This window comes from Chenopodium album, chromosome 16 (genome assembly GCF_948465745.1).
Source record: "Chenopodium album chromosome 16, dcCheAlbu1.1, whole genome shotgun sequence".
In the NCBI taxonomy this organism is placed as follows: Eukaryota; Viridiplantae; Streptophyta; class Magnoliopsida; order Caryophyllales; family Amaranthaceae; genus Chenopodium; species Chenopodium album.
In genome coordinates this window covers 44929936-44990883 of record NC_137849.1, presented here as the reverse complement: position 1 = coordinate 44990883, position 60948 = coordinate 44929936, and the positions used below count along the sequence as shown (strand labels likewise).

At 34.3% G+C, this 60948-nt stretch overlaps 9 protein-coding genes and 1 pseudogene across 12 annotated transcripts in view; 4 read left to right on the top strand and 6 right to left on the bottom strand.

The window, feature by feature from the left end:
* The first annotated feature begins 6610 nt into the window (after positions 1-6610).
* Positions 6611-7854, top strand: LOC145585543 (E3 ubiquitin-protein ligase ATL4-like). Its single transcript, XM_081642244.1, has one exon. It carries the CDS (start codon positions 6762-6764, stop codon positions 7710-7712), a length of 951 nt encoding a protein of 316 aa, XP_081498370.1. The 5' UTR covers positions 6611-6761; the 3' UTR covers positions 7713-7854.
* A 3291-nt stretch (positions 7855-11145) lies between these two features.
* LOC145585541 (uncharacterized) lies at positions 11146-13547 on the bottom strand. Of its 2 annotated transcripts, XM_081642243.1 has the most exons (3): positions 13289-13547; positions 13071-13197; positions 11146-11832 (listed from the first exon to the last, which is right to left on the bottom strand). In XM_081642243.1, exons 2-3 carry the CDS (start codon positions 13153-13155, stop codon positions 11219-11221), a joined length of 699 nt encoding a protein of 232 aa, XP_081498369.1. In that variant the 5' UTR covers positions 13156-13197; positions 13289-13547; the 3' UTR covers positions 11146-11218. The 2 variants fall into 2 exon arrangements, with proteins under 2 accessions (XP_081498369.1, XP_081498368.1); XM_081642242.1 differs by having other exon boundaries at positions 13071-13547.
* A 1504-nt stretch (positions 13548-15051) lies between these two features.
* On the top strand, positions 15052-17644 carry LOC145585540 (10 kDa chaperonin 1, chloroplastic-like). The gene is made up of 6 exons (XM_081642241.1): positions 15052-15210; positions 15331-15389; positions 15494-15544; positions 16920-16985; positions 17081-17128; positions 17394-17644. Exons 1-6 carry the CDS (start codon positions 15120-15122, stop codon positions 17490-17492), a joined length of 414 nt encoding a protein of 137 aa, XP_081498367.1. The 5' UTR covers positions 15052-15119; the 3' UTR covers positions 17493-17644.
* Positions 17645-17952: 308 nt separating this feature from the next.
* On the bottom strand, positions 17953-23841 carry LOC145586663 (protein TRIGALACTOSYLDIACYLGLYCEROL 4, chloroplastic-like). The gene is made up of 5 exons (XM_081643552.1): positions 23447-23841; positions 21708-21966; positions 19784-20168; positions 19240-19556; positions 17953-18733 (listed from the first exon to the last, which is right to left on the bottom strand). The coding sequence occupies exons 1-5, from the start codon at positions 23719-23721 to the stop codon at positions 18539-18541; spliced, it is 1431 nt and encodes a 476-aa protein (XP_081499678.1). The 5' UTR covers positions 23722-23841; the 3' UTR covers positions 17953-18538.
* A 5435-nt stretch (positions 23842-29276) lies between these two features.
* Positions 29277-36270, top strand: LOC145586662 (DIS3-like exonuclease 2; annotated as a pseudogene). Its single transcript, XR_014100997.1, has 8 exons — positions 29277-29763; positions 30766-31106; positions 31232-31285; positions 31372-31440; positions 32553-34733; positions 34947-35018; positions 35104-35498; positions 35573-36270. The product of XR_014100997.1 is annotated as a DIS3-like exonuclease 2 (transcript).
* Positions 36271-37230: 960 nt separating this feature from the next.
* Positions 37231-41468, bottom strand: LOC145586661 (acyl carrier protein 1, mitochondrial-like). The gene is made up of 2 exons (XM_081643550.1): positions 41168-41468; positions 37231-37708 (listed from the first exon to the last, which is right to left on the bottom strand). Exons 1-2 carry the CDS (start codon positions 41384-41386, stop codon positions 37532-37534), a joined length of 396 nt encoding a protein of 131 aa, XP_081499676.1. The 5' UTR covers positions 41387-41468; the 3' UTR covers positions 37231-37531.
* Positions 41469-42593: 1125 nt separating this feature from the next.
* Positions 42594-48055, bottom strand: LOC145585539 (aspartic proteinase 36-like). The gene is made up of 12 exons (XM_081642240.1): positions 47669-48055; positions 47448-47568; positions 46123-46550; positions 45876-46032; positions 45362-45444; positions 45177-45273; positions 44939-45011; positions 44644-44853; positions 44186-44310; positions 43774-43875; positions 43592-43689; positions 42594-43028 (listed from the first exon to the last, which is right to left on the bottom strand). Exons 1-12 carry the CDS (start codon positions 47902-47904, stop codon positions 42845-42847), a joined length of 1914 nt encoding a protein of 637 aa, XP_081498366.1. The 5' UTR covers positions 47905-48055; the 3' UTR covers positions 42594-42844.
* A 5940-nt stretch (positions 48056-53995) lies between these two features.
* LOC145585538 (uncharacterized) lies at positions 53996-56568 on the top strand. 2 transcript variants are annotated; one of them, XM_081642239.1, is made up of 3 exons: positions 53996-54126; positions 54612-54801; positions 56084-56568. In XM_081642239.1, exons 2-3 carry the CDS (start codon positions 54643-54645, stop codon positions 56477-56479), a joined length of 555 nt encoding a protein of 184 aa, XP_081498365.1. In that variant the 5' UTR covers positions 53996-54126; positions 54612-54642; the 3' UTR covers positions 56480-56568. The 2 variants fall into 2 exon arrangements, with proteins under 2 accessions (XP_081498365.1, XP_081498364.1); XM_081642238.1 differs by having other exon boundaries at positions 54034-54126; positions 54621-54801.
* A 643-nt stretch (positions 56569-57211) lies between these two features.
* LOC145585537 (signal recognition particle 9 kDa protein) lies at positions 57212-59778 on the bottom strand. Its single transcript, XM_081642237.1, has 4 exons — positions 59588-59778; positions 59400-59468; positions 57898-57991; positions 57212-57509 (listed from the first exon to the last, which is right to left on the bottom strand). Exons 1-4 carry the CDS (start codon positions 59657-59659, stop codon positions 57433-57435), a joined length of 312 nt encoding a protein of 103 aa, XP_081498363.1. The 5' UTR covers positions 59660-59778; the 3' UTR covers positions 57212-57432.
* A 526-nt stretch (positions 59779-60304) lies between these two features.
* Positions 60305-60948, bottom strand: part of LOC145586660 (uncharacterized) — an 8165-nt gene continuing 7521 nt past the window's right edge. Inside the window, exon 14 of the mRNA XM_081643549.1 lies at positions 60305-60771. Coding sequence (XP_081499675.1) covers positions 60679-60771 — 93 coding nt within the window. The 3' untranslated portion in view covers positions 60305-60678. The remainder of the gene's footprint in view (positions 60772-60948) is intronic.

The window sequence follows — 60948 nt, the reverse complement described above, 5'->3', positions numbered from 1 at the left end:
AGGTGTATGTTTAGAATATGTAGTGTACAAATTCATAAATGTATCGATAGTACATAATGGCCTGGTTTATATATGATTATCATTGCTTTAAAATAACTAGAGATTATAAGAATGACTCGACTATTATGAAGGTTTAGACTGGAGAGTCGTATGTAATTTTAAAGGCATATGTTTCATCTTACCCGTTATGATGAAGATAGATCATGAAAAGAAAAAATAGCTAATACGATTGTAATTAATTTTAGTCAATCTAAAAATTGTGATACTGCAGAAGCTAGCTAGTTGAAAGGGACTCGAGAGAGATAATGATGCAGTTAAACTAACCAAGTAACCATTAGTATAATCTATAGTATAGTACCATCTCCATTACTATTTAGTGTTGTTTAATTAGTTCAATATAATAACCAATTTAATAGTAAGAAAATACGCATAACTTTGACACAAATTCAAAAATTAATAACAGAAGTGGTATTATTATTTATTAGTACAATTAATTACAGTATTTGTATGGTTAATGCATGGTAGCAACTTTGTTGGATGGACAATATATTCCTTTTCAGTTTTCATTCCGCATGCCAAGATAATTGTCAAGAAAGCGAAATATATGGTGTATACTCGTATTAAATAGTCTTATATACTTGGTATAATATTCTATATGATTATATAAACATTATAATATAAAGGGTAATGCTATACATAGCCCTTAGGGCTATATATAAGCATTGAATTTACTCTTGGAAAATGTATAAAGTTAGGAATTCATGACAAAAACACGCGCAAATCGGTGTAATTAGTGTGTTTTTGTCATGATTTTCTAAATTTAAACAATTTTCAAGAGTAAATTAAATGCTTATATGTAGCCCTTAGGGCTATGTATAGCATTTTCCTAATATAAATAATAATAAAAATTATAGTCAACATGGTAATGCAAAATGAAAGTGGATAATGATACAGTTAAGCTAACCCTATCTATATTATATCTAATTAATTAAAATGAAATTGGTTTAATTTGGGGGCGTTTGAGTGCGCTGTAAAATACAAGAGGAATGAAATCGTGAATAAAATAGAGATATTATGCATGGCATAAGACTCATACGTCGCCGCATCATATGGAAAAGCTGCGTGAACATTCAATGACTACAGCTCTAGTCTTTACATTGTTGTCATGTCGTCTGATCTGCCTTTCTTATTTCATACATTGCTGTAAATTTTTTTTTTATAACAAAAATATCTTCTCTGGATTAGCTAGACAGCATGCATATTCTTAAGCGACAATGAGATAGTTTATTATAATTAGCAACGGTTCGTTGCATTTTATTTACTTAATTTTTACTTATTTGAACTTGGTTAAGTTTATTACGGTAGATTTTATCATAATATAGTCCTAATTAAAACTTTTTTTTTTAGGAGTTTTTTTTTTTTTTTTTTTTTTTGAACGGGAAACTTGGGAAGTTATTAATTAATAATACAGCCTTAGCTTTATTAAAACTTGTTTTGAATGATTTTTAATATATAAACTTATCTTAACTGAATTTATTTAGTGTTAATTAAAATTGTTTTTAATGAATTAAGTAAGAATTAATAAGGCGAACATCTTAGGGCCCAATGACCCATATAGATAGAAAACAAAAAACAAATGGTTATCATTAATTTTGCTCAATAAGCAATTAGGTTTAATGAACATTTGTTACATACAATTATTGGGAAAATTAAAGATGATTTTTTTTTTTTAATTTTACAACATACGAGTATACAATTTACTTATTAATTAACCATTGATAATATTGGATACATAATACATTACGTCAAAATAAGCTAAACACTTATACCATGTTGTCCACCTAGTAATACCTACATTAAGAATTGAAAGAAATCCCCTAAAAACTGAAAAAATTGTATAAATAAAAGTCAAAGTTAATGTAACTAATCTATACTATTATTTTAAAACAAGAAGTTTAAAAGACACTTGTCCTTTTTATTTTTTTTTAATTTTTTTTTTTAGGGGTTTGGTTTGAACTAAAATGTTAAAAAAAAATTAATTAAAAAAAAACTCTCATCTTTATCCTAAATTATTACAATCCTTTTAAAATATCAATTTTCATATGTGTCTTTTGGGTTTCACTACATTCATTATATAAATTTTCAATTACAAAAAAAAAATTAATAATAGTTTACCTTCTCTCTATCACTGATTTTATCATTACTCTCTTTCACTCAATGTCTATAATTTATATCAACTAATTAAAAAAATAATTATTTTCAAGTTGTATACAAATATCAAAAACTAATGGTGGTATTGAATTTAGAGGAGCATTCAAAGGTATTTTTTCGATCTACACTTTATTTACACTTCGGTTTTTTTTTTTTTAAAAAAAAAAAAAAAATCTTTTGAATTTTTCGTTGTTTTTGAATTCTATTTTTTAAACAAATTTTACTTTACAATTTGTGTAGGTTTTCATAAAAATCTGTATAATTTTTTTTTTCTATTTCAATGTTAAATGGTCAACTTTTTTTTTCTATTATTTTCAATATTTTTAAATATTTTCAATTATCACTTTTTTCAGATCTGATTTTTATTAAGTTTATATAGGATTTTAATTTTATTTTCAAATGCTTTGTATCTTTGGATTATTGATGTTTAATTGTTTATTTAAAACAATTGTGTTTACTTGCCTAAAAAAGCAAAAAAAAATTGTGTTTACCGTTCAAAAAAAATGTGTTTCAAAATTTCATCTGGATTTTAAAAAAGTTTTCGTAATTAATTTACTTTTATTGTGTCAAAAAAAAAAAATTCTTTTACAATGTTTAAAGTTTGAGTTTGTTTTTTAACGATCTCAATTATGAATTTAATTTTTGTTTGTTTTTTTTAAGCACTATTTTTGTAAATTTGAATTAGATTTGCGCAACAATTTTTTTATTTGATCTATTTTTTTAATACAACATTTATAAATTGTAACTATTATAGATGACAAATTGTTTAAATTTTGACAGACTTTTATGTATATTGTACATTAAAAATGCTAACCTAACACTATTGTTATAATATTGCCAATTACTATAAGATTCGATAGTAATGTTTATATATTAAAAAAATATATATATTAACCCATTATGTATGATGTTGAGATCCCATATTATTTTAATTGATGTTTATTTTTTTAAAATAAAAAAACACAATACAATAAACAGTCGTGCATCGCGCGAATTTAAGACTAGTTGACTATATACGGAGTAAGTACTACATTATAAAATAATAAATCCTAGAAATATGAACGTTCTAAATCCTAAGACCAAGATTTAATATATTTCTCTATAACTTAAAATGTGGTCCAAAATAAATCCTTCTATTTTGGTACGTTATGTAATGTGAGGAAAACAAAAACCAGAAAAAATTGACTACAAAATTCCTTGAGTTCCACACAATTTTTATCCTCATTCATTTTTACAAATTTTATGAGAAGTAACAACAAAAATTCGGCTAACAACTTGAATGATTTTGACCTTTAGCTATTGGCTTTTTGTTATCCAACAACTTTAAGCCCTCTTAATATAATCTTCCCTAGATTTTAATCAACCATATAATTAATTAGCAGAATTTCTGTAATAAGATGATTTTATTGTTGATGAAATTCGGATCAATTTTTGTTGATATTAACTTTTTGACTTTATTGGCGCGGCTGATTAAATAATTTTTAAAATTTCTTAAGGTGGTAATTAATTTGATTGATAATGATAGCTGATTTATGTATATACACTTATGTAATGGATTAGCTTATTATATGGTTAAATTATGATGAGTATGAGACATGATGATATGGATGTTTTGACTAACGGGTATGTTGTACTTACTAAATCAAAGAATTAAGAAAGACCAAGAAATTAATTGCTTTTACATGGAACACAACAAGCCCTCTATAATTTTCCAATCAAAAGCTTTATTACTTGACTTTTATGCTTTTTCCTCGAAAAGATAATAAGAACAAACTTAAGATCTATACAATTATTGTTTCAAAAAAAAAAAATCTATACAATTAAACATAAATCAAGACGACGTACTCAGCTCAAACAAATAACACATCAAGCATTATCTAACAGTCATACAAGCTAAGTGTGCATACTCTAGCAAAGGCTCAGAGCGCTTAAAAAGTTAAATTAATTTCAAATAACTTTCACCTATATAAATTAACCTCGGTAATGTATATATATAAGAAATTAAAAATGTTTAATAATTAATTATATGACATGTATTATTAATATAACCAATGGAACAAAATTTGCTAATGTGTTCAGTAGTTGTTGCATAGCCTTATCTTGATGATATAATAATGATAAGCATATTATTGCTGTGTATAATTGAAATAATACTCCTACTAGCATATATACATATATATTGTTCTCAGAATAATTATCCACCAACTCTATAATGATAATTAGGGCATGCCATGTATATTTGCATGCAACATTACAACTAATAAGATATACTTAAAATTAGAGTAAAATCATATACTATATACTTTTCATACGACTATAATAGCTAGTAGCAAAGTTGTGGAGCTGGTTATAGGTGCACGTTATTAGGGATTAATTAAGATTATACTTGTTTATAGTTTGAATAATTATGATATGAATTCATCTGGAATGTATGTAATGGTAGCTTTAATTATGTATAATTATGAACTTCAGGTAACTATGTTAGTTACTCATTTATTGCCAAATTAAATGGACTTAAAGTCTGTCTTCCAGCTACATTATGTACATTAGTACATGTAGTATATCTATGAAGCTCAGGGGTAAGTGAATTGTCATTAAATTGATGGTGGGACTCTATTTTTATGCAGTCATACAAATTATAAACTAGGCACAAACAGCAATTTTTCTACATTATTAATAATCACACCCCACTCTACATACCCCACCTCGTTACATTTATCCAGTGGGTAAATTATTCAAACATATTTCATTCATTTTAGAATGATTCACGCAATGAAACTTGACATACATGTCAATGCAGAAATTTGACCTTCTCCATACCATTACATAAGAAAAAAAAATAAAAATAAAAAGAATAATAATTTTGAGATACAATACAAATACTCTTACCACTTATAAATATTGCCACATCATTTGAGAATCAAACAAATAAGTAAAGAATAAGATTGTTACTCTCCAAACCCTATTTTCTTAACAAAAAGTTATGTTCATAAAGTAATTAAGCTTGGGCTCTGTTTAGTTCGCCTTATATTTGCTTATTTGAACTTACCTGATCTGGTCTGGTCTGGTCTGATCTGATCTGAATGTCAGATTTGACCAAACTTTGACCTTAAATATACGATAATTTATACAGAAAAAATATATCAAATGGGGTCTTGTTAGATTCGTAATAATGTGTATTTTATTAATATGTAATTTTCAGAATTTTTTAATTACGAAATTAAAGATATTTAGCGATAAAAAATTGCACATAAAACGATGATCTAATCTGAACTTATTTTTTCTGATCTGATCTGAACTTATTTTTTCTGATCTGATCTGATTTAAACTTATTTTTTCTGAAATAAGTAAAAATAAAGTGAACTAAACAAGGCCTTAGTCCAATATCCTTGGTTCCTTACCCTTAGACTGAGGAGCATTGATAGGCTTATATAACTCACATTGACTTATTTTCTATAAATTTTGATGCGTGAACACAATTTTGCCACACATGCCCTACTTAATTTTTTTTTATAAAAAAATAAAAATAGAAATAAATTATACTTAGTGTAAGGCTTTTCCTTCCTACAACAACGAAAAAAAGTAGGAAAAAAAAAATAATACGAAGTAATAAATAAAAAATATTATAGGCATCAAGTACATCAATTATTCCTAATACAGTCTAGATTTTTAATTTATTATTATATTTCAAAATATATTGTAGTCACTGTACAAAATTGTCTTTATATTAACACATTGAAATATTAATATCAACTGGGCACAAAAGCTAGAATGAATTGTGTGTTTCTTTGTTTTGCTAATGCAAATATGCTATTGATTCAACAAAACTAATATTCCATACATTATGTTAATATGTGTATTTTTTTTTTCCTTTTTTTTTGACGATTAAAATATCTTTTTATATCATGACAAATTATTATTCGCTACATACTTTAATTCACATGAATAGAATACTCAACTCCAAATATTGCCATGTAATCACTTTAATAAGTATATTTGATTCTTAAAAATGGCTATTGCTGTTGAACAAAACTTGCTTTTCTGAATTTAAAAAAAAAAATGTCCAAATCTAATTATAGAAGCTAATCATACTTTCTGAAATTAATAATGATTAAAAAAAACATCCCAATTCCCATAAATCAATATCATACGGAGTACATCATATACTTGTACATAATATTCCTCCTTTTATAGATTTACAAGAATCATAGAATACTCTTTTAGCCTTATATTAACATAGAAAACAAAATTACCCTTATAATAACTAAAAATAACATAAAATTACTTGATAGTACTCGTTCATACACTCACCCCATTACATACCTCCTCTTTCTTCCTCACTCACTCCACCCTTTCTTACCCAGAATAAAATATTCATTATTAATTAAATCAAAAACAAAAACAAAAACAAAAACAAAAATTCCAAATTAAGTACTCGTATTAAACTCCCTCATTTAAATCCCTCACCTTCCCCCAACCCCTCTCTCAAAACCCCTCCTACGCTCTCTCTTTCGCTCTCTACTTTCTCTCTCCTCTCTACTACAACAAAAATGATACGCCGGAAATTATTAGACTACAACACCGGCGACGACGGAGGTGGACATTCCGGCGGAAGTGACGTCAGCCCTAGCATCCTCATCACAGTACTAATTCTCGCAATCGCCGTCATTTTATCAGCTTCTCTTTACCTCCTCCTCCGCTTCCTCCGCCGTCACCGTAACTCCACCACCACAACATCATCATCAACAACCGTTAATCTCCCTCATTCTGTCTCCACTCGCCGCGTATCTCCGACAAACCCACTTCTCGACGCTCTCCCATTATTCACTTTCGACGCATTAAAATCCACCGGAGACTGCGCCGTATGTTTGTCCAAATTCGAGGAGAAAGACCTCCTCCGTCTCCTCCCAATCTGCTGCCACGTGTTCCACGCTGATTGCATCGACACGTGGCTAAATTCCAACCAATCATGCCCACTTTGCCGGTCACCAGTCTTCCTACCAGAATCCAACGATGATCCACTCTCTCTCTCCTCCTCCTCACAAAACTCTCGAAGCTTCCGTGTCGAAATCGGAAACGTCAGTCAACGAAACTCCGCCGAACTCCCCGTCCGAAGAACCTACTCCCTCGGCGGTAACTTCGACTACATCGTCAACGACGACGACGTCGTTTCGGAGATTCACTCCGGCTCATTCCGACGGAATTCATCAACCACGGAGTTCAAGGTTGATGACCACTACCCGTCCGCGGCGTTAGCGGCCGAGGTAGGGACACGTGGCGGGAGTATTATTGGTGGTGGATGGTTGAAGGATTACCTGTCACATTCTCTCTCCTCGTCGTTTCGTGGGTCTGGGAGATGGTTTTTTACGGGGAGTAGTAGGAGAGAGACGACGACAGAGATTGGTGGGGTGGACAACCGAGTTAGTGATGACTTGGACTTGGAAGCGAGTCGACTCGGTGATGAAATCGGTGAGTTGTTTAGATGGTTGTCAGGGGTATAATGGTCATTTCAGCTCTGTAGATCCGGTAGTTTTGTTACTGTAATTTTACAAATTTTTTGGTGTATAGATATATGGAAACAAAAAAAATCAAAAAAATTACTTCCGGAATTCAAGTTTATAAGAGGTAGAAATATTTTCTTCCTATTATTGCAGATTTTTTTCCCTTTTTATTTTTTGATTTTTTTGTGGGAGTTTAATTTGGGTTTGTCTGTTTATTTTGGAGAAGATTCTACTTGCTCAAATAATACTTAACCTTCCATGAATAATCGTTTAATGATTTTACCACATTATTTGATATATTTATGTTAATTTAATGGTTTTATTTTAGGATAGAAATTATGAAATGGTTGTTCTGTCAGTGTATTAAATGTGGCATTTTAGAATGGTTTTATTTCTTCAATATTTCATTTTAGTGGATTTGAAGAACATGATCATATAACCAATTATAGAATGCTATGTTTGGAAAAAGGCGCTAACATTTTCCAAGCATGAACACATTGTAAAGTCCATAATATACTTAATACTTTGTATATAGTCACATATTGTAGTACTTCGTTAGCACCAAAAAAAACATACTGTTTATTTTTGATGGAATTATTTCATACCCGAAAAAACATTATAATGAGATAATAAATTGAAGGGAAAGTACTTTAAATATTGTTAGCACTACTTTGATATACAAAGTGTTATGTTAATGTAAATATTGAGCTAATGTGTTGAATGAGTACTATAAAATACAGGTCCATGCTTTCTCACAAAATAAAGGATAATCAGATCATATGATGAATTGCACCACGTCATTTACAAATTACAATAAAGCACATTAATCTCCTGAAAAAATACCCCTTTTTTTTCACTTTATTCCACTTTTCCCTATTTCAACCCCCAAAAATACCCAGATAAAAAGTAGGAAAATAAACTCCACAATAATGAAATATCAATAAATAAATAAATAAATAAATAAATAAAAAAGACATGGTACGGAGTAAAAAAAAAAAGAGGAGACTTGAGTAGCACTCAAACAAAAAAGAAACTAACATTCTATTCTTTAGAAGTTGAGTTTCTTTCTGAGATTTTATCTTTTGGAAAGAGATAGTATAGGGATTAGTGATTTTTTGTACAATTAGATTAATTTTATAATTATACTTCTATTAATTAATTTTAAAAAATTAGGGGAAAAAAAGTTGGTTGAAAAAACAAGTGTAATGTGAGATACAGAAGCTGGGTGTAGTTGTGCTAACTTTGTAAGTGGATTAATGTTTATGCTAGTGTTGGGTACTTACAAGTTTGTTTGTTTGTTAGTTAGTTAATTAAGTATTTTTGTTTGGGAAGCGTTACAATGTAGGTGGTGGATGTTTTTTTGTTTTTGTATCACTAAGATACGGATTTTCATCTATCCTCTTTGTCTGCTTTGTGTTTTGTTTCTTTGTTTTTCCCTCTCTGCCATTCGCCAATTTGTACCCTTTCTTTCTGTTTTATTTTTATTTTTTAACACGAGATGGGAATAATGTTGCTCCGGAGTATGATATGAGTAAATGGTACGGAGTACATTATCGGATTAAGTTATATAAGTTATATGTAGATGATAAGATGAAGAGCCCTTTAATTCGGATTGAATTAAATTATGACTCGATTTACATTCTACTCCATATTTATCAGTGATTCCGCATTAAATTTTTACGGAGTAGATCATCAAGTTCATTTGGATAGAATCAACCTTCAAATTAGGGTTTTTTTTTTTTTTTTTTTTTTTTGATAAAAGAGCTTCAAATAAGTTAAACCAGGGCATACTAAATTACTAATTCATTGTCTGTCAATACATTTTTATAAAAGGCAAAAACTGATTATTACTAAAATTGAACTTAATGTTTATCAATTAAAACTGAGATTTTCCAATTTACCATTTTTTTTTTGTCAAATTTGGCTACTGTTTTTTATTTACTGGTGATTACCTATTTACCTATTACAGAGTGATTTTCACCAATTTACCACATTTTTGTCTTATTCCCCTCCTACGTTATTGGAACAAGATCATTTTGCTGTGTATAGAGTCATGTCGTATATGCTGAAGCTGAGGTTGAAAAGAGTGTTATGGTCCATAATTGAGTGAGGCCCATTATGGTGGGCCGAGTCTCTACTCTATATCAATCCACTCAAATTTTGCACCCTACAAATTCTCTCTCCTAATTAATTCACCATCATTACAAAAATTTTACAAGATTTTTTTTATAGAACATATTACAAGCATTATGCAAAATACGAATATCTATTATTTTTGGTGCACTTGAAATAATCAAATAAATGATGATAAAAATTTAAATTTGTATATGTAAATGTACTCATTGCAAGATTTGCAACGCAAGGCTAAGGCAAGGTAACAAGGCTCAAGCAAAACGGTAGGCGACATGATGACGAAGTATTCAATTAGAACACCTCTCTTATTGCCTAACCCAACTCTTAACACCCAAAGCAAGTGATGGTTTATATCAAAAGAGATTTTGAGGTGATCCGTGATCATTATAGTGGGCTAAAGACTTACCTCAATTTATTTACGAAGTATTTATTTTTAGAAAATTATTAGTTTGACTTGGTATAAAATTATTAAGTAATGAACTGTGGTCTGTGGAGGAGCTACAATTATGGATCAATTATCTTGAATGTGAATGGATGTGCGTTTTAAATGGATAATCTAACTAATCAATCAATCCTATAAATCTAGCTCGAACTTGACATACAATGAGTCAATGAGTGTGTTTCCATAATCCGGTTTACGGAGGCCAAAGACCACAAATGCAACCATATGCACTCTTGGTGCCATTCCTTTTGAGATCTTGTACCACAAGGAATCACTAAAGGAATGTCGCCAATAGCACAGATGATTGCATATTATTGGCGGAAGAACACAAATGGAACCATACATGATTTATGGAGGCCATATTAAAGAACACAAAAGCAACCATGTGTGCCCTTGGAGACATTATTCCTTACACGATCCTGTACCACAATAGGGATGTCACCAATATCACATATGATTGCATATTGTTGGCAAAAGGGCCATACACAGGGTGACCTGCCTTCTACATATGAAAGGTAGATCAAAGTATATTACGTACGAATGATTTGATTCCATGTTATTGCTTATGTTAATCTAGATAAAGGACCTAGTGATCTTCAAGGTCTTGTTTAGTAAACAACCATTACCATCCTCTTCATCAATCAAAGGGTAACAACTCACAAAGCATATGCATTTTGCTCTAGATCCACTTTGGATCTTTCTTAACATTTTCCTAATGTTTGCTATTGCTATATCTACTATGTCACTCTATACATATTTAGACTACATGATCAAATATCAAAGACAAGGAGCTCCATCAATGGTGCTCTGGCCATTCAGTTAACCGAAAAAAAACTGAGAAAACAAAACCAGATTCAGTTATACTTCTAATAACTGGAAAGTTGCTTCTAACTTCCAGAAGCTCTTCATTTAATAGAAAGGTCAAAATTCCTCATAAACAAAACAAAATATCCACTTTTTTACATATCAACAGCAAGAAAATTGAGATGAAAATACCAGACAAACTGCGGAAAAATATGCCACCTTGTATACTAGATCCTTCATTGCAAGTTGTATTGGTTCCGCTAAAGCACCCTTGCTTCTGTTCGATACCCTGTCCACAGTCTTCAAGAATGAAACTTGAATTAGTCTGATCACTACTAAAAAGCACACACCAGAAGAAATGTCCCTTATGGGTTGAAGCCACACCAACTCCCACCTCAGTGCGTGTTTTGTTTGTAAGGAGAGACAAAGACTTTTTGTCATGAACAAGAACCTGTGAGAAAGCGTCTGATGGCACAAGGTGCTGAGACCAGCACCCCACAAGTTTACCAGATATAGTGCCAAAAGTAGGTAGTTCCACTCCACAATCAGGAGCATAGACTTCTGTGAAATCATCTTCCAAGGGTCGACAGCTCACAGTATTGCTGCTCGTACAGTTTCCCTTGCACTCCTCAGCGTATTGCAAGGCAATGCACCCCAGCCCAGCACTGTCATACAACAGAGGCAGTTTTATGGCAGTACGGTTCTTGTTGATGATGTCAACAATTTCTTTGGCTGAATTGCCTGAGGATAACATTTCAGATATAAAGAATTACACAACTCTTTTCCTCAAGTCTAATCAGTTATTCTATGAAGCTCTCATATTATTATTGACAATAAATGCAACATTTAGTTCCTGCGCTGAGATAAATGCATCTTATAATTGGATAGTGAGTATAAGTGACGGTACCTTGTAGTTGTTATAAATTTACATTAGTCTAGAACAAAAGGCACATTGCAAAAGGCAGCCAGAAGATTTATTTTTATCGCATTTCTTATCCTAGTTGACTATTATTTTCCATAACATTTCTTAACCAAGGTGACTTTTAAATCTCTCTGCTCTGTTACTAGTTTCTATGCAGAACGTACATCAATTCCCACTTGACTGTTGGTGCTTAAGTGAAGCCTCAACTCCCAAGTTGACATTTAAGTTACTGTGATAAAGCTGATGCATCAAATACGGAATCAAATTGGAATTTCAAAATGGATTCACAACAATGCTCTTAACAGGCTACTTGGTTTACACATTCTATTGGAGGGATCAGCTCCACAAGGGCTCACATCAGAAGTTAGAAAATTTGGGGATTAGAGAATCCGCAACAAACTAAAGTTGCAGGGTGTGAGGGTGAAGGAATATTATCCGGCTCTAGCGCCATGAGCTACCTTAACAACTAACAAGATCTATCTCAGAACATACTTAAGCTTATTTTCCCACTGTAGACAACCAACAACTTGGTCTACTTCTACAGTTGTACTAGCAAGACCGGATTTCGGATTAGAATAACCTCACTTGCTCGTAGCCCAATCATAGTAGAGCGTAGATAGTCAGATACTGACCTTAGCAGGATATCCTCAAAGTTAAGCCAGCAAAAATGCAATGTACTAGATTCTTCTCCATTTGTATTAGAATATAGTAAGTAGTAACCCAAAGTTTCTCACAATATGTAAAACATGTCAAATCACCATCATTAGTCAAAATTTAGGCAATAAAACATTCTATATTACTAGAAGCTTGGAAATATGAATATATGATTATGTTTATGCATATACTATGCTAGCTATAATATAAAGCACAGAACCTCCAACATAGCTTAACACTATATCTAAACAATGAATTCATCGAACAATATAGCTCAAGATCATATTTTGATCTAATTGCACTAAATATAAACAGCAATATAGAATAAAAATACCAATAAAATGTAATTATCCAAAAATGACTAAATTTGAGAGATTTCAGAACTAAAAATGAGAATTTTTACCATGAGCTTTCTTGGAGCTAACTTCAGCAACAAGCAGTAATCCAAAGACCAAAATTAGATGGAAGGGAAAAAACCCTTTTGCCATTACTTATTAGTGCTAATTTGCTGAACTGGGTTTTCAAATTTTCTGCAAAAAAAGGAAGTTAATTCAAATGATAACCCTAATTAGTTCTTTCCCCCCATTTCACAAGAACCCTAAAATTGAAAAGGGTACAAACATTGGCAGCTGAAATTGGAAGAATTAGCGGAAATTTTTGTTTGAACTCTGAAATGTACAAGTGGAGGACATCATATTGGGTGATTGAGGAGAGAAGAAGAGGGACTGATGTGGACCCCATGTAGCCTATTGTCATGTTTCTTCATTGCTTTTTTAGATTTTGGTGTTTTTTTTTTGCCATTGCCAATTGCAAGAGAAGAGGCATAGACAAATAATGGAGCGAAATTCAAGACAATTTGCCTGGCTGTACTCTAATCAAAGTTCTTCCCCTAAAGTAGGAATATTATGAGTGTTAATCAATTTTTGGTGGGTTTATTTAAAGATTGACTTGGGCTATGATTTTCGAACGAGCAGCGGAGAAAAGTCCCGAGCTCACGTGCATATCGTATTGTGTTTAATTGTGTCGTGTGAGGTGTCAATTCAAATATTCAGATCAAATTTGATAAAGTTAGGTTATTGTGTATTTGTGTTCAAACAAGTTAATATTTAAATTAGAGAAAAATATAGACCACTAGAGCATTAAAAAATTGAGTTTATGATTGCAATGTCAAAGTCAAGTTTTAGAGAGGAAAATCAATTGCATTTTTCTATATTGAATCTCGCCGGATTAGTGGTGTATATCATAAAGTAGCAATTGTATTGCAATGAATCCATATGCATTCATGTAACATGTTTCACCTTCTTAAATGAGCAATAATACAATGTCTACCTAAGTACCTAGTTTTATATAGAAGAAACATCATGTGCCTAATCTTAATCTAGTGTTGAAACCGAGAGTTTGTAACTTGATGGTCATGGCCTCAATCTACATTAGATTTTTTATGAAGGATGCGATACCAAGATGCCTACATGTTAATCTTTGTCTTCATGTCGAGTGCAAGGAGATCAATACATTTATAATTTTATATGTACATAACATGAAATAAAGACCATAACATCCTCCAATCTTTTGTTAATGCAAGCATGCTTGGGTAATTCAATATCTATTAGACTTTAACTAATCTGAATTTGAATTAGGTCAGGGTTCAATTAGAGGGAGAGGGAATTAGGGAAAGGGGGAGGGTGGGGGAGGAGAGAACTCTACTAACAAGTGTTGTTGTGTTCCCAAGTTTCAAAACCAAGACATTGGTGAAACTAAAACAACTCCCTTACTAATTGATAAACACTTGTTGGTTTAGAAACTCCCTTATCATGATGGGGCATTTACTTGTTCATTATTAGAACTGTGAGATGGGCTTATTGTGCAAATATATATTTCCTTTTTATTTTTTATTTTTTTTTAATCTGCAACACTTTTCTTTTCATTTTTGCCGATGTATGAGTTATAGCGTTAATATATTTAGTTATTAGTATGTAAAAATTATAAATATTTGATATTAAAATAGGATCAATCAAGACGAATCTAAGAAGATCTAACATGACTATAATTTTACTTAGATATAAATCATCGTAGTCAAAGTAAAATACATAAAAGGTATAAAAGTCAAACTGTTACAACTATAAAAAGAATGGATGAAGTATGAGCTTGTTACCAAACCAAAAACCATCAAACACTCTCTACAAACCCAAATTATGGAAGTCTAATCACAACATTCACAAACACACAATCCTTGAACTTTCCAGAAACAATACTCTTGCTCTTCCCCAAAATCAACGGCCAATTATTGATCATCAAATCAATCAAACATTACTTCCATCAACAATCAACGGCTCAAAATCAAACTTCCCATCAAATACGCCGTTAACTCTCTTTAACTCACTTCAGTTTGTTTAAACTCACACACACTTTGTTTCTTTGTTTCTCTATCTTTCTCTCTCTTCTCAGCTTATCCATGGCTTCCACCGCTGCATTCGTCACATTGGCAAAGCCCTTATCTTTACCCACCAACAATTTTCCTCGCAACTCTAACCAAACAATACTGGGTACCCTTTTTTTAAATTTCGTTTTGCAGATTAAATCTCTAATTTATTCATATTTTCAGGCAATTTTTACCTGTATTTCTGATTTTTTTTTAATTTTTTTTTTATTTTTTTTTATTTCAGGGTTAAGAAGAAATTCCCTTAAAATTAATGCAGTTGCTACGAAATGGGAACCCACTAAGGTATTTTTACATTATTTTTTTTCTGGGTATTGATTGAATATGGAATTTTATGGCATTAATTTTTAATTTTAGTGTAATTTATTCAATTTTGATTTTTTTGGTAGGTTGTTCCTCAGGCTGATAGAGTTTTGATTCGACTTGAGGAGCTTCCTGAGGTATAGTGTATATCTTAGCTATTTTATAGTGTTTGTTCTGTTTTATCTTAAACTTGGAAATTTTGATGTTTGGTTCTGTTTATAATTTTCAGATTGGATAAGATAATTGATTAAAAAGGAATATGATGATATAATCCTCAATCTAAATGAATACATGGGTTATATACTTATATCATTTCAAAGAATTGAAATTTTATGATATAATGTTTCCTTGTATCAAAATATGACCAATATCAAAATTTCAACTTTTAGGTTAAATTAGAATACTGTTTTAATTTCACTTAACAAGTGTTTGTATTAGGGCCTATAGGCTGTAAGGGAGCTGTTTGGAATGTACCTGTGTTTGTTAGGAGAGTTTTATGACTTTTATCCCAATTGGGATGACTCGAGTCCGGATTAGTTGGAGTCTTTGGAATTTGGATTGCCGGGATTAGCTGAGCCCTTTTGCTAGCTATTTCATTTACCGCAAAGTATACTTGAGCAATGTAGATGATTAATTAGCTTATCATCTGTGCACCAAGACTGTTTTCCAGTATAGAAACCGTAATGAGTGATATGTCCTTTGGAGGGGAAAAAATGTTTAATCATGGTCTAGTTATGCTGATATTAGGTTGAAGGTTGAACAGTTGCAATAAGCCTGTATCGATTAATTAGCTCGAGTTCCTCAAAAGATGGCTCTGTGATAATTTATTTTGAATAATGAAAATCAAAAAAAGATGATTGTTGTTGAAAAGCTGTGTATGTCCTCATTATGTGACTATCCATTATGTTTCTCGATTTAGTTATTGGTGATTCGCGAGGCAGGGTGAGTTTATATCTCCGCAAGCCTATCCTCGAAAAAATAGGACCTTATCTGTTGTGCCTTCTGTAAATCTCCTAGCTAAAGCATTCTTATTATTGCCATCATTGCTGTGCTTTTATTGCTCAGGAGATCACCCTATGTAGCAAAGTAGCCTAGTCATATGTATTACTTCTAGAACTGTTTTAGTGATGAATTTGAATCTGTAGGCCTTTTGACTTGGTTGATATTGCAACGCATTTTGAGAGCTTTTTCAGTCTATAGCTTGGTATTTTCTGCAATTTGTGAAAGATCAGAAGCTAGACCAAAAACTCTCTTTAGATATGGAAATACTTAGTGAGCGAGTCTTTAAAGTTGGATCAGCTGTTATTCTTTATATAATACTAAAGTTGGATCAATTGTTATTCTTTGGAATTTGCATACTGGTGCCTTCTTGTCCCTGTGGTTCCGTGGTCTATGATAGTTGGCATCCTTCACGTGGACTTTTAAGAGATCTGGTTTCACCCATAGTATATCTGATTTCTGATGTTTTTGAGCTATCTTGTCTTACCTATTTGTTTGGAATGTTCGCATTAGAAATCAGCCGGTGGAGTTCTTTTGCCCAAGTCAGCAGTGAAGTTTGAGAGGTACCTTATGGGAGAGGTATGGAAGTTCTAACTTTTTCGATTTCATTTCTTAACTTATATGCAGAGTACAAATTATAATATTCTGATCAAAATTCTGTTTCCTGTTTACAGATTCTCTCTGTTGGCTCTGATGTTGGGGAAGTAGAGGCTGGAAAGAAGGTATGATTAAGAAATAGTCTATTTGCCTATCTAATTAGGCAACTAACGAAATGTCTTAAAATATCCTTGATGAGTAAACTACATTTAGTCTCAAGTAAGGTTACTATCCCACATTTCACCCCGTGTTAGTTGCCTAATAGTTTGGCTAATTACTTAGATGATGCACAATGTCACTGAGATTTCTTGAATTCTTTTCTGGCAAAGAATACTTTATTTCATGGTTGTTTTCTCAATTGTTTACTTTCTAATTTGTTGTCTCGTGCAGGTTCTTTTCTCCGATATAAGTGCCTATGAGGTGGATCTAGGAACAGATACCAGGCATTGTTTTTGCAAAGAAGCAGACCTCTTGGCTGTAGTTGAGTAGATGGTTCAGACGGCAGTTTATGTATGACTGGCTTCTGTTGATTTTGGCCTTAGGTTTTAGATCCTTTCGTTCATCAATGGTGAAATTTCAGATGTATTCATTTTCAATGTAAGAGAATTATGATGCTCTTTTAATCAAGGTCTCCCTTTTTATATTGTGCTTTGACATGTACACAAGTTTTAAATTCAATTATTTGGCTGATTGGTTGCGATTTGCAATGCAAAATCAAATATAAAGGGATCAAGAGATGGACAAATATAAAAACATTTGAACTTACCAATTACTTGCCATGGTCTCGACTCCGTGTAATTTTAAGATGTATCTAGATTCTAGAGATACTAGTATACTACATACATATTTATCCTTAATGTTAGGGATTTCACGCTTGTTAATGCATATCTTTTTTTAAGTAATGCCTTTAATATTAATAATTTGAATGTACATATCAAAAAAATTTAACAAAGCCTCACTTGACTATGTTTATTCTCCAATATTGCAATTTTAAAAGAACGGAGAAAGTAATTCATAAATAAATACAATGTAAAATATATCTTTTTATATAAGATCTATGACTTCCATGGAAGGATGAAGTTTCGATGCCCTTGAAGCTTTCTTTATGATCTATATTTGCCTTTCCTTTTCTTCTTCATGCCCCTGTTAATCATCGACTTATTCTGTTTCTATAAACCTCCAATACATTTGACGCTAGCCGATCATCAATAATAAGTAGCCACTTTGTTTCTATAACCTCCTGTAATTTGAACGCATAAGCCATAGATTTGTGTCTGGTTCAAAATTTACTTTTTTCTTTTTTCTTTTTTCCTTTCATGAGCAATACGAAACACACCATTAGCTCCAATGTATAAAACTAGTTTAGAGTAACAACGCTCTGGCATCAATGCCATAAACTAACAAAATACATGATCAACCAAGATTTTGTACATGGCTAACCTAACAGCATCTAAAATGCTTTTTGACAAATTCCCGAAATTTCTATCCTCTCAGATAATTGAAGGTAAGGTAATACAAGATCCTTGGAAATGGAATTAAAATTCGTACACTCTCAGCTCAATCATTCCCTCTTTCCTCTTCGGTGAGTACCATGCCACGACTTTACCTGAACGTAAGAGCCGCAGTGAATAGCTCAAGCTGTAAATGAAATCCTCAATTTGCAAGCCATTTTTCCATGGTGAGTCGACTACACACTTTGTATCAGCGCGGAACACAATTGGTCCTGCAACCTGCACCAAGATGAGGGACGTAAAAAAGTTGTCCATGAGAGAGTTCACAATGATTTAGTGCTAAACGGGTCAGTATTTCTTCAATTGGCTAACTTCCCACTTCCTAGTACATTAAAACAAAACCACATGGCTGGGCATGTCTCAAGATCCATCCCAGTACATCTAAATGTAGCCACATACCTGCACAACTCTTAAAATTAAGAACGTTCTACATTAAAATATAAATAACCAGACATTTAATTGATCATCTCTTATCATCCTAATGATGTCCTAAGTTCATTTCCTTTAACAGATCTACTTAGAAGAGTGGGTTCGTCAAGAATATAGTAAGGACCCTGATACTTATATCTTCAATTTAACCAGTTCCTTGTTTCACACTATCTTTAGTTCAAAACTCAGAAGTAAGATAATCAAGGCTTATCACCAGAGATAGCAGGAAACAGAGCATATCCTACAGGTTTCAACTTTAAATTCCAATTGAAGAAACTGTGTTCACTGAAATTTACCTGCTGCTGGAAGATCAGACTAAGTCTAGGAAGGGATGCCGAGTTATCCTGGTGAGCAATTGAGCTATGGCTAAATACGCGTGAGATGTTTTTAGCAAAAGCAGAAGCTGAACTGATATCCAAACGAGCATCTACCCTAGTCATATCCCCATATGGCTTTCTGAACTTTCCGTGCTGGAAAGTGTAGCACAATGAGCCAAACAAATCAGCGAAGACAGGACTCCTTTTCTTGGAACTTGAAGGGATGCTATCACCATCTCCCGAGGCAGGATTTGATATCTTGTCTTCGCCATGAAGCCAAGCGCCAAAGGTGCCACCTGATAGGTAACAAGTGAATGATACATATTCACACATCATCTAAGGGATAAATGAAACAGAAGTTTGGCTTGATTTTTGTGATCTGAATCAGAGCAGTGCAAGTTATCATGTCCAACAAATCCAGTAATTGCATTATAGGACATACCCACATAAAATTTGCTTCCAGTTAAGTTGCCAAATCCAAGACAATGAAAACCATTATTACAAAAGATGAAAGGTCTTTTACCTATAATAGTTGAAATTGATGCATGAGGTTCTTTGAGGCGCACATCATATGCAGGCCTCCAGAATTTCCCCCTCTCAGTTTTTATGATAAGATCATTATCTGTCTCCTCTTGCCTCCATAGATCCTTGCTCTTTTGAACTGAAAAGGCAGCTTTTGCACATACCCCAGGCAGCAAAGCAGCAGGTGCATCACTATCTATTGAGTTAACAACAGCTCGAGGTTTGCCACCATTCTTGTGTACCCCAAAACGATACCGTAATCCTGAGTCAGATATGATAGACGAACAATCCAGAGAGATTGACTCAGGAACATTCCAATATCTTCCTTTACTGTCAATAAATAGCTCCGGCCATGCTGCGTTCAACGTAATGTCGTGATAGGGAAGCTGTACACAGTCAATAAATTTAAAGTCAGCTACAAGGCCTACAGCTCCAGGTGTCATCTGGACACAATTACAGGAGCAGATTGCTAAATTATAAGCAAACAGAGAGTCAAAAGTACAAATGTTGGTTTTATATCAAATAAGTCTAGCTAAAGAATCACTTTGACCGGGAAAAAAGGGTAAACTGAAAACAAATTAACATAGGGCGCTGTGGTTCTCTGACTCGAGAAATACAAATCTGATTCGCAATGTAATGTGGTTTATGCATTTAAATCATGGTCCTCTAAATCATCTTTGTCAGGAGTAAAAAGTAGCCAGAAGAAAGCACACCCGTGAGTGTACCATAATCACTGTTGAAGAACCCGTGCACGTAGGCACGCCTTGGTGGGTCTCATTGAATTGAGGCACATTTAATAAATAAAAGAAAATTTTGGTAAAAGAAATTTGTGCGTCTCTTTGAAAACGTGTCACCTAGCACCTAGAACCTCTCACCAAGAGCCTTGTGATGCCCTCTCATACACTGCCTACTCTTGCTACAAAGCTAGTCTATTATCCATAGTCAACCACATCTTGGGATAGCCCATACATTGGCTATGGGATACAAAATCTACAAGAAGGCTCACGACCTTAGACGGTGCTTCACAGTTCACATTGGGTAGCAAGAGTGAAGTTACACCAAAACAGAGGTCATCAGACCTCATCAGAGAGAAGAGCTCCAACCATCAATTGAAGCTGCAAGCAAGCATTGCTCCTTATTGTCACAATTGAGGGAGGCAGCTCAAAGGTAATGGAGATGTATCGCATGATGAAAGAAGAAAAAAGGAAGAGTTCTAACAAAGTGTGGGGCACGAATATAAGGAATCTTAATTAGTGAAAAATTAACAAGTAAAAAAGCAAATGCAGAATTTACTGGAGATGACCTGGAGAGATTAAATTCAACATAAAAGCTATTTATTATACCGAGTAAGCCAGTACAGATGATCAAAATCTTTCAACCAGTGTGATTGCCAAAGAAAGAGTAGATTAAGGATCACTCACAGCACTGTTATGAGAATCTTGAACGCTAAGGTTCCCTTGTGATCTGAAGAGTTTTCCCAAAAGATAAAGGGACTAATGATGGAAAGTTGCAGAAATGCAGAGAGACAATAAGAGTACTGCACTACTGCTGCCCATCATGCTTGTTGAAAGAGATAAGAATATCTAAGAACATAATAATTTTTTTTTATATAATACCTATCATAGAATTTGACCAGAGAAAGTACGAAAGAATGCCACAACAGGTGAGGAAAGTATTTAGATAGGGCAGATATTTGAAAGGCTGTACTATTCTAGATTAATAATATAAACCAATAAGATATAGTTCTAAGAACAAAACTTTTTAATTACATAAAAAATATCATGACTATGATCACCTTCCACATGCCTTGAAGATATATAATTAGGTTATTATTCTAATAACTACAGATACATAATGTATTCCAAGGTTCATAATCATGATAGGATACATATTATGATAGGCAAACAAGTAAATCAAAGACTTACCTTGTGAAATAGCAGGAGTTTATTGCGGCGTCCTTTCCTCTCACCATGGCCTTCTGAACTTAGATATAAGGAAGAATTGGATGTGATGGAGATATGGGTACATAAAGCCAAGGCATAGAGTGATTGGTCAAAGACATGTCTGGTCACATTCTTCACAGATGGAATTTCCGTTTCATCACCGGTGAATGCGCTGAAGATCTCCCTTTTGATGTTAGACAACAACTTATTCGGACGCATCTGGCCAGCTAATCCAAGCCACCTAAAAACAGAAAATAGTACCTTGTTGGTTAACAATCAACGCAATTAATAGTTATAGAAAAAAAAAATGACACCAAAGATTTTAGGTTGAAAGAACTAATCCCAATGGACAACCAGCTCCAAAAGGAAAGAAGGAAACCGATCATAGCTACATAATTGAGCCCTAAGGTCTAAGTACACTCACTTACAAACTTTGATATAGATGTTTAGAAAGCCTAACATGAGATGTCAACACATAAGATTTGGTTAACTTCTTGGAGATTTTATTTAGGAATTAGCATGGAATCATGATCCCTAAATGCAAACAGGATGATGCTTAATTTGACACAAAGAAAAAGTCAGTTCTGCGTTATGGTTGTTTCTCATTTCACCTAGAGCATCACTCAGAGTACAATAATGAAAAGAAGTTATCATTTAATACCTCAGCATGCAAGATCTAAGCAGACATGTCCAATTTACACATACGCATCAAAGAACGCACAGTAACTATTCAAAAAACATAAAAACGCACGGATATGATTAAATTATCTTTAATATTTCAAACTAATTGGGGTTCAGATGCTTTGGAAGACAATATAAAGATGAAACATACATAGTCAAATTTTCACTCATAAACTTGTTCCTGACATGAAAAGTAAACCAAGGTTATTAACTTTAAATGCACAGGAATTTACCACTTGCAGGAACATGATAAGGATAGGACTAGGACAGTAGGCAAGGTAACACATGCAGACATGCCTCCTAAGACAAGAACAGTTGCACAATATGCTGTACGCATTTGTGAGTGACAACAAATTATAGAAGACATCAATCACCTAAATTAGTTCCCAAGAGGATTACCCTACATGGACTCAAAAGAACCAAGAACTAGGCTTCCTAAGCTCTACAGAGCGCAACGACACATTTGATGCATAAATGTCCACATTTTCTGATCAATCTGTAGAAAAACCTATCTCTACAACTCCAAAACATGTATTCATGTAAGCTAAATTATGAAACATCACATGCCTACGAAATTAAGAATATTGAGACCACCAAATCTTACAAGCTCCATGCAAAAAAAAATTCTGAAAGTAACAATTTCGTCCAGGCTTATCAACAACTCATAGCTTAATGAATTGATTGAATTGATAAAATAAGGTCAAAAACCATCAAAATGCAACCAAAATTCACCAAGAAAAAGGCAAGATTTTATTGAATTTCCATCAAAAAGAATGAAACCAACATCAAAATCAACGCCTAACAACACAAATTACAACTAACCTCACATAGGCACATAAATTAATCACTAGTTCACTACCCCATTTACAAACTAACCCAAAAACCCAAAATTACATAAACCAAAATAAGATTATAGTAACATACAGACAAACCCAAAATTAAACTACCCAATTCATAAAAAATCAATTATAACCAAATGTAACCCAGAATTTCAAGAATACTAAAATAAAAAATTAGAATTAAATGGTAGAAAAACAAACCAGTCACCAAAAGAAGGACGAAGAAGAAGGGATTGAAGAGAGAAAGAACCAAGGTCCTTCTGAAAAGGGGTAGGAGAGAGAGAAGGGATGATTCCAAGAGGGAAGCCATTGCCAACAAAGGAAAGCTGCTGAACACGAAGGGCTTTACCAGCTCGAGAAGCGTCAAGAGGAAAAGGGTCACCAGGAATAGCCTTGGCGCAGCCATCTAGGTTCTGGGTGCTAGCTATGTCTAAGTCCCAGAACAATGCATCCATTGCTGTTCTCAAATTCGCCATTTTTAATGGAGATTTTCACTCTTTCTCTCTCCTCTAGCAATGGGTTTTCCCTTATCTATGTGAATTTTGTCTGTTTTGAGAGTGAGTAGCAGAGTGTGCGCTCTTGCCGTTTGATTTTGAATGAGACAGCTAATTACCTGAAGCTGAGTCTTTTTAGGGGGTTGGTTTTGTGTTAATCATAAAAACTTGGTTTTTTTTTTTTAAATTTCCTCAAAAAAATTATGAAGCATTTGGCATTTTGGCGAGCCAAACTCGGCCTAATTTTGAAGACGACTTGTTTTTAGGTCAAATCGTCGATTCTTAATATGAGATCAAGCTGTTTTTAAGGAGTTTGACTCTATTGAAATACATATTACGTATAATTTGCAATTCAATGGCTTCATCGATTTAGATTAGGATAGAATATCTAGTAAGGGACATAATCGCGTTTTCTTCTACTACTTGTTACATTTATAAATTAATATACTTGTGGGCATAGAATCTTAAGTCTTTTAACACCCATCACTCTTCCATAGAGTCCACCCCATCAGTATGAAATTTGTGTGTGTGTGTGTGTGTTTTTTTTTTTTTTAAAAAGGTAAGAAAAAAAAAACATTAGGAAACCCTCCTCACGAGGGGAATTCCTAATGCATCTGGAGAAAGAATGGGAATTAAACTAGAGTTATTACAAGGTATTATATCCATATTGTCACTAACTAAATGACCCACATTTGCTATCCAACCTGCTGCTTTATTCGCCTCTCGATAGATATGGTAAATACTCCAACTATGAAACTGAGAAAGAAGAGCTCTAATATCGAAGATAATGTGCTCTATCTCCCATGGAATGGACCAAATACCTTAGACTGCGTTGATAACTAAAAGGGTGTCTCCCTCAATTTGAATATTGTGAATACCTTGTTGAAAAGCTATGAGAATGCCTTTGTGGAGCGTCGTAGCTTCTGCAATGAAGACTTTGGTACTACCTAGGTTGAAGGTGGTAGCCTTGATAAGTAGACCGTTGTTATCTCTGATGACGACTCCTGCCGCCGCTGAGTTGTTGTAGATCGACCCGTCAAAGTTGAGTTTATAGAAATTTGAAGGAGGTGGCTTCCAAGAAACGAGAGTTAAGGGTAGGGAACGGAATAGGGGAGAGGGATCTTTAGCTTGAGGGAAGATCCCAAGGAAGAGAAGGTATCCATGACACTTCTTTGTGTCCACTCATTGAACGCAAAGTGCGCTCGATGATAAACACAAAACATGTCTATAGTTTCATTTCAAAAAATGATAGAGTTTCGTTCTTTCCAAATGATCCAGATAAGGAAAATAAATTTCCTTTGAGTAGATTTGTGTTTTCTAAGAAACAACATAGAGTCAACAAGTGACTAAGAAGGGATTGTGCAGTCTAACCATTTCTTTATAAGAGGGTTAGACCAAATTTCTATCGTTTTGTCACATTCTAGGAAAAGGTGATCTAGTGTTTCGCTATGTTGATTGCATAGGATGCAATTTTCAAATGGAATAATGTTTCTCTTGTTTAGAAGGCAACGTACTCCAAGCCTACTATGAAAGATTTGCCATAAGAAAATCTGCAGGTTAGGGGGGGTGTCTAGAGTCCAGATCCAACGATATTGCCATTTAGTGCTATTTGGCTCATGTGGGTCAACCATGTTGCAGTTTTAACTGAAAAACATCCTAAAGCAGTTAGCCCCCAAACAGGCTTATCTTTTAGTGCCTATCTTGGTAGCGGAATGCCCAATATTGTTGCCAAAACTCTGTGAGGGAGGAATGTGCGTAGTTTAGCTTTGTCCCACTGTTTTTTCGGTAAAATAAACTCTGAGACTTTAGCATCAATGTTTACTTGGTTTGGGTCTTTTTTAAGCATTTCGAGTAAGCTCTGATTATCTATCTAGTTGTCTAACCAGAAGTAGATATTTGTTCCATCTCCAATTTTCTATCTAATTCCTTTTCGTAAGAGATCACGTTGGGCTAGAATTTTTCTCCATATTTTGGAATCCTTTTGGTCAGGAATATAATAAAAAAAGGATGGATTTCGGAGGTATTTATCTCTAATGAGTTTAACCCAAAAATTATTTAGCTCAGTGATTATTTTCCATCCTAATTTGGCAATATATGCTTTATTAAGGGGCATGGTCCGACGGAGGCCAATACCACCCACACTTTTTGGCCTGCAAAATTTGTCCCATGCTATCAATGGGATGCTATTTTTATCTTTATTTTGTCTCCAAAAAAAAGTTTTAATGTAATGCATCGATATGTTAAGCAATATCTTGAGGAATAAGGGAGGAGGAGCATAGATAGGCAGGTAATGGTTCAAGGTTACTTTGAATAAGAGTGTGTCTACCGACCTTTGATAAGAAGCCCGCTTCCCAAAGCTAAATACGTTGTTCAGTTTTTTAAATGGCCTTCTTGTAATCCTTTTTCATTGGATAATAGGAGCTAAAATGGACTCCCAAGTACCGACCCAATGAGGCATTAGGAGTCATATTAAAAATAGCTGCCAAAGATGACTTTCGGCTATTAGTAGTGCATTTTAAGAAGGTGATGCATGATTTATGAAAAAACCAATTGTCCAGAAATGACACAAAAATTATCTAATAGATTTTTTAAATTACGGTACGGTATATGCTGTAACATTAGCCTATAACACTAAACTATCATCTGCAAATAGAAGACAAGAAATATTAAATGATTGCGGATGGAGCTTGAAACCCAAACCTGATTTACGATTAGAGTTTTCTAGTGAGAGTTTCTTAATGAGCACTTCCATGCAAATAATGAAAAGATAAGAGGATAGAGGGTCCCGCTTGTCTAAGACCTCTGGACGGTTTAATTTAAACCATTACGTTGTTTTCCTATTTATTTTAATTGAATAATAAACCTTTGTAACATACTCGCAAATCCAATTTATCCATTGGTTTGGAAACCCAAAGGCTGTTAGACAGGACCAGTGAAAGTCCCATTCAATTATTTATATCATATGTTTTCTCCATAACAAGTTTTAAACCACACCATCCTGCTTTATTCTTGGATTTATGGAGGATATTTAGAATTTCTTGGATAATAAGAATATTATCATGAATGGATCAATCTGTTGTGAATGCATTTTGCAATGGGCTAATTTTAGATTTGAGAATAGGACATAATTTTTGTACCAAAATTTTGGAAATGGCCTTGTAGATTGTACTAACTAAACTAATGGGCGAAAATGATTTGGGGTCTCAAGTATGTCGACTTTGGGGATAAGCTTAATAATCGTATATTTATTGATTGGGGTAAGCACCCATGAGAAAAGAAACTTTTAATAGCTAAGCTAGCGTCGTTACCAATAGGCTTGATAAAATTTAGCTCCAAATCCATCAGAACCCGGGGCTTTGTTGGGGTTCATGTTGAAAAAAGATTCTCTAATTTCTGCATCAGTAACTTCTGCTAGAAGAGATTGACTCTCTTCGAAAGTTGTTATTGGTTCTATAAATGACAAATCAGTTTGCCTTAGCGAGTTGTGCGATGATTTGAACTTTTTTTAAAAGAGTCTATGATCAAGTCTTGGATTCCTTCTCATGTGTCTATCCAATCACTATTTTCATTTTTCAGTCTATGAATAGTATTTGATCCACTCTTTTTCCTCATTTTGCTGAGAAAGAAGCGAGTATTTCTATCACCTTGAGATAACCAGGTTTTCCAACTAACATTACCCCAATACTTTTGTCCAAATAAGAGAAGTTGTTCCCTTTGGCAAATCATTCGATTGATATGGCTCACTAAAATTGGGTTGAAAGGTTGTGCACATAGGGCTAATTCTAGACTTTTAATTTTCTCCTCATTAGCTAGAAGCTTATTATTATTATTGCCATATTTCTTTTTTGCCCATAATTTGAGCTCAGTCCTAATACGAATCAGTTTTTGCTGAATACGATAGAATCGAGCCCCTCGAATTGGATGAGGCCACAATTTTTTAACTAACCAAATAGATTCTTATTCTAAGGTACAATAGTTTTGGAACCGAAAAGGGCGATGAAAAGAGTAATTATCACTGTAATGGTAATTAAATAAGAGATGAGCGTGGTCAGTGACAATGAAAGTTCCATAGGAGGATTGACATTCTGGAAACGCCTGAAGGAAATACTGATTACATATTGCTCTATCCAATCTTTCATAAACAACAGTTCCTTGTTGACATTGTTTCCATGAGTAATTATTTTGATTACTAGGAATATCTATAGCATTTGTAGATGCAAGCATATTGGGTAGCCTTCGTAGTTGATGACTTGCAATTGGTCTTCCCCCTAACTTATCACTATGTTGAAGTAGCTCATTAAAGTCCCCTAATAGGATTCATGGAATGTTTACATTAAGCGAGAAGTTGGTAATGTACTCCCAAAAGGTATTTTTTTCCAATTTCTTGAGCAGGAGTACAAGTTCATGTAATAACAAAGTTCTTATTTAAGGGCTTAAAGTTTACATATAAATAAGCACATCTTTCTGTTAACTCGGTTTGTAACACATCAAAATATTCATTATTCCAACTTACCCCAAATGCCACCCGCATGATTAGTAGGGTCTATTATTAACTTATTGTCAAAGTGTAAAGATTTTAGAATTCTTTTGCTATTAGAGTTACTCGTCTTAGTTTCTATTACGAAAATGACCTCCGATTTTAATTTGTTTTTTAAATGAACAAGTTCTGCTAGCGTTTCGGGCTTTTCCCCCTATATATTTCAACTAAGTATTCTCATTTAAATAGTTTGTTAGAATTGAGTGACAGTGTCACCAAAGTAGCCATAGCGAGTCGGTTCCATTGGGATTGTGTAATCCCATTTCCACTAATAGTATCTTTACAAATACAACAATAATAATTACAATTAGAATTATTAGCACTCATGCTATGCAAATGAGAATTGACAGAAAATAATAGTGACCGAGAGCGCAAGGGAGTACAAAACTTTTGTTGTAGATGCGATATAAGTAGTAGCAGCATTGCTAGCACGGGTCCGAAGCAAAGGTTATTCTTTAAATTTGAGCTTCCTATTTTAACTGCATTAAAGAACACATAATTAGGGGTGTTCAAAAATTGAGTTGGACCCAAAAAATGACCCGGACTAGATTGGACTGAATTCTTCTCTGAGTCTAAAAATTTATTTTTGCGGTCCGGTCCTAAACCCCATAAAAATCGATCTTGGACCGGACCGATTTTTCCCTTAAATTTATACTACCTTCGATTTTTTTTAGTTACAACTTTGGGTATTATTTATGAGATATAAATTATTCCAAAGTTACAACTAAAAAAATTGGAGGTAGTACATAAAATCTTAGATAATGGTTAAAAAAAAAAAAAAAAAAAAAAAAACGCTGCAGTAGAGTTTTTCCTATACTTTTTTAAGTTTTCCATAATGTTGTTAAAAATTTGTCATTTTTTAAATAAAATTCTAAAATAGGTCCAAACCAATCCGGTCCGGGTTTTGGACCTTTTTTCGATCCGGTCCGAATTCGATTCTAGTTTAATTGGTCCGACTTGGTCGCTCCGATTCGGTATTATCCATACATATAATAGTGAGTAGATTTGTGTTTAATTTAATTATTATGCGCACCTCTTCTTTTCCCTTCCCCTTCTCCCCTCGTAAAACAATCCCCCTCGTCCTCTTTTCTTCTCTCTCCTCCCTTCAGGCCTCCATCAAACATATCTATTTCTCTGCTATTTTTTTTTTTTTTTTAATTTAATTTATTTAGCTTTTAGTAGAATCCGTAACAAATACTTTCTTCATTCTCTGCCTTTCTTATATTCTTTCCTTGGCTTCTTCCGTCAAATTTTTTTGTTATACGGGAGATACCCTAATTATTTTCCTATAAATTCTTTTCTTCTACTCCGTAATTTTATTTCTGTCTAAAAGATATCATTTTTATAAATTACAACTTCAATCTAAGTTATGGGTATCATGGTTGTGGAACAATTACCAGATTTACACCAGCAATCTGCCTGCTCTGAGGATCTCGTTGACAAGAAGAAAAAGCGTCGATCTAATCGTCGTTCTAAGCAAAATCCTGGTATTTTTTTTTTTTTGTTTGTTTGTTTATTTTCAACTACTGTACTATTGACTTTTTCGTTATATATACTTAGATTGCTTTTTTTTTTTTTTTTTTTGAGTCCTAGATTGCTTTTTTAAGAAATCCTGTAAAAAGCTGCGAACTTTGATTTGGATAGAATAGGACAAGTTATGAAATTTTAGGACACTGAAACCTTGATGACCTCATCTGGGACTGTAATATTTATCACAATTGGACTAGGATTGCCCACTATGTACATGAAATTTAAACAAGAGTGTTAGAAATATGCCTTGAATCTGTTTTCGGGTCTTGGAGTAGTGAGCGGTAGCTCGCGAGGTAGTTCAGTAGTTCGTTGGCAAGGTTGAAGATTGCGACCAAAGTGGAGCTATAGCTCCTAGGCAAGCTAGCTATAGCTCGTAGAGGCATTTAGAGTTGTGACGAATTTGGAGCTATAGCTCTCGCTCGACAGCGAGCAGACAGAGCGAGAGCTCGGCGCGCGCAAGTCAATAAGTTGCGCACGGAGGGACAGCGCAACTCAAAGAGTTGCGCGCAGCATTAAATGCTGAAGTGGTCAGCATTTTTTCTGCGCGTCTATTTATCTTATTCCGGAGTGCTATATATATACTCTAGGGTTATTTGTAGCCACACATATGACAATCATTAGTTGAGTGATTATTCAAAAATCTGACTCTTTTGTGTATTTCTTATATTTGAGATTTGAGAGAGATAATATTAGAAATCTGAGAGACAATCAATTTGTTTTCTATGATTGGTCTCAAATCTGTTATGAATCTGTATTCTGTTTTTCCCGAGATCAATAAAACTATTACTCTCACCTGCCCATGGACGTAGCCAACGCATTATTGGTGAACCACGTAAATTTGCGTGTGTGTTTTTCTTGTTAATTTTGCATTCAAGATTTGTTCTTTTTCACATCCGTTATAACAAAGAGGCATGGATTATTAATTACTCATACTAATTAAGTGGTTTTTAATTTTGTAGGGTCTGGTTGTAATGAAGTCGCAGGACATGCTTTTAATGGCTTCCGTAATGATACCTTGTCAACAACTAGTTCTTCGTCCAACCAACTTCCACTTAACAATTCCTCCGATTCCACTTTTAATAGTTCCTTCTCAACAATGCATTTACATCAACCCGTACCAAATCTTAACTCTGGTGTACAAGTTAATTCAAGGTCTTTTCCTACTCAACATACGTATCACCATTCGGCTAGAGTGCATGATGATGCTGATTTTATACCTTCTCACTTAGTTGATGGTTGTAACAAGCAAACCCACTTTGATCCACACTTGTCATTGGATCTTGTTACAGAGGCATTGCAGGTTTGTCCACGCTTGTCCATAACATTATCTTTTTTTCATTTGCTATATTATGCTAAACATGTAGCAGTGGTAGTTTCCTCTAACTGTGCCCTCCTTTTTCTTCTTTCCTTGTCTTGTTATTCTAGAGAGGCGAGGTCTTCCAAGCAATACTACGTGTCAATGCACATAACAGACTCGAGGTTTGCTTTAACTCAATTTTTACTAAATTTTTGTCACCATTTCCTGATACGATGATTACCTTATTAACTCCTTTTTCTATTGATAGGCTTATTGCACGATAGAAGGTGTCCCAACAGATATTTTTATCAGTGGAATCCCTAGGCAAAACAGAGCTGTAAGTTTATTGCTACAATGCTACTTCTTGCTCTTTTTTCATTGCTCATGCTTATGTACATGATTAATATTGCTGCTTTCACTTTTTCTTATTGGAATCAGGACTAATTAGCTTATAGACTTTGATACTTGTTTTATTTGTGGTTGTGGATATCTAATTAGCCTTGTATGGTGGAGATTTATTTCCTTAGGAGTAATCTATGTTACTTAATTCAATATTGCCTATGATTTAAGGGGTCAGATTTAGTGCATGTTTGGTTTAAATTTATCAAAGGAGATGGAATAGAAACATATAAGAAGGGGAAGGGACGAAGGGTAACCATTACAATTATTAGCCCTTTGGTATGAATCGTATAATTAAGTTAAGGAATCTTGCGTATCAAATTGAGGATCAAGGAAGGTAATTTTGTTACCATAGGGTTGGAAAGAGTGACAGATAGGTGATTATGGTTACCTTTAGAAATTGAGTGTGTTATTGATTCCGTTCCAACTATTACCCAACGTGCTCTTAGAAAAAACCTTGATTCAGTTTCAAGAGGCATTATAACCACCCATCTTATAGTAGGTTGGGTTCTTTATAGAGGCATTGTGGTCATGATGTGGCTGTAGGCTTGTACAGTTTTCCTGCATACCACCTTTATATTTATCATCAAATTGTTTGTGTTCATTACCTGGATCTGGTTGGTGGATGGCGATCAGTAGCAGCTGAGGAAAATGAAGAGGTGTGTGTGAATTCAAATGAAAGGATATATGTGAAATTTGCATAAGTTTTGGGGTATACCATGAACTAACTCTAAAATGATAAACCATAAATTCTGTATACCCATCTTTCGAACACAATACCTCTAAAGGGTATTTTTGAGATTGTATATTTGTATAGTCTTATTATAGATTTCCTGGATATGCATCCGTGTTGGTGGTTCTTGAAGGCTTTTTGTTGCATTTTTTCTTTCCATTCTTGTTTCATTTTAGTAAATTCCTATCATATTGTAATTTGTGCCACCTGCATAGTTGCAAAACCTATATAGCCTGCGGCAACTTGGTGAGTAGCAGCTTTCTAGTCCTGAACTCCTGTTTCTAATCACATCGTTTTGATGGATGGGTGTTATGCAGGTTGAAGGAGATGTTGTTGCAGTTAAGGTTGATTCTCCTCTATTGTGGAGTAAGATGAAAGGATCATCTTGTTCTGGGAGCAATTTGTCTCAGGTAGACAATCGTGATTCTTCTGTTTATGCTGAGATTGATAAGGACAGCTCCAAGGGAAAAACTTCACTGGATGTGGAATCTGGTCTTCAGCCTATGACAAATTGTTCACCCGTTGAGGAAAATGGATGTGGGTTGAACTATATTAACGTGAATAGTCGTCATTGCTCTGGGTTAGATTCTTCACGTGAATTTCGCCTTCGTGGAGAGAATGAAGTTCTAAATTCAGTTGAGAAATTGTATCAAGCTGTTGTTTCCTCCCCGTCTAAAAGACCAACTGGTAGGGTTGTGGCAATTATTGAACCCTCTTTTCGCAGAGATGTTGTGGTGGGTGTTCTGAAAGCTAATTGGTTGCATTCCAAGGAAAGTTACCAAAAAGAGTACTATAGTAAGAAGACAAATTTGGTGCCTCCTTCCAATTGCAATTACATCCAATTAATACCAACTGACCCAAAGTTGCCTAAAATGATTGTCCCTGTGGGAGCTTTGCCACCTAATATTAAGAAAAGGTTGGATGCTGCAGATGTGTCAGTGGAAAGAGAACTTGTTGCTGCGCGGATAGATAGTTGACCAGAAGAAAGTTTACTTCCACATGCGTGTGTCATGCGTAGTTTTGGGCTAGGTGGGGAAGTGGAATCACGGATTGAAGCAGTTTTGTTTGAAAATGCAATTTGTACTTCTGATTTTTCTGAAGAGTCTCTTTCCTGCCTGCCAATTGAGTCATGGCAAGTCTCACAGACAGAGCTGCAACATCGAAAAGATATTAGAAACCTTTGTGTATTTACCATTGATCCTTCCACGGCCACTGACCTTGATGATGCCCTTTCTATTGAAAGGTTGTCAGATGGAACCTCCAGGGTTGGGGTTCACATTGCTGACGTGTCTTATTTTGTTCAACCTGATACACCCTTAGATGTAGAAGCACAAGTTCGATCTACCAGTGTTTATATGTTGCGGCGTAAATTGTCCATGCTACCAGCTTTGCTATCGGAAAATCTGGGTTCACTTATTCCAGGAGTAGATAGGCTCACTTTTTCTATCTTCTGGGACTTGAATGCTTCTGGCCATGTCCTAGATAGATGGGTTGGTCGTACAGTGATTAGATCTTGTTGCAAGTTGTCGTATGAGCATGCACAGGACATACTTGATGGCCGAATCAGCGTAAACAGTGTGGAGAGTGGTGAAAACAGCTTTCCTCAGCTTTATGGCCATTTTACTTGGCTTGACGTTTTCCAGTCTGTCGGATATCTTAATGAGATATCTAAAGCTTTGAAGTATAACAGATTTGTTGATGGTGCTCTGCGACTTGATAATGCCAAGGTTGTATTCTTAATGGATGAATTTGGAGTTCCATACGATAGCGTACTTTGTGAGCGAAAGGAGTCCAATTTTCTGGTGGAGGAGTTTATGCTTTTGGCTAATAGGACTGCTGCAGAAATTATTTCAAGAGCTTTTCCAGACAGCGCTTTGTTGCGGAGGCATCCTGAGCCTAACATGCGGAAACTTAAGGAATTTGAAGTTTTTTGCAGCAAACATTGGTTAGAATTGGATGCTTCTTCATCTGGCAGCTTACATAGATCGCTGGAAAAGATTAAAGAGAAGCTTAAGGAAGATTCAATATTTTATGATATAGTAATAAATTATGCGACTAAGCCAATGCAACTGGCAAAATACTTCTGCACTGGAGATGCAACAGTGCCGGAGGATGGTTGGGGTCATTTTGCGCTGGCAGTTCCCCTCTACACTCATTTCACTTCGCCATTGCGTCGATATCCTGATATAGTTGTACATCGGACATTAAGCGCTGTTATAGAGGCAGAGCAGAGTTATTTGAAGTATCAAAGCAAAGGAAATAAACTCAGTCAGGCAGGGGATGTTAGGTGCTTCACTGGGATGAATTTTGATAAAATTGCTTTCCAATCTGTCGAAGGTCAGCAGGCATTATCTGATGCAGCACTAAAGCACATGCTATCATGTAGGGAAACACTCACAGATGTAGCCTCCTACTGCAATCAGAAAAAATTGGCAAGTCGTCATGTCAAGGATGCTGTTGATAAATTGTATATGTGGGTGTTGCTGAGGAATAATGAGGTTTGTCCTGTTTCTTTGTAACTATAGTTGTTAGTTAATTTAGGTATCAATGTTGTGGAACATAGTATTTTCGTTTTTTCCTAGTCTGCAAGCCTTTCATTTCATAAGCTTGAGAATTAGGCTCAACTTAAGCATACTTTTTCAATATTAGAGTATGGCAACTGTCATGGGCATGTAATTAATGACTTTGTCTTACCTTTGTTCATTTTGCAGATTTTGTTGTCAGAAGCTAGAGTTTTGGGAATAGGTCCAAGGTTTATGTCCATATATGTGCAGAAGCTCGCGGTATGTGTAGGATTTTGGCTTCATACTTTAATGTAATCGGAATGTTTACTCTTTCTCAATTATCTTGTGACCTTTTTTTTGTTAGATTGAGAGGCGTATATATTACGATGACGTTGATGGCTTGATAGCAGAATGGCTCGAGGCTACATCTACACTTGTTCTCAACTATGTGCACCATAATAATAAGCGCTTCCAACGGAGAGGTAGCCAATACAAGCCGCTGGAAGAAGTGGCCTTAGTTTGTAGTCCTTGCAACTTGGAACCAGATTTTGATGCTTTGCAAAATGACAATTCTGGCAAACCATGCGAGCCTGCAGATTGTGTTAAAAATTCTTGTCAGCCTGTAGTGAAAATTGATCCTGTTGTTTTCCCCCTCACAATTCGTGTTCTGTCTACAATCCCTGTTGCACTTCATGCTGTTGGTGGAGATGATGGACCTCTGGATATTGCTGCGAGGCTCTATGTTACTTCGTATTTCAGGTGACTTTGTGATTTTAAAAACCTCTGAAAATGGAGTTCTCTTTCATGTGGTAATGCTGGATCTCTGTTTGTAGATAGTGAAGTTGGTGTACAGTCAAACATACGTGCATTCAATTTTAAGGACTTCATCTGGTGTGAGGTGTGCCAATTAGAAGAAGGGTATATGCTCTGGCCATTGGTAATAGTGGCTATTTTTATTATAAGCTGCTTTTGGGGGGATCAGGTCCATGATGTATTTTTTTGAATTCGGGCCGGTCAAACCCTTAGCATATACCCTCTTCTTTTCCCCTCACTTCTCCAGTTTTTTTTTTTTTTTCTTTTTTTTTTTTTTTTTTTTTTTTTTTTTTGCTGCTGCTTTTGCCCAATGTCTTTTATAAATTTTGGGTGGCTCAAAGCTGCACAGATAAGAAAGGTTGCAGTAAGAATATAATCTACAGAAGCGACTTTTCCAGGGGTTATTTTCTTACCATAATGCTTCAGTTAATGTGGCAAAGTGTGCATTTAACTTTGGACGTTGTTGTTTTCACATAAGTACTCCCTCCAGAAATCTGTTATGGACGAAGGGAGCAGTTAATTAAGTTTGTTTCGCGGGGAATAATATTTTGATTCGACGGTTGTGAATCTTAAATTATTTGTACAGAATAGTCTCCATGTTTAATGGAAATCTTTTGATGTAGATTTCTGCGTCATACTCCTAGTAGGCATGCTGTAATAAAATCTTGTATCCAGCAACTTTGTGTTTGTGGTATGATCAAATAATTTTTGCTGTGAAGTATGTTTTGTTCAATATTAAGTATGAGCAGAACTCGGAAATTTTGGCTGTGTTTGTTTTGGAGGAACTTTTTACGGTTTGCCCTTGTTTGGTTTTGACCGGAAGAAGAAAAGGTAATCTTACTTTTCAACTAGTGGAAACCATTTTCTTCCAACTCCAAGCAAACACATACGAAGGAGAATAAAATAAGACCCTTAGCAAATACTCCATACTTCATCAAGAAGTGTTTGTCAATAAAGTGTTGCCTCATTTGGTAAGTTTCTTACCATCAAATCTTGAAAAGAGAGAGTAAAGATGAGAGGTGTTGGAAGACCGTTGCTGTGCATCGGAGATCTGCTGTGCGATGTTGGAGAATCAGAAGATAATTTGGAGCATCCAATTCCCCATATTCAAACACCCTCTTCTCATAGCATCATGCTTCAGTACTTTTGTGTTCGCCGGGTTGCCACTTACCAGAGCTATTATACGCTTTCACTGTCTTGCTTCCTACTTGCTTGTAAACTTGTTTTCTCTCAACTGCTTGCAATTCTTCTTCTGCAAGAGCATTTGTCATCACTCTTCTCTGTTGTATTCAGCTTCTGCTATCTGACTAGTTATATTTTTCTTCTTTGCTCCCCTCCCCTCTTCTTCTCTTAGCTGTGTACTGCTTTGGATACTGCGAAGAAGTTGATAGAATCCACCAACTCAAATATGACAGTGCTGTAAGAGAATGTTAGGGAACTTGAAAAGATGATCAAGAAAGGCGATTCTGCTATACTTGTGTATAACATTTAGTACACGAGTACGTAATTTTTTTGTTTTATGTAACAATGTTTTTACTGAAGTACTATGTTGGTCATAACTCTGGACTATTATCTACACAAATTTTCCAGGAAGGGATGTGCTGTTACTCTATTAGCATGCGACACAAACACTAGAATAGTTCATGTGCAATAGTGCATGAAAGATAAAAAATTGTGATACACGAAATGAAACAATTGATCTTGTATTATGGATTGCATATGAAAGTAAATATTGTGCAACACCAAATACAAAGACTGATAGACATGGATACCATGTCGGACATGGATAAACCATCATGTCATCGAAAATGTTTCAACAGAAAGAGCAAGTCAAATGGTCGAAAACAAGTCTTATCAATCTTTTACTTATTGCCCAACCACGGAGATCATTTTGTGATTATCAGTTGACAAATTTAAACAAAAGGCCTGACAAATACATGGTTTCCCACAACAAAAATTGACGAATTTTCTTGCTTGGATCAGCTAGCCATTGGGTGATTGTGAATATATTCAATGGCAAGCTTAGTTGAGTCAAGTTTATCTGCCTCCAAATCGGGAATCTCCAGCTTGAATTCCTCTTCTAGGGCCATCACAAGCTCTACGTTGTCCAGGCTATCTAAATCTAAATCGTTCTGGAAATGTACATCAGGTGTGACCTGCAAAGCAATTGCAACAAAGACGATCAAAATCAGCTGGCAAATAAAAAAACAATAGACTATTCAATTGCTACTCCAGTTTGTCACTGAAAAGCACCGCAACTCCTTTCTTAAGTTTAACATAGTTCTTTTTAGAGCTCCATCCTCACATTCTCACCAAAAGGAATAGCCTAATATTGAAATTCATAATCAAGTAACACTCAAACAAAGGAGCAAATTTACAGCAATCTTTCAGACGAGATCTATCCCAACTGGTTAGTCAAAACGGATAGTTGAGGCTGTTGAGCTCATCAAGGTTGAAAAGACTACAAAACATCATTTTCTAACCCAATCCAACCAATACTAGTTCTGTTGCCAAAGTGAAGCCTGAAGATGCACTAGATTTGAAGAATGGATAAGTAAATAAAGAGCCAACAGCACACTTTTGTTTTGGAACATCATGTATCACATTTTCTTTTAGTTCATCAAGGGGCATAATTGCATCTTCAAGTGGGGAAATCTATCAAGACCATCAGCGTCAGTTGGGGGGATGTAGATGGTACTTCAAATCTTAAACAAAAGTTGCTTCACTAGTTGCCTGGTAAGGAAATCACCATAGAGGCAAGCCATCTCGTAAAAATAACACTTTCATACTCAGCACCATATACAACAACGACAACAAAGCCTTAGTACCAAAATGATTTGGGGTCGGCTAACTTGAATTGTCATAAGGAACCGTCCGATGCTTAGACAGGATTATACTATGTTACTGTGGGCCTATTGCTGTTTTTGCTAACTATTAGATATTCACCTCAGTAGTTGTCCTTCCTTTGAATCCTAATTGATCTCATCATACAGCATTTAATTGCTGATTTGCTTCTCATCCAAATAGATGAGTTGCATCTTTCTACCTCTCAAGATCAAAACATGACAAAGGTATACACGCCATTTTGTGTAGACAACATATAGTAGTATTGCCTTCTATTCCATCATACAGCTGTGATATTTGACCAACCTATGATGTTTGTACCATGTATTTGTCAAAATTTTCTAGGGCATTCATCTAGACTCTCCTCATATTAATCTCTTTTCCCAAAATTTCTTGCTCTCTCTCTCAACACATCATTACGAAAAAATACACTATAAGGCTCGAAGCTAAATGCAGATAAAAAATAAGTGTCCAACCTTTAGCTACCCCAGAGAGGAGAGAGAGATGAAAACAGGAAAGACAAAATGCTAATCGACATTATGTAGATTAGCGTACAAAGAGAGAGAGTGACCAGAGAGCTAAGCAAGTATCTGTAACCAATAGATCAACAGTCTCAACACATATTTTCCAACCATTTCAATATATAACAGAAATAAACGTCTTAATTATTGGTCAATCACAAAACAACAAAAAACTTGACCTCAAAACTCTCCAGGAATGAAAATTCTCCCCTTCTTTTTTCCAAATTGACATGCAGCAGAGCATGGTTGATTTCTCCTTATGGTAGTAGATGGCTTCTGGTTGAAAATGATTGAGGAAAGTCATTAATTGTAGCAACCTAGGACTACGAGCCATATTTCCAGTATCTTATAACTATTTTTAGTGACAGGGATGAGGGAAGTGAAGAATTAAGGAAAAAAGAAATGAATTTAGAAAGAAGTTACAATAAATATTATTGCCAATTGCTGACTTCCAGAAGCAGATTATGGGTCATGACTAAAAATTTAGGACAGAGATCATTTAAAAAGAAAATTAATAATTTTTCTGAAAGCTGTCCAAATTTAGATGATCTCTGTCCTAAATTTTCAGAATTGCTGCAAGTTCCTCTTTACAGAATGAGTTACACACATGTCAAGGTCACAATATCATCATATTGTGAACTAGGAGCCTAAAAAAGTAGGAAGTTATTCCTCATCATAATACAACCACAAATCATGTGATTAACAGGCTTGCTTCTTAGAGCCTATTTTTATAGCTGATGTTGGAATCCTTGGAGATTATCATCCTACACTGTATAGTCAAGCTAGGAGTTTCAAATATCATCCTTAAGCAGTAGTACAAAGTCTCATATGGGTTACAACACAGTATTATCATATTGAAAAAATCTTAAGAGACAGATCTTGCTATTTCAACATACCCTTTTCTAAATCAATTTCTTTCTGAGAATATTTCGTCAATTTTCTTAGCAAGAAGTGGGAAATGAAAGATGCAACTAAAGACAAACATATAGATATCATGTGCAAATTTCCTATAAACAATCTAGGGAGGTGAGTGAATAGGGACATCTTCAATCTACCTCAGAAAATAAGATAACACACGGTAAGGAGGATTAAGGAAGGCTACAAAAGAAATAGTAGATAACAAAGTCCTCTGCAATGCTAGTTCTTAGTTTGTCAGGGACTTAACTCCACCGGACATAAAAGTAAGAGTTTGGACCTGGCATTACAGGAACGATGGACCTTGATCATGATAATAACTTTGCTATAGTCATATGGTCATGATTATAACTGTCCTGCATATCATTTAAACAAAACCCCACAAAACCTAACAAGAACTATCCCAAAGTATATAAACCCAAACATGTTCAATTACCTTAGCACATAAGCCTCCTTACCAATGAAAGACATTACATCAACATAAGCCTTCCAATATACTTTAAAAACCCATATAGCCTCCATTGAGTTCATCAACATTAAAAATGAACAACACTGTAGAAGAAAACCCCGATCATAACTCAACTACAACAAAGATTCACAACCATCTTTTAGGACTATTCATCACTATCAATTAATGCAAAATCTAAATTCCATTCCACAGAAAGCAACTATCACCATATCCATTCTAAACCACATACAAAATAACTGAGCTTCAATACACCATTATAGTCCTAGCTTATCCATTCCAATCTTATTTAACCTCTCCAAAATTAATTTGACTGACACACATTTCTCCTTACTATAACTGCAAGCTACGGATTTCCTCCAAAATGTGCAATCTTTACATTACCCCCATAACCTTAACATGGTTTTCTTCAAGACAGCTCCAAATTACAAAATTTACGCTATCATAAAGGACAACCACCACCAAAAGCCAAGAAACAATATATTCAATTACACCTCACTTTGCATTTCACCGTTCTTCACCAAAAGATTGATTTTTTCAAACCCTAAAGAAGCTGAAACATCAAAATTAACAACCCCAACATCTCAAGCATTCGTTCGTTCATCACAAATTAGTCCAATGCCTACAAAAATCTTCAAACTACTGATCTACACATCCAAAACTCTCACATTTATTTTTATTTTTTTATAAAAATACATCGACCCCAATTTCAAAAAAAAAAATAAAAAATAAAAGAATAACAGAAAACCCAACAATCCCAAATTCAAAATTAGGAAAAACAATCACATTATAAATCAAATACCAGAGAAAAAAAATTGACAAATCCAAATTAAAAAGACCTAATTCCAGGAGAGAGAAAGAGAGGGGACCTTAGAAGGATCGACTTTGGGGAAGTCTTTGATGACGGAGAGAACTCTTTGAGTGACTTCATCTTTGGTGAGATGGTCATCGTGCGATGAAAATGCACGGCTAATTAAGTTAGGAAAGCTCTGCAATTTGTTGGATCCAGCAACAGAAATTGCAGTTCGAGAAACAGGGATTCGAATGTGCCCTAGAATTGCATTTTTCAGAGCTCCAATCATCGCCATTATTCTGGGTATTTTTCTCTCTCCTCTGGTGAACTGAGATGTACAATGTTTCAACTGGGTTTTGTTTCAACTGGGAATTACTTGACTTGGGTTTTGGGAGATGGAGTCTAATCCCCCATCCTTTTCATCTCCCTGAGATGCACCCACCACGAGCGTGGGTAAGAAAATACCTATTTTGTCCCTGCCTGTAGAGAGTATGTCGTAAACATCAAAAAGACGTTACACGTCTTATGTTAATGGACTCTATAGTTTAACCTCAAACATCAATAACACGTCTTATGTTTATGGACTCCATGGTTAATCTTACACAAATACGAAATAACATGATACAGAGTTGTCAAAGTTGATGTTAATTATTGTAGCTTATTTGGTTGTAAAGCCTTAATACTCTATATATGACATGAGATTGAATCTCGTCTAAATTATTAGACAAGTTCAAGTACATAGTAATTTTTTAAAGGTTTAAAAAGCTGAATAAATTTGAGTAGCATAGATGAGAGGTTCAATAATTGAGGGTTGTAGGTCGTAAAGTAAATGCTAAATAATAGGATTAGACAATATGCAAACTATATAGTATGATACTTAATTACTCTTGTAGATTCGGGAACCATGACAACCTTTAACCTATGTTATTTTCGCCTTATTAAGAGCTTAATGTATTTTGGTCTTTCTTATATAAGGCCTGATTTGGCCAACACCTTTCAAGTCATATACGGAGTGATCTCTGTAATTTTATCTAGTCATGTTCTCATGTATAGGCTAATTTAAAATTTTCTAGTTTGCTACGATTTGGTCTGATTGTAACAAAGATATGTACCAAATAATAAGAATAAAGAGAACTAACCCTCTTTAAATGGTATAATAATCCATTAAATTTCAAATATTAAGGGCCATAAAACCAAATACACTTCAACTTATTGGAGTTGAATTCAACTGATTGGAGCTGCTTGAAATGAATATTTTATGAGCGAAGGAAATTAGGAGTTGATCTGAACTAAACTGATTGGAGCTGAACTGAACTGAACTAAACTGATTGGAGCTGAACTGAAATTAAGCTAAAGCTGAAGTGAACAGGCCATAAAACCAAATACACTTCAACATAAATTTAATTAGTTGACCAAAAAGCAGCTCACCATTTTTGGAAGATAGTCAGGTACATTCAGACATGGAGTTGGAGGACAAAAAAATTGCAATAAAAAAATTTCAAAAAGAGGCAGAAAAATAATTCTGCAATCTATAGAATTAATCATTTTATCAGAAGTTAAGAATTTTATCTACAAAATTAAGATTGGCATAGTCTATACTTCTATAGGCTATACTTCTTTATCAAGGACATTTCTCACGAAAATTTGGCATAAAAGAAGACTTGTATATTTCTTATAGCTTGTTCCTAAATAACAAAAATGATACAAACAAAATCTTGGAAGTATAAAAAAGAGAGAATAACTCATTAGTTGATCACAATCTCAATGGCTGGAGTTCTTGCTCAGGAATTGTAGCATCACTGTCAACAGACTTATATTGTGCTGTTGTTTGCTGCCTCCATTTCCAAATGAACCAAATCCCGTAAACAAATAAGCCTGACATTAATGTAAGAATAACTGCCATAACCACTATTAAGTAATGTTGTTGCCACCAATTCCTGCATCATTCCAGAAATATCAAATTAAGGCGAGCAGAATTTTTTTACAGATACAACTTAGTAAAAATAATAAACCCGGTGAAAATGCATCAACAGTTTTACTCTAATTGCAAAAGCTGAATGCTTTGACTATATTGCTACTCAAATTGGAGACTGAGCGAGCCCAGGAGCCAACAATTTGAAGCCTAGAGAAAAAGACAGTATTTTCTGATGCATTTGCACTTAACCAGCTAGATCAACAAGGTGAAAGAGCGTGCTTCAATATTCAACAGAAACTTAAAACAGAGAATTTTCATGACGATCATAATCATCACCCACAATTAGTTAAAAACAAGATTGTTTTCAAGTGCAGATATTTAAAGGTTCACTGGCTCCAGAAACTGTCAAATAGATGCACAGAAGGATGACTTGAACTAGTTAAGTCACACAAAACAGGATAGTCTGAGCGGAAATGCATACATGCATACCACTGGGTCCACTAATTAGCAAAGAACATAGAGGGCTGGACATGCTATATATAAACCAGCAATTGATGTTCTAGAAATTGTAAGAATGATTTTTACCGTTTCATAGGTGGCTCAACCTTCCAATCAACCAAGTTATAACTGCCAAAGGTTTCTGGAAGTTGGACATCATTTTTCGCTAAATGAGCAATTATATGCTGCACAAATAACAATCACGCTAAATATGAAATCTAATTTCCAGCTTCGTTCACATTTAAACAATTTCATCAAGGAAAACCTACCATTGCAGTTGTGTTTGAGATATACTTGGAAGATCCTTCAGGATAGATGGCCCATTTTATCATGGAACCATTAGTGGAAGAAGCCAAATTTTGTAAATGAACCTGGAGAAACCAACAAAGACACTATTTAGCTGAATGATAAAGTTGACAAAAATCAGGGAGAAGTAATTTGAATTTTAAAAACGTATTCTTGTACACACATTATGAGAGCACAAATTAAAGCTGTGCTTACATGGTGGGAAGCAAGACAATATCTTTTTAGAGTACTAATAAGAATTCACAATAACGCAAAAATATGTTCTTTTAATACATTCTAGAGTATGGAGGGAAAGTGTGATTGTCAAAAATATGAACATATCTTAGCTCCTTCAAAGGCATTGTAATCATAAAATCAACTTTACACTCAGCTTACCTGTGATATATTGACTTCCAAATCTCGAGCAATGAAACCAAACAGCTCTGATACATGAGGCTTCAAGTCCGACTCTTTGATGCTCAAAGACATTGCAAATGTTATGAATCCCACTTTTATAATTTCTGAAATTAAAAAAGTCAATTAAAGTCAATAATATGTGTAAAAAAATTATTTATATCAGATTAGTAAACCCTAAATTCTTGGACCCTTGGCACCCTAGAGCAATGCAGGGAGCCAGGGAACCCCATTTGCATCAGGTGGGCTTAAACCTGGTTGGTGCAGGAAAGCCACCCAGGCACACACCATCTAGAAACTAATTATGGAGTACCCTTATCCCTTATGTACCTTTGTGTGACTTTTCAGACTGCTACTGCTCCAACATGCTTCTCTAATCAAAAGGAAAATGAACTACTGACATGTGAAGAAGCATTTTTCATGCTATAAAAATTCACTACCTGGAATAACATAGCTAGGTACTCCATCAGGTGCTGATGCTGGAGACCTTCCTGGAGCTGAAACCTCTCCACTTGAAGGTGTGGGTGCAGGGGTTAGTAAAGTGTCATTTACACGAAGATTTTCCCATAATTCAGAACAGTTCGTTTTCCAAAATCCAACTTTCAGGCTATTGCGATCATACGTGACAAGAGTATTACGGACAATGATTCCTGTATTTAAGTGGAGATAAATGACAACATTGCTTACACACAAAGAAACAAAAGCTACTACAATGTCTACAACAGCACATTATACCTCCTAAAAGTGTAGTGGGATCTTTCCCATTCTGAAAAACTCCAAGACAATATGCACCACGCACCTTTGAATGCTGAACAAGGAATGAAGTTATTGTAAGAAAGAGACGTAGGCTAATCTAGACCAGAGTCCCAACTATGTCATACCTAATCAACGGATTAGTATTGAAGAAATTGATAGCAATAGGTTAATTCATTATTAGCTTTAACGAAGAAGAAAAAAAAGGCGACAAGATCACCTTAAATAAATAGTTTTCTGGTGACATTGAATACTTTTGACCATTTTCAAAGACCATATCAACTGTAGGGAACGCCTTTGAAAGTTCTGAAGACTCGCTGAGAGAACACAGATACACCAGAAAGTTAAAACGTAGGATATAAAACAGCTGCGAAGTCAGTCTACATCAATGAAAGTAAACACTACCTTCCAGCACCAGAAAAGCAGACATCATTATAATTGGGGTCAGGACCACGGATTTGCTTAAGTCCATGGAGCTCATTGGTTAACTGCATCAACAAAATACATAATAGTCATCTGACATGTAATTTGGCTAGATAACATTACTAGAGCTAGACATGGAACAGAAAGGATAGATACAATATGGCAAAAGAATAATCACTCTTTTTGGAATAGAGATGCCAAATTAATGCCAAGGGCTAGGCATCACTTCTATGTAGAACATCTGTATTCAATTCCAAGTGTAATTCTAAATCTAATTTTGCACAATTGATACTTTGACAGTAAATAAACTATTAAGGACACTCCTCTCTTTATGTCGTTCCTTTATTTGCTGTTCATAAATCATACAGCTGACTCCATAGTGCTTTAAAAAATAAAACAGTACTTTGTAACCTCATCATTTATGTCCATTCAGCAAAATCTAGAATCAGAAACGCTAAGATAATAACAGCGATGCCCTTTAGAAACCAAGTCTTACAGCATGAATAAAAGCCAAAAAAGCCTTTTCTGGTAAATAGGCGTATGTTGTACCACTATCCAGAACAGTTCCATGTTTTCCATCAAAAACCTTTGAATCGATAGGCAGCTTTTTCCCCGCAACATGTAATTCCTTCAGCTCAATATTGTAATAAGGACTGTTGCCATCCAGGAACTAGGGTAAATGTGTCAGATGTTAAGGAAAAAAAAGGAGAGTTCATGGAAAAAATAATCCTTCCAACTCATACCTGCGGTCGGGATCAGAATGGCTGAAGACCATGTCAGAGGGGGGTGATATAGAACCAAGGATCATAGCACCACCACCTATACCCATTCCGCCGTAACAAAGTGAAAAGGAATCGCTGATTACACCTTTATCAACAAGTTGATCGACAATGCTTAGTTCACCTCGACCTAGACCCATTATACCATCAGCATGCTGACTATAAAGGTCACCAGTTTCTGAAGTTTCACAGCCAAAAACAGCACGCTGGGGTTTAAGCTCGCTTTGATTGCCAAATGATACAATATCTTCACCAAGGACGCCACTGCTGGAACTCATTTCAGCATACCGTCTCTCATAAGCACACAGAACATTCTCAGCATCACATGTACAATCAGGATTGCATTTTAAAGGATGATAGGTGTTCGAATGATCTGGTTGGAACTTCGGATCCTGCAGATAGAAAATTAGGATGGGACAAGAAAAAGAAGCAATAGTATTCAGGAAATTGAAGTAAGCAGAAAAAGATGTCCAAGTATCCAACACACCCATAATATTTTATTTTTCAAAGCCAGAATTCCAGAAATCATCTTGTTGTCGTGCAGAAAGCACTGAAACACGCACAAAAATGCAAAGGAAAAACCTTTGGGAATTGCAACAATCCGTAAGTATTTCATACATGAACAAATGGACAAAAGAAAGAGAACAATAAAAACATACGAGTGTGTTCCTAACTTCCTACAAAAACCAGAACAAAAGTCTCCATCTTGAAAACATTAAACAAAGGCTCCGTTCTGAAAACATTAAACAAAGTCTCCATTCTGAAAACATTAAACAAAGAAATTGCATACACCAATATCCTATTTCCTTAAATTCATTCAAATTCGATTTGGCAACCATACTATGACATAGCTTACTGCTTTTCGTTTTTCTAAATCATCATTGAAAGGAGTAATTTTAGGTTAACTTCAATCCAAATTTGAACCTTTTGGCAAGTACAATTCGAAAAACCAATTCATTTAGAAAGTCATTATAAATATTTAACTACAAAATGTGGAGAGATTTATAAGATCATGCCACTTTCCTACTTTCCCGTTTATATACAACGTACTTGTCAGCACGTCGAATTACTAGTTCAAATTACGCTATCACAGTAAATTTCAACCACGAGTGCACAGAATTCACAATTCCTAATTCATTTCAGAGTTTCACCCAATTTAAATTTTCACATTCATAAATTAACTATGATCAACAATCAGCAATCACAATTCACCGCAAAAAAAATAACAAAATTATACGATCGCAACAAGATAATTAACATTAAATAAATAAAAAATCACAGAAAAATACCTGATGATGACCACAATGATCGCAATTTGAACACGGCACATACGTAACAGTACTCCCTGTATCAACAATCAACGCAAACTCCTGCGGCGGAGTTCCGATGTAAAGCCTCGTCGTATAATACCTAAAAAATCAAAATCAAAATTCCAAAAAAAATCATTAATCAATCAAAAATCAAATAATTAGGGAAAAAATAAAAATTCAACTGTTCAACTAATACAAACCCATTAGAGAGAAGATCATCGAAGAGATTCATATGAGCATTAGGAGGAACGCGTTTAGATTGAAGATTTCGACGGAATTTAGCGTCGGGAATTTGAGGAGAGAGAGTGAGAGGAAATACTAGAGGTGTACGGCGGTTGTTGGGGAGTACGGAAGTTGGATTTACGCCGGAAAATGTGGATGTGAAGAGGAAGAAGAGGTGGATGAAGGTGGTGGTTATGGCGGCGAATTGGGTCATGGTGAGTTGAATCGGGCGATTTTCCGGCGAGTTGGGTGGTTTGAGGGAGGAGATGTTGACCGACTTGTAAGGTTTGACTTGGTAGTATGTAAGATCGTACAAGTGTGTTTTAAAGAGAAGTGAATTAATTAGCTTAGAATTTGAGATGTGTTGGATGAAAGTGGAAACAGAGAGTAATTGACTAACGGCCAACCGTAGCTGCTATATCCGGTTAACGGTTAGAGATTTGTCAAATGGGTGTACAAGATGGTTATTGTTGGGAATAGAAATGCCAATTTGAGTGTTTTGAGTCTAATAGAAATTTGAGTCATGATGAATTAGTATGTCTATGTACATGTCGAAATATGAATTTGGTTTATTCTGGATTGGTTTCGAATCCGGTCGGTTGGGTAAGTTTTGACACATCTAATCGTTATTGAGTCACTCGACCACTTGGGTATGTTGCTTTATCGGTTTCTTTTTACGTTACTCTCAAACTTTTGCACTACTCACATACACGATATACTACATTGTTCAATGATGATGTCGTTATGTAATTTATAATGTTATTACTTGTTAGAATTGTTTCAATGTACAACTTTTGTATATCAGCATTTTAGTTATTTGCTTTGTTCTAATTAACCATTACAAAATATTATGGAGTACCGGTTAGATTTTCACGTTGTCAAACATGCATTCAAAGTGGGAGTAATTTTTGTAGGTTTGGACTTTGAAATGTTTTCGATCTTAAACTACTTTAATTAAGTCTTTTAGAGTGATTTTTTCTTAGATAGAGTTGAATTTTATGTGCACTGGTTGTGTACTTGTGTTTAGATATATATAGGGTATGTAGGTGATTTTCAAGTTATGTTGATTCTCTTTTTGCTAATTGAGACAATTTCTTTGTCTAGGTAATTAAAGTCATGATTACATGCAAGAGATTATAATAAATTCAACCCAACTTAAAGGTTGAATAAAATCATCCATGTTCAAGTAAAAGGGAGTACTAGTTAAATAATGCACAACATCACAAGGAAAGAAAGATGAGCAATTGTGAAGTAGAAGATATCTCTCTTTTGATTTCTATGATGGAAGTAGACATAAACTTTCACAAGTAACAACACTCCAACGTCAAAGGCCGTGTATAAAATACGCAGTATAAAACTTTTTATTGTACCGTTTCAATATTGTACTCCATCCATCCCATAATATAGTTTCTGTTTTTCTATTTTGGAGAATCAAAATGTTATTCCTGTGTCTATTTTTGAATAGTATGTAAAAACCATTATACCCTCACTTTTTAATTTTATTTATTATACTTCCTAATTTACCCTTAAATTTTACACATGCCTTATATTTTTTTTCATTTTCTCTCTCTAACTTTAGTGTATGATTATACTTTTCACTTTTATTAATTTACTTTATCTACTTTCTCCTCCTATTTCTTAAATATCGAAAAAAAAAACACAAACAAGAACTATACTCCGTAGTATGGGACGGAGCCTCCGTCACGGAGGGAGTACTACAAGTACTTTTTTTTAATTGATCAAACATAAATTATGTGACCTTAATATTTATCTCGTTGCAATAAATTTAATTAACCACTATCTACTTTTCCATTTGTAAATGTGGTAAACGACCAACTCAATAAAAATTTAAGCAGATGGTTAAAATTCAAGACTGATTTTTATACGTTATCATGTCCCTTCACATGAGAGTCTTTTGGACTTAATGTGGATGTGATATGAGCCCCTTATACCAGCATGAAACTTTTCACTTGATAGTGGGGTGTGGTTGAAATTTGAACATGTGACCTTTATGTCACGTTGGCTTCGTATATATGATAATATACCATGTTAAAGGACTAATTTAATAAAAAATTTATGCTTATGGTTAAAGTTTAGGATCAATTTACATACTCAATTAAAATGACATGAATTTAAAACCATGACCATCATAATGAAATGTAAACACGTTTGTTATATATATATATATATATATATATATATATATATATATATATATATATATATATATATATATATCATCATCATCATCTATCATTCGTGATTATTCTTTTTTCATGATTCATGATGAAGAAGCAATGCAAGAATTGAAGCAAAAGCCACTAAAAGTTTCTAGAGACTTGTAAGCTATGTATAACGCACGCACTTTCCCTGAAACTCATCCTTCACACCACATTTTTACGAAATCAACAACTTGTATTATTTTGTATTTTTGTAAATAATTAACTAGATCACAACAACCAAGATTATATAAATGGCAATAAACCTCGTCCATATTCTTCGTCTATCTTTCCATCACCTTAACGTGTTAATTTTATTTTTGAAGTTGCATGATCCTAATAATACACGTTATATATCCATTTACCTACACATGCATTACTTCTAATTTTTATTTATCTAGTTTTACCAAGAAGCCATCTCACTTTTATAAAAATTATCAACCAAAACTACAAAACTTGTGCATGATTAAAATAAAACCCATCCAAAATCCATCTTTTCACACCAACGCTAACATATATTACCATACTTTTGCGTCTATATCTACTCCTAGTTTAATTACGTTGATTAAAATATCAAAAGCCATGCTTCGCATGCAGTAATATATAGAACTTGAGATCAAATTACGTCTACATTATTGTTGTCTTTCCAATAAAAAGACATTTGTACTGGTTGTATTATTTACAAAACTTTAATTTTCTGTCTTACATTGGAGCAGTTTACCTATATCTTTGACTTGGCATATCAAATAACCAATAACCTTTCCTTCAAAACATGCGCAATCTTTTTTCTCCCTCTTTCTCCATATAAATATGTTTACGCACATCCATCAAATAATTGTATTAATAAAGCAAAGCTTAGTTTAATTTGAAGGCGGCTAAACATCCCCCATGGATATCTTTCAATCGGTCATTTTCGTCGTCTCCATCGTCGTAATTTTCCCATTGTTGAAGAGATTGTTTTGGCAAGAGGGCCGCCTCCCGGCCACCACGTATCGAGGCAACCCGAGCACGGATGCTCCATTTTGCTTGGTGTGCCTCTATGGGGTGGTTCGAGGCGAACAAATACGGGTACTGCCTAAATGTAAGCATTGCTACCATGTTGAGTGTATAGATGCATGGTTTAAGTCTCATTCTACGTGCCCCGTTTGTAGGGATCAAGTTATTCCTAACCTCCATCAAGAACAAAGATTTAAGAAGAGAAATATTGTTTTTTGTATGTTATTATTTGTTGAAGATTTGTCTAGTAAATTGGGTTATCCTCTTGATTTTGGGATCAGCTTACTAGTTTCATGTGTATGACTTTTCTACTAGCTAAGTAGCTATAGAAATAATGAATAATCAAGATAAGAATAATTTTAGCTTTTTTTCAACCTTTAAAGAAGCTATAATTGGTTACTAGTTTCATGTGTAAGACAATTCCTTTGTTAATTTAATTGGTTTCTTCTTATATCTCACATTTTGCTTGTTAAATGTATTTACATTATCGGTATTGTTTAAGTGGCTGTTTGGTTAGATGTATTTATAAATGAAAAATATCTTTGTACGTAGTTAAAATATTTGACATTAGAATAATCATTGAAAAAATTGATTGTTTAGTTCAATTTTATGGATATTTACAGTTTTCACGTAGATTTTAGTTGTTGTGTTCAATCAAAATCAATCTATGGACATACTAGTACTCCGTAAATATATATATACTCCGTACATAAATTGAACTGATGATTACATACAAGGAAGAGCCAATCAAGCTAGCTAGGAGATAAATGGATAGTTTAGGAGAAGCACGTACTTGTAGTAGTTTGGACTGAAGAAGTTAATTAAGGATTATTTGATGTTAATTTATTTGTTTACAAATAAATATGCTTATTATGGAGTATGAATCAGACCATATTATATAGCCCACCAGGAAGTACATGGTACCAGTATGTAGTTGGTACTAAATCTTATCATTGCTTGACATATGACATTAAAATTGGACTTGCTGGTAATAAAAGTGTTCTAGAACATTAAGAGTCATTATGATTTGATTTACATAGACAACAATACACTACTTAGTCAAACTTGAAAAGAGAATATGTAATACATGGGGCGTGTACGTCTCTCTAAATTTTATACTTTCTCTGTTTGATTTTATTCACTCTACAAATTAAAATTTTATTACTTATGGAGTATTTTTTTTTTTTTTTTTTTTTGGCTGGATAGTTTAAGTGAAAGATGAATTATTGAATAATTGTCGAAAGTATATATAATGATGTGAGAGTAAAGTAATAATCCTTACAGTCACAATCAATTAGTCATTATTTATGATATGGGACAATTTCAAATAAATAAATCATCAAAAGCAAAACTTACTCAAATAATAGGAGACAGATAAAGTATTGGTTTAAAATTTTTCTGATATTACTAATTTTGAAAAAAAATAAAATAAAAATCTAATGCTATTCTTGACATATGTGGGGCTTCTATTAGAGACTTTCTAGTCAGCTTGTCACACAATTACATAACTGCTTTTTCATTAAAATTAAAGTTCATTAAAGGTGATGAGTACATTGAGTATGTAGTGTCACTAATATAAAGTTGATGTATTAACTTGTTTAACAATAGAATTCCTAGGGCCATTTTTTTCTTTTCTAGAAAGATGTAATGACTCATGAAGATTTGATCTTGTAGTCGTTATCTTTGAAAAAAGAAGAGCCAATAGTGAATAGTTAAAGTGAAACGTTGTCTATTTGATATTTTAAATTATGTATATTAGTAGATAATTAAAATGTTAAGGTATGATATGTTTTAAAAAAAAAAAAGTAAAAACAGTCTTACAATACAAGTAAGGGCCTGTTCACATTTACTTAATTTCAGTTCAGTTCAGTTCAGTTCAGCTCCAATCAGTTCAGTTCAGTTCAGTTCAGCTCCAATTAGTTCAGTTCAGTTCAGCTCTTAATTTCCCTCTCACATAAAATATTCATTTCAGCTCAATTCAGTTCAGTTCAGTTCCAATCAGTTCAGTTCAGTTCAGCTCCAATCAGTTCAGTTCAGCTCAATTCAGTAAATATGAACAGGCCCTAAGTAACAAATTATTTGTTTCATGGGACTATCCAAAAGGACATAACACATAACCACTACTATATACTCCTACTTGTATTTATTAATGCTTATATTAAATTACTTTGTACTTTAAATTATGGAATTAAGTTAAATTATGTAGGAACATAAAATCCAATTTTAAAGAAAAAAAAAAGTTGTACTCTATTCCATCCCTTTCCAAGGAGAGGAGGATATGAGAATATTTATTTTTTGAAAGTATTTTCAACAAAAAAACATAATAATTAAGGGTGTTTTCATATATAATGCTCAAAAAGGCTAAAATTTTCAAATTACACCCTTTTTACAAAAAATTCCCTTCATACCGTCCACATAAGCAAGTTTGTTATTTTTTTTAAAAAAAAAATTCAATCAACACAAAACCGCTAATTGAATTAGCGGTTTATAAGAATTTGTTTATGTATAAACCGCTAATTCAATTAGCGGTTTATTAGTAAATTGTAGTAAAAAAAAATAATTTAAATGCTAAGTTGGACGGTATGGGGGGAATTTTTTGTAAAAGAAATGTAATTTGGGAATTTTCGCATCTTTGAACTATTTTTATGGAAATCAAATATCTTTGGGTTAGAGTACGTACATATAAGATCATTACAAGAATGAATATCGTTTCAATTGTATGATTCTTATAAAATTTCAAAGGCAGATCACAATATAAAAGTATTTCCCCTCAAAAAAAAAAAAAAAAAGTATTAAGCAAGACTAAGAGCCTGTTCACTTCAGCTTAATTTTAGTTCAGTTCCAATCAATTCAGCTTCTAATTTCTTTCTCTCATAAAGTATTCATTTCAGCTCAATTCACTTTAGTTCAGTTCAGTTCCTTATGAAAATTTATTTTTGTTATAAATTGAATCTAAATAGCTCTTATCAAAACTTATTACTAGTGTTCTTAGTAGTTCTTCTTACAATTAAAGAATAATACGAGTATAAAAATTGGAGTATTGAATTGGGCCAAACCGAATAATGATATGGGTCCAACCCATTTATCAAGCTTTATAGTTTTTTACTTTTTTATTTTTTATTTTTATCTTCAGAAGGAAAGCTCAACATATCAAAGTGAAGCATTAGCAATGGCATTTCTCTCCATTTGAGTAATCCTTGCAATTTCTTGCCAATTCTCTGGTTTGTTCTTCTTCTGCCTCCTATTTCTTTCTTTGCATTTTTTTTACTGATATAATGTTTCTGTTATCAACAAATACTGCAATTTGTTCCCAATTTTGCGTTTTATTCATTGAATTTTGTGGCAGTTTCCTGCTTTGAATTAATTAATATTATTGCTCTGCAATTGAATTTGTTATAAAGTTGGGTAATTTTCTGCTCATTTGGGAATTTTAACTTTTGCAATTTTGTTTCATTTTTTTTAAGAATATACTCAAGCAAATTATGCGCTGAAATTACAGGAATAAATCAATGTTTTTATGAATTAATGTTTCTGTTTTCAACAAATACTGTAGTTCATACCCAATTTTGCTTTCTTGCATTGAATTAATGTATTTTATTGCTTTGAAATTGAAGCTATTATTTTGTTGGATAATACTCATTTGGGATTCATATTTTTGCAATTGGGTTTTAATTTGTAGAAATAATCGAAGCAAACTATGTTTTAGAAATTACAGGAATAAATAAATCTGAAAGAGGATGGCTTGTAGCATATCGTCTTGTGCATTTCTGGTATCATCAGAGTTGTTTCGACCTCGAATGAACAAACCCACTTCACTTTCATGGTCTTCTTCAATGCCCCAATTGAATCTCTCACTCAATTCCAGGCCTAATTTGTCAAATTCCTTTCCCAAACAGGTACTATTCTTGCTTCAATATTCCTCTTTTAAGTATGTTAGTATGTATGTGCTGTTGATGTCTCGAGCTGGATTTAGTTGCCACATTGCTAGTTTAAATTTACACGAACAATGTCAACTATTTTCGGGTGGAGGTAGTATGTTTAGCCTTTTCTTGAGTTCCATTATATATATGGTTTATTCATTTGTTGTGTTCTTCAGTTTCTAGTGGAGTAGTGGTAGTGTTTTAATGTAGTGCTTCCTAGTTCCTTTCCTCTTGTTTCAAAATAATTGGCAACGATTAACATTTGGTATTAAAAGTTAACTTTGATGTGGGATTTTTTTGAGATTTGGGTTTAGTTAGTATGGCTGAGATTGTCATCTATGGCTTTTGATATGGGAATAATCATTAACAGTAACATTATCTAATGTGGCTTTTCGTATTATGATCAGAGTAGAAGTATGCTTGAGAATGTGGTTTACATTTTAACTGTACTTGTTGGTCTAAATGGATTCATCGTGTCACACATATACAAAATGAGATCACATTGCTTCATCCTTCCAAGCATATGCTATATGATTCTTTTAGGAGGAGGCTAGTCGTTTGGATTTCTGTGCATTATACAAGAAACTTTGATTGGATTTTCCGTGCTAGTCGTCAGTCAGATGATTGTGCTTGTCTGGTTGAGAAACAGTGAGTGTAATATCTTATTTTGATAACGGCCTTGTATGATATTCAATCAGAATGATCGATTTGGTATGCATTCTCTGATAGCAGAAATTTAAACAATCTTGTCTTAGTGGAAGAAAAAGTCTTTTCACCTTGCTATTAAGGCAACAATGAGTACATACTTTTATTGAGTGAACTGTAGTTGGAGTTGGTCAAGGTTTTATTGATGTCTTTGAGTACCATGTAGTTGACTAATAGTTAGGCATTAAATAGATCATGTATGAGAGTTAAGGCGTGAAGAGATTGTGTTATTGTGTTTGCATTAATCTTGCAAATATGATTAAGCTGCCAAATCTCAAGGTGTATCATTGTTACTGAGCTCAACTTTGTCTGAGAGATATACTTTCATGTTCCAACAGTTTCTTGGGACTGATATATTCTTTTGTATTAATCTATACATGTTCTCAACAAAATCCATGTCTCTTGCATCTGTTATGGCTTTTCAATCCTACATTCTAAAATATGAAGCCAGTTGACCTCGGATTTTTGTTTGAAAAAGTATTTGCTCTTTTCTCATAAAATAGGTTTAGTTTGCTCTTTCATTTCCCCACCTGAATTTCAGTTATTTATGTAGGACTTTGTCGTTCAAGCCGCATGGACAAGAAGATCTCGGGGAGAACCAAAGAAAACCGGGAGGAAATCATGGAAACAACGAACTGATATGTATTTAAGACCTTTTCTGCTGAATGTTTACTTCTCAAAACGGTTCATTCATGCCAAAGTGATGCACCGTGGAACCAGCAAAGTGATTTCTGTTGCCACCACTAATGCCAAGGATCTAAGAACTACCTTGCCATCTCTAATTGATAATAATGCCTGTAGAGTGGTGGGTAAGCTCATTGCTGAGCGATCAAAAGATGCCGATGTATATGCTTTGGCCTATGAGCCTAGGAAAGATGAGCGTATTGAGGGCAAGCTTGGTATTGTCTTAGACACCATAAAAGAAAACGGGATCATATTTGTAGACTAAAGTAATTTCAATTTTTAGTTATGATGTAGAGCAAAATTATGTCCTTGATGGTTTCTTGCTCGAGTTAATTGGCATTTTATAATTTTCAATTATGATCAACCCATCAGAGGCAATCTTCAGGGCTACAGATGTGTTACTACACTTAGAAGCTATGTTACTCGGACTTTTCATCTCATCTCAGATTCTCAGGTACCCGTGTCGGACCCTTGATATTAGGACATAGCTTAGAAGTGTTGTGTCTGAGGACTTTTCACCTCATCTCATCAGGTATCCGAGTCTGAGTAACATAGCTTAGAAGTGTTGTGTCTACAGTCTACCCTCACTTACAGAGTCCAGTTAATTCTCTGCTCATTGCTCCAAAAGTTAAGTCGACAAATTCTTCAATATATTCTATCTTCCTTTGAGTAAAAAAATAAAATCTTCTCTAAACAAGTCATTACAATTGAAGTGTGGCAATATACTTAGGAATGAACTTAGTGCAATTGAGAATTTAAAGGAGTAATCTTGACTGTTATAGTTACTTCGCTTAGCTGCTTAGCATCACAGACCATCCTCAAACTTCTAAGTAAACGATTTCGCATTTTTCTGTAACATGATTCTAGTTGATGCATAAATCGACAGCAGGGCGAGTGGAAAAATAGGCGAAATATTCATACTGAGAAAATGAGTAAATGCTCCTCGTAAGTCATAGACTTGTTCCGAGCCATATTAACCTGGGTTTTACTAACAATCTTAGATGAACTTGCAAGGCGGAAGTCACCTTGCCAGGAGTCATTCTTTGTAAAAATTACAAATATCCATTGCCTTTGGTTCAAATAATATTGACATCATGACAAAATCTGTAAAGCAATGAAAAAAAAAAAAAAACTGCAGGAAATTTCTCGTACTGCAAGAGTAAGGTGCCGTGATCAACTACAATTCCTAGTTTCTAGCCAAACATCAAAACTTCCACATCATTGTTTTCTTCCCCTTCCTTTCTTTGATGGCTGAACCTCCATCTGTTCTTTCCCCGTGACTTCTGCTATATCAACTGCAAAATACAGAAGTGGAACTTTTCAGCAAAATGTGACAAAAAAAGAGCAATTCTAAATTGTCAGAAAATCATTAACCGTAGCAAGTAGCAACATCTTTGGTCTACAACGATTTCATTTTTCTGTATTCTAAATACTGCTCCCTTGAGTAATCAATCCAACGCATATAATATCCATGCATGCAAAGTGTGTGTGTGTGTGCGCATGTTTGGGGAGAGGGGAGGTCAATAATACATGTATAGTCAAAGCACATCCTCTATCAATAATATAATCAGAGATGCATCCTCTATCAATTATTTCAAGAATCAGAGATACACAGATATCTTCAGGGGATGCTGCAATTGCTGCCCCTTGGAAGTTAGAAATAGAACAGAAAATGACTAGTACCTTCAGGACCTCGAGCCATCAAAGCAAAAAAAATATTGTTAAGCTTCTCCATCTTCTTTGCATCCTGTGCTTGGTCAGTCTTAAACTTGAGGCACTAGTGAAGAGATCACAAAAGCAAAGACAAGGCTCAGAACAAGGATCCACAAACTAAAACAGTCATGATAAATGAACAAACACTAGAAAATGAGGTTTACATTCACGATTCAAACAAGAATCCATAAACTAAAAATAGTCGGAAAATACCCTCCCTCTTTCTTTCACTGTGTACTTCAAAAATACCTCTACAAGTTTCAGTGTCTCACCATATGCATAAAAAAAACCAATTGAATTACCAGGAGATCATGTGAAACGCATGCATACATACGATGCTAAAAGTGTAGCTAGTAGCTAATAACATTTCCCTACCATGCCAATTATAACAGCAATTAAGCTTCAAGGGCCACAGTAGAAAGAAATGACAGAAATAATACCATAGCCAACATATTGATAATGGCCTCTAAACCAGCCCATTTTAATCAATAGTAATCAATAAAGGCGGGTAACAGCAGACAACCACATTTTCTCTCAAATTTCAGATGTAAAGTAAATCAGCATAATTAAAAATCAAATTCAGCAACATATGTCAACTTCTGGAGCATATATTTTTCACAACCCCTTATTACTCAAGCCATGCATTGCAGAGAAAGAAGCAGTTATGCTAAATAGGTCAGACTCACTTCAAAAGAGTATGAATAATACAAATTTAAACATTTCCAATTAATCTCTCACTTCAATATATCTGATAATTTCACCCTTCAAAAAACACACCTTAAGTAGTTAGCCTTGACAAGACTTGATATAATCCAACAAAGTACTACAACATAACCCCAAAAGACATCCTCAACCTACTAATAGCTTGATCTCAATACTATATCCCTTCACGAGTTCACGGTGATGTTCTTGTTAGGCAGAATTGAGTTACTCTACTTCAATGTGCTATTTAACACAAATTACTTCGTAACATAGTGCAGTAGAGAATATACTCTTAAAGTTAAAAGAGTAAACTGCCAAAACACCTCACCACTACATTATAGAAATCCCTAAATCACCAAACACTTTTACAGAATCTACCATCTGCAATCTGCTGATCAATCCTACTAACATATAACCATCATCTGCTAATTTTCAAACAAGCTTCATATCGAAAATTTCTTCCACCCACAACATTTAGCAACATCACTTCTATCATTCACACAGCCAAACTGGGACCAGGTTAACAATAAAAACCCTAAGTTTCATCATTTGCCCTAATCTACACTCAATTGGCACATTCTAAGCTTCAAATCCAGATGGTATTTGAGCATGATCATTGTAGTATAACAAAAAATCACAGAAAATTCTGAAGACCACCATTCTAGCAAGTTCAGTATTATTGTAAAAGGGTGTAATTCGAAATCTAACACAGAAAAACAAATCAAATTCCCAAAATAAAAATAAAAAAGCAGGAAGAAATCGAGCAATACCTCCTTATTATCAGTAACTTTGAGAACCAATTTTCCATCACAATGTCGATATTTCATCGAATAACGAGTCTGCATTGAAACGAGAAACATAATCAAACCCAATTTCTTACAAAATTCCAACAACTAATGATTGAGAAAAAAAACAAAAAGATTAAGATTAAGATTGAATGATGGTGTACAAGACTTACAGATTCAGGATCGGCGCGAAATAATTGGACGGATCGCTCGACGAATTCATCCCACGAAGTTACGTAGACCATGATGAAGTTGGAGAGAGAAAGTCAGAATTTTTTTCAAGGGTTTTTCTGATTTTGTTTTTCTGCAACTCGTTTGCAGAGAAGACAGTAAACGTTTGTCTTAGGCTTTTGATTTTGGGTTTTTGTAGGTTTGCTTGTTCTTCATTTATTTGGAAGTATTTTTTGTAAAGTTTGGGTAAAGTAATGGGTATTTTGGAAATTTAGGTGAAAAAAATAATTACGAATTAGATCAAGAAATATTCTGTATTAGTAAGCTTTCAAAATTTCTCTGTACATTTACATATTTATTTCAACTAGACGAGAAAAGTCTGTCTATAATGACTTGCATTTAATTTAGACGTTGAGTATATACAAAATTTTTTTATTGATTCCAAATAAAGAAGTATTGCGCTTGTCCGAAATAGTCCCAAGCCATCATTGACCAAGCAAGCCCCATTGGTGCGCGTTCCACATCCTCGTTCCCCACAACTAGCTCCACGAAGCATGAGATTTGGACTAGTCTTCACACCCTTACCTTTTTGCTTATGCAACCCAACACAAGTTAGGTCACTACAAAAATGCAATATTATTATGAAAAAATTATTCAATTACTCATAGAACTACATTCATGATTTTTACTCAAAAAAAAAGAACTACATTCATGATTTTTACTCAAAAAAAAAGAACTACATTCATGATTCTGTACAATGTTACAGCATATAAGTAATGGCAACTTTTTCACCAACCCTTAATATTACAATTTATCACTATAGAACAATTGCAAGCAAAATCCCCTTTTTTCTTCCAAAGGCTGATAGAAAACAAAAAAACTACGGGGAGAGTTGGGGGGGGGGGGGGGGGATCAATGGATCATCCTCCACTTAAGATAGATTCCAAAAAGAGGAGCTTCTTTTTGTGCCAAACAGGCGAAACAACTGATTATAAACAGTTTGATTAAGACACCATGTGACCTTGGCTTCTTCAATCTACACCAGGATCATATTAAGACATGCTGCAGAGGGCACTATGAAATAGAACAATTTTCATTTAGGAGTTGCAGCAGGTTCTGGGTCTGTTATCTCGCTTTTGATCCTAGCTGATTGGGAGATGAGCATATTGTGAACCTTCTGCTTCAGCTGCAAGTAAAAAAGTAAACGAGATGCCTCTAAGAATCTGTCAATCAGATGCAACAAGAATTATAGAAAAGTAGCATAGGAAATGACAGGAGCCTAATGAATGATAAAGCTGGAATGAGCAAAGGTTAACATATTATCTCTATATTTTCCACCAGACTTGATATTCGATCCTGACTG

Excerpts from the sequence above, each read along its gene's own strand:
- LOC145586663 (XM_081643552.1), bottom strand. The coding sequence starts at position 23,721 with ATGGCGAATTTGAGAACAGCAATGGATGCATTGTTCTGGGACTTAGAC. Across the intron at positions 21,967-23,446 it reads CGTCCTTCTTTTGGTGACTG|GTGGCTTGGATTAGCTGGCC; the intron begins GTTTGTTTTTCT and ends TTCTGTTTTTAG. Across the intron at positions 20,169-21,707 it reads AACTCCTGCTATTTCACAAG|CTTCCCTATCACGACATTAC; the intron begins GTAAGTCTTTGA and ends GACTGTGTACAG.
- LOC145585540 (XM_081642241.1), top strand. The coding sequence starts at position 15,120 with ATGGCTTCCACCGCTGCATTCGTCACATTGGCAAAGCCCTTATCTTTA. Across the intron at positions 16,986-17,080 it reads AGAGGTACCTTATGGGAGAG|ATTCTCTCTGTTGGCTCTGA; the intron begins GTATGGAAGTTC and ends TCCTGTTTACAG. Across the intron at positions 17,129-17,393 it reads AAGTAGAGGCTGGAAAGAAG|GTTCTTTTCTCCGATATAAG; the intron begins GTATGATTAAGA and ends TGTCTCGTGCAG.
- LOC145585539 (XM_081642240.1), bottom strand. The coding sequence starts at position 47,904 with ATGACCCAATTCGCCGCCATAACCACCACCTTCATCCACCTCTTCTTC. Across the intron at positions 46,551-47,447 it reads ATCATTGTGGTCATCATCAG|GATCCGAAGTTCCAACCAGA; the intron begins GTATTTTTCTGT and ends TTCTATCTGCAG. Across the intron at positions 45,445-45,875 it reads TTTTGGCTTTTATTCATGCT|TTAACCAATGAGCTCCATGG; the intron begins GTAAGACTTGGT and ends TTGTTGATGCAG.
- LOC145586661 (XM_081643550.1), bottom strand. The coding sequence starts at position 41,386 with ATGGCGATGATTGGAGCTCTGAAAAATGCAATTCTAGGGCACATTCGA. Across the intron at positions 37,709-41,167 it reads CCAAAGTCGATCCTTCTAAG|GTCACACCTGATGTACATTT; the intron begins GTCCCCTCTCTT and ends ATTGCTTTGCAG.
- LOC145585537 (XM_081642237.1), bottom strand. The coding sequence starts at position 59,659 with ATGGTCTACGTAACTTCGTGGGATGAATTCGTCGAGCGATCCGTCCAA. Across the intron at positions 57,992-59,399 it reads AAGTTACTGATAATAAGGAG|TGCCTCAAGTTTAAGACTGA; the intron begins GTATTGCTCGAT and ends TCTCTTCACTAG. Across the intron at positions 57,510-57,897 it reads GATGGCTCGAGGTCCTGAAG|TTGATATAGCAGAAGTCACG; the intron begins GTACTAGTCATT and ends TGTATTTTGCAG.
- LOC145585541 (XM_081642242.1), bottom strand. The coding sequence starts at position 13,155 with ATGGCAAAAGGGTTTTTTCCCTTCCATCTAATTTTGGTCTTTGGATTA. Across the intron at positions 11,833-13,070 it reads TAGCTCCAAGAAAGCTCATG|GCAATTCAGCCAAAGAAATT; the intron begins GTAAAAATTCTC and ends TGTTATCCTCAG.
- LOC145585543 (XM_081642244.1), top strand. The coding sequence starts at position 6,762 with ATGATACGCCGGAAATTATTAGACTACAACACCGGCGACGACGGAGGT.
- LOC145585538 (XM_081642239.1), top strand. The coding sequence starts at position 54,643 with ATGGCTTGTAGCATATCGTCTTGTGCATTTCTGGTATCATCAGAGTTG. Across the intron at positions 54,802-56,083 it reads CAAATTCCTTTCCCAAACAG|GACTTTGTCGTTCAAGCCGC; the intron begins GTACTATTCTTG and ends TTATTTATGTAG.